The 72,089-nt window shown below is 45.1% G+C and overlaps 2 protein-coding genes and 1 long non-coding RNA gene across 7 annotated transcripts; 1 reads left to right on the top strand and 2 right to left on the bottom strand.

Moving 5' to 3' along the window:
* Window positions 1-12,022: 12,022 nt before the first annotated feature.
* On the bottom strand, window positions 12,023-13,151 carry LOC125537323. The gene is made up of 4 exons (XR_007295782.1): window positions 13,106-13,151; window positions 12,694-12,779; window positions 12,467-12,539; window positions 12,023-12,285 (listed from the first exon to the last, which is right to left on the bottom strand). It is a non-coding gene; the product is annotated as an uncharacterized LOC125537323 (long non-coding RNA).
* A 2,246-nt stretch (window positions 13,152-15,397) lies between these two features.
* Window positions 15,398-28,643, top strand: LOC125537321. Of its 5 annotated transcripts, XM_048700619.1 has the most exons (6): window positions 15,398-20,091; window positions 20,184-20,536; window positions 20,628-20,775; window positions 25,670-25,906; window positions 26,043-26,873; window positions 26,976-28,643. In XM_048700619.1, the coding sequence occupies exon 1, from the start codon at window positions 15,398-15,400 to the stop codon at window positions 16,862-16,864; it is 1,467 nt and encodes a 488-aa protein (XP_048556576.1). In that variant the 3' UTR covers window positions 16,865-20,091; window positions 20,184-20,536; window positions 20,628-20,775; window positions 25,670-25,906; window positions 26,043-26,873; window positions 26,976-28,643. The 5 variants fall into 5 exon arrangements, with proteins under 5 accessions (XP_048556576.1, XP_048556575.1, XP_048556572.1 ...); XM_048700618.1 differs by having other exon boundaries at window positions 20,682-20,775; window positions 26,043-28,643; XM_048700615.1 differs by having other exon boundaries at window positions 26,043-28,643.
* A 9,557-nt stretch (window positions 28,644-38,200) lies between these two features.
* LOC125537320 (60S ribosomal protein L15-2) lies at window positions 38,201-40,090 on the bottom strand. Its single transcript, XM_048700614.1, has 4 exons — window positions 39,929-40,090; window positions 39,659-39,825; window positions 38,697-38,894; window positions 38,201-38,599 (listed from the first exon to the last, which is right to left on the bottom strand). Exons 1-4 carry the CDS (start codon window positions 39,930-39,932, stop codon window positions 38,354-38,356), a joined length of 615 nt encoding a protein of 204 aa, XP_048556571.1. The 5' UTR covers window positions 39,933-40,090; the 3' UTR covers window positions 38,201-38,353.
* Between the last annotated feature and the right edge of the window lie 31,999 nt (window positions 40,091-72,089).

The raw sequence follows: 72,089 nt of genomic DNA, 5'->3' as shown, positions 1-72,089 counted from the left end.
CCGAGGGACCGAAAAGGCCTCGTGTGTGTTGCAGCCCAAAACCCTTCCAAAGTGGCCCAAAACCCACATAAACCTCTTCCATCATCTCAGTCGTTCGATCATGATCACGTGGCCAAAAACCACACCTCATTTGGACTCTCCTAGCTCCCTCTACCTATAAATATGTGGCCTCCCCCGAAAATTCTGCGGTACAAACCCTAGATCTCTCCTCTCCGCGCTGCCGGACAGATTTCCCACCGACGACATGTCCGCGCCTTCGCGCCGGACCAATCCCTCGCTGCCACCTCACTGTCACGGCCTCCTCTCTCTCCTCCCTCCGCCGCCGGCCCGCGCGGCCCGGATCGGGCCCGCGGGGCCCAACCGCCGCCACCGGCTCCCGCGGGAGATCCCGCGCCCCGCGGCGCCGACCTTCACCTGGCCGGTCGCCGCCCGCCACCGCGTCGGACGCCACGACGCCCGCCGCCAGCTCCGGCGCCGTCCGGCTCCCGCGCCCTGAGGCCGTCGTCCGCCCCGCCGGCGCCCTGCTCCTCCGCCGCCATCGCCACTCCCCGCACCGGTGGCCGGAGCTCGCCGCGCCGCTCCCCTCGCCCAGCAAGCCGCCGCCGCCTCGCCTCTCCAGCCTCCTTCTTCCTCTCCGGCGGACTTTGTCATCGATTCTGGCCAGCTACAGTGCAATGGCGATGAACCTCGGGATCCGCGCCCACCAGATCCAGATCCAATTTTCGGTTGCCTTTTATTCCCCGAAACCCTAATTTTTGGCAATTTTCATCATGTCGTAACTCTGCATCCGTAGCTCCGATTTGAGCGTGTAGCATATCAAAATGGTCGCCTCAACGAGTACATCATTTCGTCTCATTGCATCATTTCCATTTGAGCTCATCTTGTTGCCCGAAATGCTGTTGGAAGAGGGCTATGTGAGGAATTTGTCCAGTCTGTTTCAGCAAATGGCATTTTGTCATTTTTGTCATGATTAATGGGTGCATGGTATGATCCTGAGCTCTACATGTGTTTTGTTATATGACATGCCATCTTTACAGAGGTGCTTGCCATGTATTTTTGTGCTATTTGTGGTGACTAGTACAAGCTTGCAAAGTAGCGTAATCGTTGATGCTGATTTCAGGGACTTAGAATTTCACTAAGTCCTTGTCCCGTATTTGTTGTTATGCCATATGTTCATGTTGTTTCCTAGTGATCCGTGTCTCTTTTGAGGATGATCAGTAAGGATGTTTTGTTAGCATTGTGGTGCTCTATCCATCCATGTCTTTGTTTGCATTTATGGAGCACCCTAGCTTGAGTCAATCGAGCTCTACTTTTGCTATAAAATATTCCTGGCAGATTGTTGACATGTTTAGCAATTTTGCCGAGGATGTTGCTATTGATCTGTGCATGCTATGATGTTGTTCTTGTCATGCCTAGCTTCTATGCCATGTCTTCTTGATGGGTGTATGCTTAGTTTCTCATGCCATGCTCCGTAGTGAGTGCATCGAGCTCGTAAACATGCCTACTCGTTAACTGTTTAGCCATGCTCCAGTTTTTCACAGTCTGAATCTGTTTATGTTTTTGTCATGTTCACATGCTTACAATTGTATTTTCTGATCCCTTTTGGCTCAAGGTCACTAAGGGACTTTTGTTAAGTGCTTTGAGTAGCTTCATGCCATGACTTCCCTTGCCATGTTAAGTTCCTGTAGCTTGTAGTTTTCATGCTCTAAAGTGTGCTTCCTTATGATAAATTCCAGACTTGTGTTAATTTCACCAAGTCTGAAACCTGTTATCATTTGCACTTTTGCCATGCTTGTTTGAACCTGTTATTGAGTGAATTAGCCATAGCTCAGTGTTCATCTTTTGTCAAGCATCATGAGTGGATCCCTGCCATGTATTTTGTTGCCATGTTTGAGTGTTGTAGCATATTTCTCTTGTTGCATTTAGATGGCCACTTGCTGATTATCGCAGACCGGTGCCAAATTTGTTTTGCTTGCCATTTCCAAACCGTGCATCCGATTCCGGTGATCTTTATATCGATTTCAACCGATTTCACCTCACCTTTCCAGTGGCATTCTTGGATTTCCAATTTGAGGCCAGGTTTAATCTTTCCTTTCCAAATCATGCATATGCATCGCATACCGCATCCCGCATATCATACCATGTTCGTGTGTGGTTTGTTTACTATGTTGTGTGCTTCTTTCTGGTGTTGCTTCTTCGGGTTGGTTCCGATAATGTCGCGTTTGGAGGACCCGTTCGACTATGTCCGTTTGTCTTCTTCATGGACTCTTCTTCTTCCTTGCGGGATTTCAGGCAAGATGACCATACCCTCGAAATCACTTCTATCTTTGCTTGCTAGTTGCTCGCTCTTTTGCTATGCCTATGCTGCGATACCTACCACTTGCTTATCATGCCTCCCATATTGTTGAACCAAGCCTCTAACCCACCTTGTGCTAGCAAACCGTTGTTTGGCTATGTTACCGCTTTGCTCAGCCCCTCTTATAGCATTGTTAGTTGCAGGTGAAGATTGAAGTTTGTTCCTTGTTGGAACATGGTGATATTGTTCCTTGTTGGAACATGTTTACTTGTTGGGATATCACAATATCTCTTATTTAATTAATGCATCTATATACTTGGTAAAGGGTGGAAGGCTCGGCCTTATGCCTGGTGTTTCGTTCCACTCTTGCCGCCCTAGTTTCCGTCATATCGGTGTTATGTTCCCGGATTTTGCGTTCCTTACGCGGTTGGGTTATAATGGGAACCCCTTGACAGTTCGCCTTGAATAAAACTCCTCCAGCAAGGCCCAACCTTGGTTTTACCATTCGCCGCCTAGCCTTTTTTCCCTTGGCTTAGGCCAGCCCAAGGGTCATCTTTATTTTAAACCCCCTCCAGGCCAGTGCTTGTCTAAGTGTTGGTCCGAAACAGAGCCACTTACGGCGCCACCTCGGGGAAACTTGAGGGCTGGTTTTAGCTGTACGTAGTGTTCATCTGGTGTTGCCCTGAGAACGAGATATGTGCAGCTCCCATCAGGATGTCAGCGCATTGGGCGTTCTTGCTGGACTTGTTTTACCATTGTCGAGGATGTCTTGTAATCGGGATTCCGAGTCTGATCGGGTCTTCCCGCTAGAAGGAATATCCTTCATTGAACGTGAGAGCTTGTGATGGGCTAAGTTGGGACACCCCTGCAGGGATTTGAACTTTTGAAAGTCGTGCCCGCGGTTATGGGCAGATGGGAATTTGTTAATGTCCCGTTGTAGAAAACCTGAAGTTGATCTTAATTAAAATACATCAACCGCGTGTGTAACCGTGATGGTCTCTTCTCGGCGGAGTCCGGGAAGTGAACACGGTGTTGGAGTTATGTTTGACGTAGGTTGTTCTAGGATCACTTCTTGATCATAGTTGTTTGACCGTGCTTTTGCCTTCTCTTCTCGCTCTCATTTGCGTATGTTTAGCCACCATATATGCTAGTCACTTGCTGCAGCTCCACCTCAAACCTTTACCTTACCTATAAGCTTAAATAGTCTTGATCGCGAGGGTGCGAGATTGCTGAGTTCCCGTGACTCACAGATACTTCCAAAACCAGCTTGCAGGTGTCGTTGAACCGTGCAGATGACGCAACCAAGCTCAAGGAGGAGCTCTATGAAGATCGTGTTCTTTATGTTGTTCCGCTTTCTAGTTGATCAGTAGTGGAGCCCAGTTGGGGTCGACCGGGGATCTGTGTAGCATTTGGGGTAGTCTTCTTTTATTTTGGTTCCGTAGTCGGACCTTGATTGTATCTGGATGATGTAATGCTTTATTCATGTAATTGTGTGAAGTGGCGATTGTAAGCCAACTATGTATCTCTTTCCCTTATGTATTATATGGGTTGTGTGAAGATTACCTCACTTACGACATTGCTTTCAATGTTGTTATGCCTCTAAGTCGTGCTTCGACACGTGGGAGTTATAGCCGCATCGAGGGCGTTACATCTTTATTCTACAACATGCATATATTATACAAAACAAATGGATAAGCAAAAATAAATGAAAAGGTACAAATTTTCATTAGCAAGATAAATCGAGAATAGCTGAATGTTTACTTGTTAAATACACGTGATAGGGAACATAGAGGTCCTTTGATACATATCTCTTGAATAACCAGATGATCGACTTGAAAGTGCAGCGGTCATATTTGCTGGAATGGGCTTCGGACGGGGCGGACGGCTCGGGCGACCGCCGGAGGCGCCGCCAGAATCCTCGTCGCGGACTGCTGATCTGCCGCCGTCATCACTGATCACCTCGTCCTCGTCATCTCTCGCGGCACAGCCTGATCCAGATCCGTGTGAGGCGGATGGGCATGCGGAGGAGGGATTGCGTTGGGTTGTGCATTTCTGAGAGGGTCATGGGGAATGGATCAGCGGGCGTCTGCATCATTCTTTGGCATCTCGCTGGACGGCGTTGCTGGATATGGACAACGACGTCCGCGTCGGTGATTATGCTATGATTGGCGACCAGGTGAAGGTAGGATCTAAATTGTGTATTGATATTTATGACGTGGTTGTGGATCATCATATGCAGATGGTTGCGGAAGTGGTGAATCCGATCGAGATTCTTGACTCGTCCTCGGAGTCTGGCGGAGGGAAGCAGGATCGGCGGATTGGAGGTCGCTTCTGGGTTCTCGCTGATGGCGACGACGATGAGGACGGCGATGAAGGAAACTGCGTCAGGGAGCCGCCAGAGTTGTATCCGCCGATGGTTGATGCAGCTGATCCTAGCGGTGAGCCGGAGAGACAAGGATCAAGAGCTGATGACAAGATCAATTTGGATCGCCGGATAGTTCACCGGAAAACGACGGCACCCGCGATCCGGCCATGGAAAGGGCCGGTGCCCAAGGTATGTCTTGCACCAATCACATTATCGGACTTCTGGAGTACGGATTCTTGGACAAAAGTGACTCGAAAAAAGAAACGGAATGGCCGGGCGGCTGCACAGCCGTCGGCGCCAGCGCATGTCCGGGCAGTCAAGATCCAGGCGGCCAGGAGAGCACGTTTGAATCAGCTATTGGGCCAGGTTAGGCCTGCGGTTGATGATGCCAGTACAGAGGCGGACATGCCTGGGTATGTGGCCCAATAGGAGACCCCCGTACCGAAGCCTACCTACGTGATCCTTGACCCATCGTGTGATGTTCCTGTGGATGTATCGATCGGTCCGCCTCAAGAACTGATCGCTAGGGTTCGTCGTTCGACTACTCCTGGGTTTCCTAAGCTGGGTGCCGGTCGCGCCGCTAGGATAACCAGGCCGCTGGGTGACGCCATGGCGGGGCGTGGAGTACCGCCACCAAAGCATGGGGCCGCGCCCCCGGCACATGTTCCAGCGCGAGCCAACTTGGCCGCGGCCCAAGGCCGGGCCGTCGTGAAACAGCCGGCGCAGACCGGCCCGGCCGCCGGCCGAGGCGGCGACTTTGCTGCCGGGCGGAGCGACGCCTAGGCCGCCGGAAGGGACGGTGCCCAAGGTGCAAGACGGGGCGTTGCTCCGGTTGTTCAAGTTGTCGGGGAGGGCGGTGCTCCGGTTGTTCTACTTGCCGGGCGGGGCGGTGCCCTGGGTACCGGGCGCGGCAATGGTCCTGCTGGCGACGCCGGGCATGGCAATGGCCTTGGTCGTGATGGCTATGGCGGTGGCGGGCGGAACTACGGTGGTGACGGCTTTCATTAGAATCGCTATGGATAGTGGGGCGATGATGGCTATGATGCGTATGGCGAGGGGCTGCATCGTGGCTCTTCGTCGGGCGGTGGATGAGGTTTTGGATGGTATAATGAGGGCGGAGCGGGACGCGACTTTCAAGGTCCTCCCGGCAATTTTGTCGAGGGGGTGGCTGGCCCAACAGACCGGTATAAGTGGGGAGCGCACCGTACATTCCGAGGTGGGCGAGGAAGGGGTCGACGCCCGCCTCCCCCGCGGCCTCCTATTCATCCTGTTGATACAACAGCAACGGCACAGGCCGATATTGATACGGTGCAGACGGTCAAGACTTCTCTTCGGGACAGTATTATCGATGTCAGTATTCCGGTGACCAGTACCGTGGCTGCTAAGGTCGGTGACGAGGGTTCTGATAAGGGTCCGGACAAACAGAACGGGGAAAAGCTTTCAAAGTGGGCTATTAAGAAAAAGAAGCTTCCGTGTTATCGATGTGGCCAGCCGGGACATTTTGCGGCAGAGTGTACCACCGAGTTATGTGATTATTGCTCCAGATCGCAGCATACAACCGGTGAGTGTCCGTTGCTTTTTGGCCCCAAGCCGGTGGTCAATATCTATGGGGTTTGCAGTGAGGAGCTCATGTTTTTTGAGTCACCAGATGTGGCACCGGTGACGCATGTGCAAGAGAGTTCTTACCCCGCGGTTGTCAAGGTGACCAATGGGACTTTAACTGAGGCACAGATTGTGCGACAGTTGCAGGATTTAGTGCCAGGCAACCATCGGTGGGACCTTGTCGGGTTGGAGGCCCAGACTTACAAGGTTGAGTTTCCCACTAAGGAGGATCAGATGCATACCCTTAAGTATGGCATGTGCAGAGTTCAGAGCACCAACGTTATCCTCGCATTTGATGAGTGGAAGGAGAAGGAGCCCGAGGGTACACCTTTAGAGAAGGTCTGGGTTCGCTTCTATGGTGCACCTCGCAAGTATATTAATCATTTCACGATAGCTTGGAGTTTGGGTTCTATCATTGGTAAGATGGAACGGATTGACATGCCTTTTACTCGGGCACATGGAGCAGCGAGGTTGCTAGTCAGTGTAGTCAGTTTGGAGTTCGTACCGGATGTTGTCAAGTGGACGCGTGCTGGGGTTACCTATGTACTTGAGCTTGATATTGAGGAAACACCGATACCGCAGGAGGGAGATGAGGTTCAGGATATGGATACAACTGAGGGTGATGGTGCACCCGGGAATCAGGACAAGGGGCCGGAGAACACACCACGTGAGCCGGCTAAGGAGCCGCAATCATAGGGCACGGCAGATACGTCCTCTAAGGAGGCGCCTCCCTCCACGACACCGATGACCTCACTTCGGTATGGTTCTTTTGGAGCACGATCTGCCCCCAGTCGGTTATGGAGCAACACAGTTGAGGCGGATGATCCAGAGGAACTAGAGTTACCGGCAGTGATGCCCCTGCTGTTGGTTCTTGTCCATCTCCGAGGTTTGATTCCGGACCACATCACTCGTCGAGCTACGTGCTACTGTTGGTGTGGGGGCGGTGGGTAGGAGGCCCACAGTCCTAGCCCACCCGTAGCGGTTCCTACTCCTAGGGGGAGGGGTGCGGGCTGGAGGCCCATGACATCCTTTCCCCTCGGGCCAGTCCGAGGCGTCACGACCAGGAGCGCGAGCAGGAGGCCTGCACATCTCCTTCTCCGACGTCAACTCCACGTCACGCTGACAGCTTGGGGGAATGAGACTGTTGAGCAGGTGGCTCCACGGTCTCCTTCTCTAACTCCTACGGCTGATGGTACCCGCTTGACCACGCCTTGCCCCTCTTCACCGGCAATTAGGGAAGGCAGCCGGAGCGGGGACCACACGCCTCGGGAGAGGACCACGGAGGAGCTTGTCGCTTTCGGCGGCATTTCTGATCCGGTCACGGCTGGCAGACGGATCAGCGGTCAGATCCAGGGCCAGACAGATGCGGATGACCTGCAGCTAGTGCGCGCCAAGAGGGCGGCCATGCTTCGTGATGTGGAAGAAACTACAGGTATGCCTTTTGATAAGAGTCGTTCAATTATGCATTTTACCGAGCATGAGATTGTTGATAAAGCAAACGACTTAGGGGTTACTTTGGGTTCAACTGATATAGAGATAGAGAAGTCTGTTAATGACATGTTAGATTTAGAAGCCGAGGGGGCTTCTAAAATAATTCAGAACCTTGCATCAGTTAAACCAATGAATAACGATGACATGAATAATCTAGGAATTGTAGCCCTGGGAAGCTTTTGTAATAATCTCTTACCTAATGAGGAGGCCAACGATGAGGAGGGGTCTGAGAATATGGACATTGTAGAGCCCATGAGGGAGGGCGTTGTCCGGTATTATGTCGACCCTACATTTCCGGAGGGTGCTGAGGAGAAGCCTAAGCGGCCCTGGAAACGGAAGATTTATCCTACTTCGGCGGTGCGTAGAAGTGCTAGGGTCAAGCTTAAAAAGAAATTCCACGATGATTTATGAAAGGAATCTTTTGGAATAGCAGAGGTCCAGTTGACTTGGCTAAACGAGGCTCTTGGTTGAGACAACGGTAGAGCAAAATTTAGACTTTATTGCGCTTTTCGAAACTAGACGAGATAACTTCACCTCACAGTTCCTTGGAACTCTTTCAGGTGGAATTGATTTTGATTGGCATGTCTTACCTCCTAGAGGAAGATCTAGTGGGATCTTGCTAGGGGTTCGGTGTGCAACACTCGAGGTGCTTAATGTGGTCAGGGGAGACTTTACAGTCAAATTTCGGGTGAGATCCAAATTGGATGGATTCCGATGGTCTCTTGTGGTTGTATATGGAGCAGCACAACCCGAGTTCAAACCAGATTTTTTAGCTGAGTTGGTATGGATTTGTGGCGATGAATCCTTGCCAATCCTAGTCGGTGGGGACTTTAACATTATTCGGAGGAGAGAGGAAAAAACAATGATAATTTTGATGGACGATGGTCTATGATGTTCAACATGATTATCGAGAGTCTTGATTTGAGAGAAATTGAGCTCACCGGTAGACAATTTACTTGGGCCAATTCGTTGCCCATTCCAACTTATGAGAAGTTGGATAGGGTACTCGCCAGTGTCGAATGGGAACAAAAGTACCCTCTAGTATCGGTTCATGCGATGCATAGAGGGATCTCCAATCATACACCTCTTCTTGTAGACTCGGGAGAGGCTACCCATGTCGCCAAAAAGAACGCTTTCTCTTTTGAACTAGGTTGGTTCGAGAAAGAAAACTTTCTAGAGATCATTGCACACGAATGGGCAAAACCTGTTAGCGGTAGAACTAGCATAGAGAGGTGGCAAAATAAGATCAGACATCTGAGATAGTTTTTGCAAGGTTAGGCCAGAAATGAGAGTGGGATATACAAGGAAGAGAAAGAACGCCTTACTCATTTAATTGATACTTTAGATTTAAAAGCTGAAAGTAATCCCCTTACGATTACTGAGCAACACTCCAAGTCCGAAGCTGAGCAAGGCTTACGCTCTCTTCTTAGAGAAGAAGAGCTCAAGTGGGCACTGCGCGCTAAAGTGCTTAAGGTTGTCCAAGGGGACGATAATACACAATTCTTCCATATGGTTGTGAATGGTAAACATAGGAAGAAGAAAATCATACAGCTCAAACAGGACGAGGGGACAATTATAGGGCATGTGAATCTGAAAGCATATATCTCTAATTACTATAAGCAACTTTTTGGGCATCCGGAAGCAAGCACGGTGGCCCTAGATGAATCTGTTTTTGGAGATATACCTCAACTTCAGGTAGAGGAGAATGATACTCTATCTGCACCATTTACTGAGAAGGAGGTTTTGAATGCCATCTCACAAATGAAACTGAATAAAGCACCGGGACCAGATGGGTTTCCAGCTGAATTCTATAAGAAATGTTGGCATATTATTAAGAATGATCTTATGCCTATGTTTCAGGACTTCTTTAGTGGCCATCTCGAGCTGTTTCATCTTAATTTTGGCCTAATTACGTAGTTACCCAAAAAAGAAGAAGCAGTTCGGATTGAACAATTTAGGCCAATATGCCTTCTTAATGTGAGTTTCAAAATCTTCACAAAGGTTGGTACCAATAGATTGACTCAAATTGCCCATTCAGTGGTACAACGGAGTCAGACGACGTTCATGCCAAGGATGACACATACTTGAAGGGGTTGTCGTGCTACATGAAACGCTTCATGAAATCCATTCGAAGAAGCTAGATGGGGTTATCTTCAAAGTGGATTTTGAGAAGGAATATGATAAAGTTAAATGGCTTTTCCTTCAGCAGGCAATGCGCATGAAAGGATTTAGTGAGGCTTGGCGGAACCAAGTGGGTTCTCAAGTCCAGAATGGTAGTGTCGGAATCAAGATTAATGATGATATCGGCCATTACTTCCAGACACATAAGGGTTTGAGACAAGGAGATTCTATGTCTCCTCTCTTATTTAATATAGTGGTCGATATGTTGGCCATTCTTATTGGCAGAGCCAAACAGCATGGTCAGGTGGAGGATTTAGTTCCTCATTTGGTCGATGGAGGAGTCTCTATCTTGCAGTACGCTGACGACACCGTCTTATTCATGGAACATGACATTGCTAAAACATGCAATATGAAACTTATATTGTGCCTTTTCGAACAATTGTCTGAATTAAAGATAAACTTTCACAAAAGTGAGTTGTTCTGCTTTGGGAAGGCCAAAGACGAGCAAGACACATATAGACAATTGTTCGGGTGTGAATTAGGGTCGTTACCATTTAGTTATTTGGTCATACCAATTCACCACCGTAAGTTGTCTAATAAAGAATGGAAGTGTATTGAAGATCGAATTGAGAAAAAAGCTGAGCTGCTGGAAGGGTAAGCTTATGTCTTATGGAGGTCGGCTAGTGCTGATTAATTAGGTATTGACCAGTATGCCAATGTTCCTACTCTCTTTCTTCGAAATCCCTAAAGGGGTACGAAAGCGACTTGATTTCTTCATATCTCGTTTCTTCTGGCAGTCAGATGAGGCCAAAAGGAAATACCGACTGGCGCGATGGGATATCCTTTGCCGGCCAAAAGACCAGGGAGGGCTTGGTATTGAGAACTTAGAAATCAAGAATAAATGCCTCATGAGCAAGTGGCTCTACAGGTTGGGGACAGAGCCGGAGGGCATATGGGCACAACTTTTGCGTAATAAATACTTGCAGTCGAAAACGCTCGCCCAGGTTACCATGAGACCAACTGACTCGCCATTCTGGAAAGGGCTTATGAGAGTGAAGGATTTATTCTTTCGTAGGGTCAAATTCTTGGTTGGCAATGGGATATCAACAAGATTTTGGGAGGATACATGGTTAGGAGCAACACCCCTGGCCGTTCAGTATCCCACCCTTTATAATATTGTACAACGCAAGGAGGATTACGTAGGTACCGTGTTCCAAACAATCCCCTTGAATATCCAGTTCAGGCGTGCGTTAGTTGGTCAGAGATGGACTGCTTGGTTGCACTTGGTTCGAAGATTGATAGATGTTCGACTCTCAGACCAGTCGGATTCGATGCAATGGACATTAGCTAAAAATGGAGGTTTCACGGTGAAATCGTTTTATATAGATTTGATTAATTCTGCCCAATCTCGCGATCGTTGCATATTTGGAAGATTAAGGTTCCCTTGCGAATTAAAATTTTTATGTGGTTTGTCCACAAGCAAGTTATACTCACTAAGGACAACTTAATCAAGAGGCGATGGGTAGTTCACGTTGTTCTTTTTGTGATCATGATGAAACAATACAACACTTATTCCTTGAATGCCCCCTCGCTAAATTGCTTTGAAGAACTATTCATATTGCCTTCAATATCACTCCTCCAGCTAACATAGAATCGTTGTTTGGAACGTGGTTAGCTGGGGTTGAACAGGATACTGCTGCTCGTATTCGGATTGGAACATGTGCGCTTTTGTGGGCTATCTGGAACTGTAGGAATGATTTGATTTTTAACAGACAACACACTTTAACTTTCTTGCAGGTTATCTTCAGAGCTACCGCTTGGATCCGTACGTGGTCCTTACTCACTCCTGCGGACTCCAGGGAGCCTTTGGGTACTGGGTGCAACCAATGGGAGATGGTAGCACGGGGTATATTCAACCGGTTCGGATGGCGGTCGCATAACAGGATAGGAGTCTAGGGAGCTTATCCTCTTTTTTGCCTTACCGGTTGTACTCATTTATTTATTTTTGCTTTTGCTCCACTTGCGAGCTGTAATACCTTCATGACTTTGGGATACTTCGAGACTTTTTAATAAGATGGATGCATGCATCATTATTATGAAGAGGCCGAGGGCACGCCTCCATTTCCAAAAAAAATATTAGTGTGCCCGTCAGTTTTATGGTTGGAATACAGTCTCCCTGCATAAAAGCAGATCCAAACAGCCAAGCCAAATGTTCAAAAGGTCTATGTATGTAACTAAATCAAACACATGCTACTCTCCCAAGCACGATCTGGTTCACAAGAATTAGATACAAATTATTTAAATAAACAAATGGGAAACACATGCTACTCTCCCAAGCAAAACCAGAAACCTGACTCAATGACCGGAGGCCAAGTTCACATATGCTCCAGATATGATTCCCCCCAATTTTCTGTAACCAAAATGGAAGTGCGTGATTAATTTAGCATTAGGTACAAGCACACATTTAACAAGGGACAATCCTAACTTGGGTTTTAGAGGCAAGAAAAAGTCAAAAATTGAACATGTGCGCATGACTAATTTAGTAGCAGGTACAACGTACAACCACATACTTAACAGGGGACAGTCCTAACCTAGGTTTCAGAGGGAAATGGTTGAAGAACAAACACGTCGCCCTTCCTCCTTGTTCGATTCATCACTCCCCCACTTAAAAAACAGATTGACATAGTTCAATAATAAGAATAGTAGCACATTGTTTCATAAGATTTTATATGACAGAAATTTAGACGGGCTAAACTAAAAAAAAGCTAGAGCTGTGTAGGCATGGAAGAAGAAGAAACCGAGCGGAGTAGGATATCACCAGGAGCTTAGGCGTTTGGGGCGAGAGACTACCCGCTCACCAGATATGAGCAGGTACTCTAGATCTTTGTCTGATGCAGTTGTTTGCTACGTATTCAAGAAGAAACTTATTAATATGTTTGTATTGCATGACTTCTCCTAGAGAATAGCTGCACAAATGCAATTCTGAAGTCCAAAGTAACTAAGGTCTGAGTCATCGACACCTACCAAGGTTCTGAATTTCTGTAAGCAATACTTCCACTTTGGATTAGAACCATCAGTTTTAGTACTTTAGTAGTTAGTTTTATTTATCTAAATATGCAGGAATGTAGTCATCAGTTTTAGTACTTTAGAGAGTATGAGCTTCTGTAATTCATGGTGAAAATTCATCTCTACGGTGACACAGTGTGCATCAGTTCAACTGATTTAGTTACCTTGTCCATATTGGGCACGAGGTCTTGCAGCCTCCTTAGCTTCTTGCTATTACTAGCTCTTCTTTCCTAAACATCATAAGCAAGAAAAATATTCAGTACAAACATGTGGCACCAAGACAAACACCAAAAATATTGCAGGAAACTAACTAACCCTCTAAGCGATGCTTCGTGGGTAAGTGGCGCAGCCATGCTTGGTGCAGACTGTGCAGGCGATGAAGTCCTGATGCAGGTGCAGATAGTCGTCCATGCCGGGCATGTCCAAATACGTGGTCGACATGCCAAACTAAATTTGGTCCAAAGTGTTAGTAGAAGTGTAGCATTAAACAATTGATGGGAAGCAGAGTGTGGATGGATGTGAAGTGTATACATGTGAAGCTTATCCTACTTGGGATTCGATTTTGCTGAGGTTGGTGATCATGCCGCCATCGCTGTCGATGAGCACCTTGTCCATCTTGCTTCCGGGTGTGGAGAACATGATATTGGAGTTGGTGTCGTCCGAGGAGCTCATGGAGAAGCTCCTGGAGAGGTCGTTGGAGCCGTTGTCGACCGTGATGCTCTCACCGACGTCGGCCGACAGCATTGGCGCGGGCATGGCCATCCCCATCTCCATGTGGCATAATGTCATGCTGCCTCGAGTAGCTCCACACCTACATATTAATTGAGAGATCTCCACGTCAGTGAATTCTGAACTTGTCTAGAAAGCTAACAGTATTGGGGGATCAAAGAAATAACAGAAAGTAATATACTTTGTAGTCACATAAGCCATACCATGAAAGGACATGAGTAGCACCTGGTTTGTTGAATTGGAAGAAATCATGTTAAAGTATGTATTCCCTTTAAACCAGCAGTCTCTCTTCACCTTATTAGAAGAGAGTAAATTCCTTTCCCCTCCTATGTGACATCTCAAACTTGACATCCTTACTGCCATAAAATTTATCCTCTAAATCCCCATCCCACCAGACAAGCTGCACACACACACACAAAATTAAAATCTCTTTATACTCATTGGGGTCGTAATCAAACATTGTAAATACATATAAACAAAAAGAATATGCAAACCTAAGAAAATTGTGCAAGAAAATTCAGAGAACTATAGGGGGAAACACGAACCTGGGACGGTGCTCGACCAGGATGGGCTCTTGCGCCGTCACATGAGTAGTACCTGACTTTCTCGTTCCCCAATGTCGTCCTCCTGCTGTGGCCGCGGGGGCGGTGCCGATGTGTGTGCTAAAGAAGGTCACGACCCTATGGTGGCCATCTCTCAGGGTCATTCTCCTTCTAATATGGGCACGACGGAGGAGGTGAATCCCAATTTCAAGACTCCACCAAGCTAGGCGTGTCGTTGTTATTTTTAATAATTATATTTTTAATAATTGTGAGTTTTGGCCTGGTTTTGGGCCTGTCCAACCAAGTCAGGTCGAGGCCCATTAGGCTGGGCACCTCACCCCTCCATATAAGGAGCTGGGGCGCATTAGGTTGGGGGTGGAGAATTTTAGTCGAAAACTATCGAGTTGTGTTTCCTCGGTGAAGCATCCCTCTGGGGACGGCGATGCCGTTTATCTAATAAAGATTGTTGCGGAGGTTCTTGTGTTTAGCAAGGATTATCGTGCTTTGGTTTGAGGCGTGGTGATCTTCATCACGTTGCTTGCTGGATTTGTTTCCTCGTCTTCAGGTTACGTGGATTACTCCCGTGATTAGAAGTTTTTCTATTTTATTGTCTTGCGGTGAAATATCAGGCAAAAACTATAGGATCATCACGTTGATCCTTATTATGTGGTATCAGATTACTGGGTTTCTCACCGCGAGTTCATCCTGTTGAGATTGCATCATTGCCGCCAGTCTATTCTGCGGAGAGTTCTCGTGGATCACGGTGCAATTTGCTGTTCGGCGAGGAGCTTAGTGGCGGCAAATTCGCAAGGGCCGAGCACGCTTGGATCTGTGTCTCGGCGGAGAGTTCGTCTTCCAGTCGGATCAAACTGAGGGCGTCGGTGCTATCAATTTTCCTTGTGATCTCAGCGAGGTTTGGTCGCTCGGATAGGAAGGACACGTTGTTTTTGGCTGACTCCGGATTTTCAGGAAGCAGAGCGATTTGGTTGGTACATGATGGAGTACTAGTTTGTTTTGGTGTTCTGTGATCAGCTTGCTGGATTTTTAAATTAGTTAAATCCTAATTAGTTAAGGCAGGAGAGAGAAGATTCTCTTGTTTCCGTCCGTTTGGAAACCAACTTACGGTAGAGTCTAGCTCGTGGTAAAAAAATTGCGATTTTATTATCTGTTCGCCGGATCGGGAAGATGACTTCCACATGGTTTTCTCGGTTGGATGAGAATTCTAAGGAACGTGCTCGGGCTGAGATAGCTGATATACAAAAGATCATTAAAGAGATGCGGGCGGAATTTAAAAAGCCCATTACAGTTTTTCCCGCGCATACTGTGCAACATTCTGCGAAGGTAATTTCCAAGGACACATCCATGGTGAAGATAGATGATGTTAACGACGACAACGAGGCAAAGACAACACGTACTGGTTCTAAGGAGGACAAGGCTGATGTTGACACGATTTTGGTGGACGATGTTGTACCATTGAGTGGGTTGAATATGCAACTCAAGAGGGTACATGATGAAGCTTGCAAAACAGTTGACAAGGGTCAGCGGTGGAGTTTATTTCAGACTCAGTGTATGATTAAAGGCAAAGCATGCAAGTTGATGATTGATGGTGGTAGCTGTACTAATGGCATAAGCAAGGCAATGGTGGCATCATTGGGGTTGTCCACATGGCGTATTCCTGAACCTAAGCATCTTGAGTGGTTGAATAGTTGTGGTATGTTGAAGGTTACTCATAAAGTGCGTGTGCCATTTACAGTTGGTGACTATGTTGATGTGGTAGAATGTGATGTGTTGTCATTGGAGGTGTGTGGGCTGTTACTTGGACGTCCATGGCAGTATGATCGCAATGTTACACATGCTGGGAGAGCAAATGCATATTCTTTTGTGCATGATGGAAAACAACAGACTTTGAAGCCTATGAAGGATGATCAAATAAAGTCTAATGTGGAGCTGGTGGTACACAAGGAGAGGTTGTGCAAGGCTAAGCCGCCAGGGTTAGCTAAGCTGCAGCATGAGGAGCATGATGCACAGAGCGACATTGTTGATATTGCTTCAGCTATACCTGTAGATGACAAGCATGTTGTTCTTGTTAGTGACAAGCCAGTTGAAGTGCAGCCTCTTTCTGATGAGAGGAAGGATGTTGCAGCATGTGTTACAATTCCAGTTTGTGTTGACACAGGTGTTCAGACTGATGATATTTGTGCTGATCATATCCCAGTGCATGAGGTGCTTCGGAGCGACAAGCGCAGTTTTGTTAGCACACTTGCGAGGCGTTTTGTTGGAGCAGCAGTGCGGATGCACAAAGGCAAGGATGGACATGTTCGTCAGTTGTGTGGCCCAGGCATTACTCATCTTTTGCAGGGTAGTGCAAAGCAGGTTCATGTTCAGAAACAAAGGGCTCCAACAAAGGTGGACAAGAAGAAGGTGGTGGCGCCTATGCCCAGGCGTGTGTGGAGAAGAAAGGCACCCACAGCTGAACCAAGTCGAGCAGACCAAGAGGGGGGATTTGGAGTGGTAGGCAGGCGAGACTTGAAGATGGCGAAGACGCGTGATGCTTTTGTTGATATCACTCCACCCTTTCCAGTAGACCCTCACATGTTGAGGACAACACTTTTTGAAGGGGGGAAGATGATATGGGCACGACGGAGGAGGTGAAGCCCAATTTCAGGACTCCGCCAAGCTAGGCGTGTCATTGTTATTTTTAATAATTAGATTTTTAATAATTGTGAGTTTTGGCCTGGTTTTGGGTCTGTCCAACCAAGTCAGGTCGAGGCTAGACTGGGCGCCTCACCCCTCCATATAAGGAGTTGGGGCGCATTAGGTTTAGGGGGTGGAGAATTTTAGTCGAAAACTATCGAGTTGTGTTTCCTTGGTGAAGCATCCCTTTGGGGACGGCGATGCCGTTTATCTAATAAAGATTGCTGCGAAGGTTCTTGTGTTCAGCAAGGATTATCGTGCTTTGGTTTGAGGCATGGTGATCTTCATCACGTTGCTTGCTGGATTTGTTTCCTCATCTTCAGGTTACGCGGATTACTCCCGTGATTAGAAGTTTTCCTATTTTATTGTCTTGCGGTGAAAGATCGGGCAAAAACTATAGGATCATCACGTTGATCCTTATTACCTTCTCCCATATTTGCTTGCTTGCTCCCTGCCTGCTCCACCAAGCGGACAAACTCAAGCCTATGGGGAACAAGAAAAACGATGAATAGATCGATTTAACTGGTAGCAAACGAACTAATTTTCTTGGTGGTGAGGGCTCACGAATTGGGGAGGATAAAAGCACCTGCTCCACGGTGGCTCCCAGACGACGCAGCGCTCACGGCAGCCCGTGCTCTAGCTCACCTCCTTGTCGAGCCTGTCACTGCCGCTGGTTTCCCCCGCGCCACCTCCTCTTCCTCTTTTCTGGTCTCCCCCGTGCCACCTCCTCTTCCTTTTTTCCTCCAGCGGCGGCGCAGTCCCCCCGTGACTTCTTGGTGGTGAGCGCTCATGATTGGGGAGGAGAAGAGGAGCCCGTGGCTTCTTGGTGGTGAGCGCTCACGGATTGGGGAGGAGAAGAGGAGCGGCGGACTGGGAGGGGGAGGAGAGGAGGCGGCGGACTGGGGAGGAGGAGGAGAGGAGGCGGTGGATTGGGGAGGAGGAGAGGAGGCGGGGATTGGGAGGATTGGGGTGAGAGGAGGCTGTCGATAGGCTAGGGTTTTCACCGTGTTTGCCTGTACGTGAAATTACTAAAATGCCCTTGGCAGGCCACCAAATTTATAGTGATGATAGCAGCACTATTCATAGCGATTTAGGGACAACGTGGCTGGCTTCGTCTGGCCTAGCACTTCTTGAACGTTTATATGTTCAATGGCATCAGAGGAAACGGACAGAACACGCCTGAGTCCCGCTCGACCTCATGACATGCGCGCCACGGCAGTCTAGGGTTTGGCCGCTGCCGCCCCTGCCTCTACTGCTTACTCCGGCGACACTCCACATCCGGCAGGTATAGTTTTCCCTCCTCCCTCACCCCCCCCCCTCTCATCCCATGGTGGTGGCCGGCCGGCGGTCCGACGGCTCCGGCGCCGATCACCGGCCCTTCTCCTCCATACTCCTACCTCCCTCCTCCCTCCCTTTGCCCCCTATGGTGGAGGTCAGGTCGTCCCGTGCCTCCTCAATCTGGTGTCCGTGAGGGACGGGGCAGGTCCGATCGTCCGCCGGCGCCGGTGAACTGGGACTCCTTCCTCCTCTCTCCTCCCTCCACCCTCCATCACTCATCCCCATCCATCCTCTTCTAAAAAAATTCTCTGATCATGCATATTCCTGTTTTCTGTTTTTTGTGATTTGATGGTTAATAGTCATAGATTGTAGTATGTTATTACAGTATCATTAGTACTTGTTGCATATTGCTACTCTCTACGCATTTTCAAGATTATGTATGAATGGATTGGCCAGGAATGGCCCAATTTTTGTCATGGTTTATATCTTTTGCTACGTAATTGCTTGATGCGCATATTGATCGGTCATTGGCCAGTAGTACCAAGGTTAAAGTTTTTTATAGATGTGATGCCGATGATGAGTATGTACTTCCAGTGCTATGACTGGAGGTGGCACGAACACAAGCAGACCCGGTTGAAGATGAGGGGAACGAAGACAGCATGACAATATTCATAGTAGAATAGCTCATGCTTGTCTAGCAATGGCAACATAAGTTTAGCTATGTTGATGGAGGTCATCCTCATGTGAACCATACTGTGTTTTGTATGATGCATGTCTTTGTAATAATATTATGGGAACACTATCTATTTAAATGTATGCAACATCAAAGTATAGTTGTTCAATTGTGTATGTGTTAGCTATAAATCGCTTACATTGTCATATTTTTTCTGTGTAAAATGATTGTCCGATTTCCTACAAATGTACATGTCACTACTTTAAATTAGTATATAAACATATTCACTCAAGTGCCAAGGCATTACAGACGATTCACAACCAAATCTGCAGTTTTATGGTTGTTTTAACCAAACAGCCTCTAGCTTGTCTACAGTGGCATTTTCACAGCAGCTCAACCCATTAAGCTACGCGTGAAGGGCGGCCAACCAGTTATGCCACGTGGCGTAAGTGGTTGGCCGCGGCATGTAATCTTTTGAATTTTTTTAGATGAAGGCGTGAATTGTTTTTTAAAAGAGGTGAGAACCTCTGGTATTTTCTAAATGAAGGGTTGATAGACTGCAGTGGTAATTTTTTTCCTTTTTTACTTTGTGAAGGTGAGGATTTTTCTAATATGGTTTTTTAGATGCAAGGACTCTATGTATCTTTTTAAAATAGAAACATGCACATACTGTCCTCTCAAGCAGCGGCGCCACAAATGACGCTCACTTTAAACATAGGAGATATTTTTTGGAAGAGACGCACATACATCTTATAAGTGCACCTAAAAACAGATTAGGAGGGATTTGATTTTAGAGTTTTGTGTCGTGCTCATGGCAGCAACTAGATGCTTTGCGTTTTGGCTCTCGGGTCCAGGTGGTCCTGATATCTGGGCCGTCCAGATGAGCTCTGGGATTTGTGCGAGGCATTATTAAATTCGATATACCGTACAGAATAAGAGGGGAATACACAGTGGCGGGCCTTGTACGTACGATGTCAGATGACGGGCGGCACCGTCTGTGGAGTCGCCGTTAACGACGGGCAAAATGAATGCATCCCCGTCCACCAGCTTCGGCCCCTGTTTTCAGCGAAAGATGATCGAGCCGAGTAAAAATTAGAGCCGGAGGGCGGCGTCGGTGGCGGCTACATCGGCGGCATTCTCGCACACTGATTCCCTGCTCGCATCACCGGACGTGGTCTCCGATTACTGCTGGCGCAGCCGTGGCGATGGATTTTCCCGTCGCTCCGATGGACAGGTAAGAAATCAATCCTTGTACATAAATGTTCTTCGTTCCCATTTACGATCCAGCATCAAAACAAGCTTAGAGCTTCGATCCAACGTGCTCAGGTTGCCCATATTCCCGGATGAGGCGGCTAGCGCGGCGGCCCTAATTGAATTGATTGGTGGGGCTGGTCGTGCGGAAAAGGAATTAACCAACGGATCTGGCGGGGCGGTGGTCGGAGGATTTGGGCGCAGCTCAGCTGGGCAGTTCGGGGGTGGTGCTATGTGCGGCGAGGAAACAAGTGTGGCTGCCGGCGGCCCTGCCGTGTCAATGCAAACGCCGTTGACCAGGGTGGCGTTGAAGCACATTTTGATGGAGATCAGGGCGCTGTGATTCAAGATCGAACAGGAAGTGGCGATGGAGGCTCTGCACAATCGACTGGCAAGGTGGATCCCCAAGCCCCTGGATGGACTAAGAGGTAATTGGGATTTTCTGTAGAACTGCATTCTGTACCTTGCAACCGTAGTTGGAATGATGCCCTGTTTATTTTAGTTTGTTATGCTGGCTAGTGAATTGTCAGTTTGATAAAACCATTGTTTGGGGACTTTTTGCTGACGGCGGAGAGAGCTGCGGCACTGAGGCCTTCTGTTGGTGGCCGGGTATCAAGCATGACCAAGCTAGCAATGGCGACGGACTTTCCCGTACACCAATAGACAGGTAAGTGTGGCATTATTCCAGGGGCGGTGAAAGATCGTCGACGTCACCTAGAGGGGGATGAATAGGTGTTTTAAAATAATTACGGTTTAGGCTTTAACAAATACGGAATAAACCTAGCGGTTAATTTGTCAAGCACAAATCCTAAAACAACTAGGCTCACCTATGTGCATCAACAACTTATGCTAAGCAAGATAAGCAACTATGTGATAGCAAGATATATGACAAGAAACAATATGGCTATCACAAAGTAAAGTGCATAAGTAAAGGGGCTCGGGTAAGAGATAATCGAGGCAGCGGAGACGACGATGTATCCCGAAGTTCACACCCTTGCGGATGCTAATCTTCGTTTGGAGCGGTGTGGAGGCACAATGCTTCCCAAGAAGCCACTAGGGCCACTGTAATCTCCTCACGCCCTCGCATAATGCAAGATGCCGTGATTCCACTAAGGGACCCTTGAGGGCGGTCACCGAACCCGTACAAATAGCAACCCTTGGGGGCGGTCACCGAACCCGTACACTTTGGTAACCCATGGGGGCGGTCACCGGTACCCGTCAAATTGCTCGGGGCAACTTCAAGCTCCTCATTTTTAGTTTCAAAATCATTGGCCACCTCAAGAGCTCTATCACGAGATTCCCTCACTCTAGATAATTCTAGAGCAAAAGTCTCCTCAAGAGATTCCTTGGTGGTTTGTTCAAGTTCAAGAGCTTGAGAGAGGTCCGCAATTTCATTAGCGTAATCATGCTCATAACCTTCCATTTTATCAATGGTGACCTCATGCTCCTCAAGACGAGATTTCAACTCATCAATATACTTCTTGCCCTCAATGGCAATGGACATGATTTCCATGAAGTTGGAACAAGCAATTTTATTTTTATGAAGAGCTTTAAAAACCATTTCCCCCTTAATTTTTAAGGAGGCAACATTATCATTCTCTTCATCATTATCTTCATCATCGTTAGTATCAACATCATCATAAAGAGACATATTGGGTTTCAAAGTAGGAGATACCTTTGAAGCCTTAGCCATAAGGCAAAAAGCAATAGATGATGATGTAAGATCCCTTGAAGCACCATTAAACACCACATCTTGTTCCATGTAGTGTTGGGTTTCCTCTACATTGTTAGCACAACAATTCGAGAAAATATATGTATTTTTATCATGGCAACAAGACATAGTACACATATCATCATAAGATTTAGTCAAGCAATTTCTGCATGATATGCAAGGACTATCAACACAAGCATGTGAAACATTTGGAGTGCTCGAAGTGTTAAAGCCCAAAGAAGGATCATTGCAATAAGATAGTGATGAAGGATCATCCACAATAAGCATACTATCATCATTGCAATGACCAACACTACTCACCATATCATTACCTTGTGGCAAACCACATGTAGGTGAAGTAGAAGAAGTTGAGAAGACTATACGACCGGAGGTGGAGGGAAAACAATCATCCCCACAAATCTTGGACACACCATATTTATCTTGAAGCTTCGTCCACAACTCATGAGCATCCCGGAACGGCATGAGGTGAAATATAACTACATTGCTCAAAGCATCGAAGAGCACATTAGAAGCTTGAGCATTGAGATAAGAGTTTTTATCATCCTCTAAAGATAATCTTTGGGGATCCTTTGGAGGAGAAAAACCCATATCTACAATTCGCTCTAAATTTGGGTCCATGACCCTAAAAAGATTAAGCATGCGAATTACCCAAACATCAAAATTTGTGCCATCGAAACTAAGAGTGTCAGAGAATCCTAATCTCCTAGTCGACATCTTTACTCTCTAGACGGTTAAGCCTAACAAAGAGAGACGAGGCTCTGATACCAATTGAAAGATCGTCGATGTCGCCTAAAGGGGGGTGAATAGGCGTTTTGAAATAATTACGGTTTAGGCTTTAACAAATACGGAATAAACCTAGCGGTTAATTTGTCAAGCACAAAACCTAAACAACTAGGCTCACCTATATGCACCAACAACTTATGCTAAGCAAGATAAGCAACTATGTGATAGCAAGATATATGACAAGAAACAATATGGCTATCACGAAGTAAAGTCCATAAGTAAAGGGGCTCGGGTAAGAGATAACCGAGGCACGCGGAGACGACGATGTATCCCGGAGTTCACACCCTTGCGGATGCTAATCTCCGTTTGGAGCGGTGTGGAGGCACAATGCTCCCCAAGAAGCCACTAGGGCCACCGTAATCTCCTCACGCCCTCGCACAATGCAAGATGCCGTGATTCCACTAAGGGACCCTTGAGGGCGGTCACCGAACCCGTACAAATAGCAACCCTTGGGGGCGGTCACCGAACCCGTACACTTTGGTAACCCTTGGGGGCGGTCACCGGTACCCGTCAAATTGCTTGGGGCGATCTCCACAACCTAATTGGAGACCCCGACGCTTGCCCGAAGCTTTACACCACAATGATTGAGCTCCGAACAACACCAACCGTCTAGGGCGCCAAGGCACCCAAGAGGAACAAGCTCTAGGGTGCCCAAACACTCAAGAGTAATAAGCTTCTCAAACTTCACTTCCACGTATCACCGTGGAGAATTCAAATCGATGCACCAAATGCAATGGCAAGGGCACACGGAGTGCCCAAGTCCTTCTCTCTCAAATCCCACCGAAGCAACTAATGCTAGGGAGGAAAATGAGAGGAAGAACAAGAAGGAGAACACCAAGAACTCCAAGATCTAGATCCAAGGGGTTCCCCTCACATAGAGGAGAAAGTGATTGGTGCAAATGTGGACCTAGATCTCCTCTTTCTTTTCCCTCAAAAACTAGCAAGAATCCATGAAGGGATTGAGAGTTAGCAAGCTCGAAGAAGGTCAACAATGGGGGAAGAACCCGAGCTGAAAGAACAAGGTTGAATGGGGAAGAAGACCCCCTTTTATAGGAGCTCCCGAATCCAACTGTTATGTGCTCAGTCCACGCACGAGCGGTACTACCGCTCAGGGGAGCGGTACTACCGCCCGGGAGGTAGAACACGGAGAGCGGAGCAAAACAGAGTGTGTGGCGGAGCCGTATGAGCGGCACTACCGTTGGCCGCAGCGATACTGCCGCTTGGGACAGCGGTACTACCGCTTGTGGCGATAAGCGGTACTGCCGCTCCGGCCCGGCGGTACTACCGCTGGGACCGCGCACAAGCCTACCACGAGCACAGGGAGAAGGAACATAGATGAGGGCCATTGAGCGGCACTAGGGGTGGTGGTAGCCGCGGTACTACTGCACATGAACGGTACTACCGCTCCTACTGCCGATGAACCCGACACGAGAAAACCATGTCTCGAGTCGAGGCGGTACTAGCGCGGAACCGGAGCCGTACTACCGCTTATGGCCATGGGCGGTACTACCGCTGTGGGACAGCGGTACTACCGCTTGTGGCGATAAGCGGTATTGCTGCTCCGGCCCAGCGGTACTACCGTTGGCGCCATCCTTAAGCCACTTCCACAAAAGCAAGTAAACTCCACGGAAAATCAGAACTGCCATAACTTCTGCATATGAACTCCGAATTGAGCAAACTCAAGCTTGTTGGATACAAGACGACGAGTAGCATCAAAATAGCGATTGGTTATAGTAAGAAGAGGCAGGGAAGGTATGCCAAACAAATAGAGGAGTGAAACCTCCAAAAAGGAAGAACCGACATAACCTCCAACATCGAAAACATCATAGAAGATGCATGTGAACTCCGTTTTCGATGAACTCGAGCTTGTCATGAAGATGACCATAAGCTCTAAGACTCATAAAAAGAACCAAACAAGAACCAAGAAAGATGATGCAAGGATGCAATGCTTTGAGCTCTCAACTAACGATATGATCAAGCTACTCATCGAGAGCCCCCCCTTGATAGTACGGCAATCGATCCTATAACCCGTTCTCCCAACTACCATCATGAGACCGGTAAAATAAAAAACCTATCAAGGGCAAACCTTTGCCTTGCACATGGTCCACTTGAGCTAGATGATGACGATCTTGACTTCCTCAAGTTGGACCACCTTTCTTGATTGTGTTGGCTCGATGAAGACTAGTTGATTGCTCCCCCATACTCCACTATGGGTGAGCCACTCTTCCGCACATCTTCACATGTCCATTGTCACCACAATGGACGGCAAGCTTCAAGCATTTGATCTCTTCATGATGCTCCACTTGAACTTGCACACCGCAACCTAACCCCACAAAGAACTCTCACGAAGACCATGGGTTAGTACACAAAGCGTAATTGACAATGCTTACCATACCATGGAATCATTTGATCCCTCTCGGTACATCTTCTACGCTTTGTGGGTTGATCAACTTGATTCACTTTTTGACTTAGTCTTGATCAACCTCGCATAAGACCAATCTTTAGGTAATTCCTTAAATAGCACCTTGGTCGACACAAACTATTCTTGAAACCAACACATGTACTCCAAGAAAAGCCTATGGACAAAACCTTCAAATATAACTCAAGGCAACCATTAGTCCATAGAGATTGTCATCAATTACCAAAACCAAACATGGGGGCACCGCATGTTCTTTCAGGCGGCGCAAGATTGTTTTTTGTTTCGATCCGGGGCGCCGCCGCAGCCTGATTGTTGATGAAATCTCTAAGTGCAGGCTACCTATCTTTGCCGACGAGGCATGCAGCGCAGCTAAATCATTTTTATCTTGTGTGCAATTGAATTATGCTTTCTATTTGTACAAGTGGTGCTTGATAAAAGTTGCAGAATGTTCCTGATTAAAACAAATGTGTGCACAGCCTGCTGCTGGTTGCTATTTCTAATACCGCAGTTGCATGTACAAGTGGTGCTTGATAAAAATTGCGGATGATATACAAGGGTTCTAGTTCCTAAATAGAAATCCAGAAACTTTCTGGTTGATTTTAATCTATTTTGTTTTGTTTGGTTCAGTGTTAGAGTTGGAAAACACCTGCCGAACGCCTTGTCCGGAAAAGAGTTGGCGCCCTACCGCAGACGATCCGCGGATACACGAACAACCTCGGTGGTCATTTAGTGGAAACTGAGAGTGTGTTGACATTCGACTCTCTCGAAGAAGATTGGGAGCACGGATTTGGGATAAGATATGGGAAAAGCAGGCTCAATGCTGGGAAGACCAAGTGTATGCAGGAAGTTGTCTGCAGGTGCTCTGTAAGTGATTAGATAGCTTTCTAATGGCAAAACAATTTTGTTATTTATTTTCTTGCGATTCATATTACATATGCATGAAACATCTTTTTCTCGGTCCTTTAAATTGAAGCAAAATAATATATGTCGTGGAATGCAGGGGAAGCCAATAAAAGAAAACGGCAGGGCTTGCCGTTGTGAGTGCCTGGCTATGATCAGATTGCTTCGGACACACGACAACGGGTGGTACATAACCGAACACAGGGTGAATCACAACCACTCGCTGACACCTACATGTGGCGAGAAGGTGAATTGGCCGGCCCACATCAAATTGATGTCTACATGAAGGATCTGGTAAAACAGTTATAAATAATAGCAAGTTTTTGCGGGTAGACACATTGGCTGGCATTTGTGCCCCTGAGAAGAAGTGAAATGCAGGACAGCCGACAAACAGCTGTGATAAAGCACCATATGAGGAGTTGAGTATGAGAACTACATTTTGCAGCATCTGCAGAGGTAAGAGGCATAAGAAGACCACCCGTCGACAGAGAGATGATTTGCCGAAACAACCAAGGAAGGAAGCAAAATGCAGTAACTGTGGTGCAGCGGGACACAGGAAAAATAATTGCACGAACCCTGAAGGTGTTAAGCTGCAAATTGGGCCTGCATGGCTAGGGATAGCAGATTTAAGACTCAATTTGCAAACAAACAAATGTTTTATGATTGAGGCAAGCTTGTGTGGGCAGGCTGTGCATATATCCCAGCTAGTGGTCGAGTTGCTCTATAAAAGTGCAGATCCATTAGCTGGGTCTCTCTCTGAGGCCATTTTCAATCGTGTGTGGAACCAATTTGAAGAAAAGGATATCGTTGGGAGAGGGGGTGGCGCAGCAGTGTTGCCAGGAGGAAGATGGCTCCATCCATCAGCTGGTCGAGCTCCGGTGTCCTCACGTCAGGATTGGCTTGGAGTGCTGACAACGAAGCATTCTACATGGTATGCACCCAGATCCGCTTCATCTGCTGGGATATATCTAGGTTTGGACCTATTGCAAATTGTTGATCTTCAATCTGTTGCATTAATACTGGGAGGGGTCAGTTGATGGTGTCTTCAGCCATGGCCTTGACCCTTGAGGGGGAGAACGTTGTCGGTGGACCAGACCTGCAAGCAAACCATCTATCCGACCAGAACGGGGAAGCTGCAGCCGACTCCAGAGAGGATGGTGACCACGGCATAGAGCCATAGAGGTTGTGGCAGAGCTTGATCCCGACGCCGACCATCTGCTTGGCGAGGCAGGGCAGCCTGTTCTGTAAGAATATGACGAGTTTGTGATGGTTTGGTAAGCTGACGAAGATTCAGAGGGTGAAGAAGAAGTGGCAAGCCACAAGCGTCCCCGCCTGTGCTAGACGCTAAATCAAGTCAATGGACCAGTTGGCTAGAACTAGAAATTAAGTGCGTATATTTTGTGTTTACGCCTCTGTGTATTTTGCTGAAAGCTTAGTGTGTCCATTGCTGGGAGGAACTGTCTCTAAATTAGTTGTTATTTTTTAGGGGAGATTATAGTTGTTATTATTGTAGAGTAGTAGCCGACGTGAGTGTGGACTAATGTTTAGGCCCTGTTTGGTTCTAAATAAGTCACCAACTTATAAGTCGAAAAGTGTAAAAAGTGATTTATTTTGTCAAACGGACCCAACTTATAAGTCACCCCAACTTATAAGTCATAAGTTGCTCCACCCCAACTTAAAACTTATAAGTCACCCTTTTGCATGGGTCCCACAATCTTTATATAAAAAAACAAGGTAGAAAGGTGTGCTCAGATGACTTATAAGTCAGATGGTAACCAAACAGGCGTGATTTATAAGTCACTGATTTTAAGTCACTTGACTTATAAATCAAATGACTTATTAAAACAGGCTCTTAACGGAATCAATAACTCCCGAACGAGCCAGGTTTTAGCAAATCCTCCCGCGGAGCGTTCAGGATGATTCTGGGCCGCCCGAACGAGTTTCATTGTTTTCCCCCTCCCCCTGGACACCACTCCCCCACTCTTCTTTTTCGTTGCCGGATTTGAAGACGGCCGGCCAAATCAGGCCGCCGGGACGGCGCGCTGTGCTGGAGATGTGTTGGGCCGGCTGCGTGTGGCCCAGGCGAGCGGCGGATTGGTGCAGCGTCGAGCGGGACGAGCAGGCGAGCTCCTGCTGGATGCAGAGGAAGCAGAGGTCGGCGTCAGTGGACTTGGCGAAGGGCGCCGCGACGAAGGCGAGTTCGGGAGGGCGTGGAGGAGCGGATCCGGCGCAGGGAGACTGTTCCCGGCGGCGGCGATGGATCTGGAGGACAGTGGAGCTCCATGGCGGAGGCGTTCGGGCCGGCGCGGCGGAGATGGCCGACCAAATCATGGTAAAGCGCGGCCACCTGGAGGCGACGGCCACGGTCGCGTGTTCTTCGAGCTCAGCGTCCATGGGCGACGAGACCCTCCTCCTCGTCTTCTCCGTCCTATTGGACGCCGCCGACCTCGTCTGATGCGCGGCCGCCGGGAGGCGACGACGCCATCCTGCACTGTGGCGCCCTTCACGACCATAAGCTGCTCATGGGCAACGGGCACATCCTCCTCGTCTTCTTCGGCCGCTCAAGTGCCGCATTTGAATATAGTCTTAGTGAACAGGTTCAACTTTTTGTGTCACTAGCTCAGCACTGATGGTGATTCGATTTTTTTAAGCCCAGTCCATATGTTGCAATTTTTGTGTGATTCATTTTCTCAGTCGTTCATGAATTTGCAGAAACTGTTTACTTATTGTTGTCATGCTAATTGACAAATATTGCATGACAAACTTTTATACTAGAAATTATAGTTGATGGTATCTTAAAATCTGTTTTATGCCATGCAAACACAAAATATGTTGCCATGTCGCCTCAACTTCTGCAGTCATCCCAAATTAAATTATTTTTGACCATGGCAAAACATCATAATAAGTTGCCGTGGAAACACAAAGTATGTTGCCGTGTCGAAATCATGTTTTCTTTGCCATGGCAAGAAAAATATAATATGGTTTGCCATGTTCTGAAGCTGTTAGTACTATTTCCATGGGAATTTAGGCCCCATTTGATAACAAAATATTTTCTAAGTATTCCCATAATACTACCGTTTTTTATAATACTGTAGTTTTTATTACAAAGGGTTGTTTGGCTGTCTCTAAAAACTGTGATTTAAATACTTCAGTTTTTGACAAACCACAGTATTTTCTCTGCATTAAAAAAAGAACTCCATACCTCTTTTTTTTAAACTGGGCTCACTGAGAAAAGAGTCCCTCGCTCATACTTTCTTCTCAACACGCCTCATGTCCACGACCGTTTTATTAGGATCTTCTGCTTGGTGATCTAGTTAGCTCGCTTCCCTTTGGTGCTCCAAATTACAGCCAACCAAAAAATCGTTTTGAAGACGTTGTTGCCGTCCGGATAGCCCAGCTAGAATACGTGTCTTCTACGCTGTGTGCATGGCTGTTCTTGGTGCATGGCCGAGTAATTGCATAAAATGGCTAGCTAACTAGAAAAACACGTGTGTTTGCAGCTGCTAATGGTTTTAGCTAGCTAATTTTGTGTCGCTGAAAACGGGATAGCCAAACAGGTTGTCTGTATTAGCAATACCACAAAATATTATGTTGTGTTAAAACCGTGGTATTTCATACCTGCAGGCTAAATTACTGTAGTTTTTGATACTTAGGTTTTTGGGATACTTTGCTATCAAACACAATGTTCTTCTCAACAAACTGTTGCAATTTGTTTGTAAAAATTCCATGGCAATTTTTGTAAATTTCACATGGCAATTTTCTGAAATTTGTGTTAGCTAGAACATGGCAAATTAAACTAAAATTAGTTTAATTTGCCATGTGAATAAAAGTATTTTTGCCATGAAAAAAGTAGATTAAATTTTCCATGTGAATAAAAGTATTTTTGCATGGCAAAATAGAGTAAATTTTGCCATGGAAAATTAAACGAAAATTTGCCATGTGAATAAAAGTATTTTTGCCATGGAAAAATAGAGTAAATTTGCCAAGTGGGTAAAGGTATTTTTGCATGGCAAAATAAAGTAAATTTTGCCATAGCAAATTAAACTAAAATTTGCCATGTGAATAAAAGTATTTTTGCCATGGCAAATTAAACTCTTTGACATGGAAGAATAATGTAAACTTTTGCCATGGCAATAATAGAGTAAAATTTGCCATGCCAAATTAAACTAAAATTTGCCATGGGAATAAAAGTATCCCATGTAATTTTTGCCATCGAAAAAATAGAGTAAATTTTGCCTTGGCAAATTAGACTAAATTTTTTGATGTGAATAAAAGTATATTTTTGCCATGGAAAAATAGTGTAATTTTTGCCATGGCAATTTTTCTGTTCTTGACTTTCTAGTTTGTGTGCAATTACCAGCTTTTTAATACTTGGGCCTTTTGTGTGCATACGCTGGGACATTTTTCTGGCCCACTTTCTTGAACCTGGACGTATGGACAAGGTTGCTCGTGAAGGAGGGGTTCGGGCTAGAGCGTTCCCAAATTGAACAATTCTGTTCGGTGGAGGGCGCTCCGAGATCGAATGTTTCTGTTCGGTCCAGCGCCTGCGCATGCCGAACGTTCGGTCCTTATCAAGATCCATGTCTAATTATACGAGATTACACCAAAATACCTGATGCTGTTACACCGCAAAATGCACCTTGTACTTGTCTAGCTGTATTGATGGAGGTGGTGGTGGGGGCAGCTAGAGTACCCACGGGCGACTTGGTTTGGCCCAACGTTTGTACCAGCGACGGCGTTAGCGAGCCATCGCATTGAACGGTACTGTTGCGTGGGCCACAGGTACTGTTTTTATATTAGAAATACAAAACCAAATACTCCCCCCTTCCCTATTTATAGGGCTTATTTCAAAAATTTCGGTTTCCCGTTTTATGTCTCAATTTGATTGTTTTCATCACATGCTTAGATTTCAAGATGCATTAATTCATTGCATACAAGGATTATGAGAAACTTGACCAATGTATGTATTTCATGCATGCATTGCAATTAATGCATTGGTAAACATTATTCTTTGAAGAAAACAAGCGCATTAATTGAGTGATTTTACAAACCACAAAAATTATTCCATCACTCATTATCTACCTTGATTGGTGAGATTTTTAAATTAAGGCCTATAAAACTAGCACAATGACATGCCCATATTACTAGTCTATGTTACTACGAGAGAGGACGTCCTACGCGCAGCGGCATCTGAAGCCATATATCTAGCCGCACACTTCATCGAGTTGATCCATGCATTGACTAGCTGTGGAAATGACCCTGGAGTCATACATCGCTATATACAAACGAATACGATGGCCACGTCAAGCTAGGTGGGCTCATCCCCTGCGGGTACGCATCTGACATAAGGACTTTTGTACCATGTAGGCCCGGTTTGGTTTTACTAAAGTGTCTGGGTGACATAGACTAGGTTGCGTGTACCTACGTTAGTCGGTCCTTTGTTCTCACCAGTTGCACCTAGCACGCGGACCTGCTGGAACTGAAAAAGGGCCGCCTGAGGTCCGGCTGGATCTACTCATCCCAGCCCAGAGCGATGGCACCGGCGACGGCCAAGAGATGAGTAAGGGCTTCTTTGATTCAAAGAAATTTTATAGAATTTCTGAAAGATTGAAATTCTTATGATTTTTTCCTATGTTGGTCCTTTGATTCATAGGATTGAATTTCATAGAAATTTTTTCTATAGAATCTTTTGTACTACATTTCATAGAAAATTTAACATCCACTCGAATCTCTTTTTACAATTTTTTTGTTTTTCCCGTGGCATCAAATAATCGTTACTAATTTTATAGAATTCAAATGGGCATGCCACTCTAACCCTACACTTCTCCTATTCTATGTTTTCAAAATCCTATGAATCAAAGAAGCCCTGAAACTTTTCTTTTCTATATTTCGTTGTTGGTCGGCGCCGGTCTTGCAGATGGACATGAGCCGGTTAATTTGTTGGGCGAAGTAAGGAAGGGAGCTAGAGCGCTGGACGAATTGGGGACGAGATCTTACCTTGCTGCGTGGCGGAGTGCGCTTGCGACGTAGCCCGGAGAAATCAAGAAAACCTTCGATGCGGCGAGCAATGCACCTTGTTTCATCTACAGCTGTGTGAGAGAGGTTCTACATTCAATGCGGGTGCGGCTAGAGGGTGGGGTTGGATTTTTCAACGTAGCGTGTGCAGGCTGCCTCTCCGACAAGATGTCGTGGGTCATTCTGACCGCGCGGCCATTGGCATGGACGCTAGTGCACGGCTCGCACTGCATGCCTCGATGATTGATGCATGTAGGCCGCGTCGCTGCTATTAGCTTAACAAATGTGGAATGTGTTTTTCTTTAATTCAACGTTAATTTCCAAATGAGGTTACATGATGGCGTTGCACGCATTGGTCATCTTGCCCAACGAAAAAACAAGCGACACGCTGCCCACTTGGTAAATAATGTGTTTTTCTAAATTAATGAAGTGTGCACTCTGTCTTATTGGTGCATGGTGTTTAAATAGGAAGAAAAGGTTACGTTACACAGTGCTTCAGGCAACAGCCTTGTACTGCCATTTGCAGAGTGTCCTTCCTTGATGTCAGACTGTCAGGTCGTACTGCCAGCGTGCTCCAATCTAATATGCATATACGTTGTCATCCCGAAGTCCACCGTTTCCTATACTTTAACTAGCATGCCATGCTGATGCGAATCGCGAAGGGCCCTGCATCGTTGATGCCGTGCGTTCATATGCCGCTGCATGCAGCCAGTGGCGGCTCCAGAACTGCAGTCTTGTGTAGTTATTTTTAAATTGTGTAGTCAAGTATATAAATTTGAACCAAAAAATTCAACATTTTTACATGCATATGCTAGTTTCATCAAAAAGCTGGGTAGTCAATTGACTACCCAAGTGATGAGTGGCTTCGCCACTGCATGCAGCCCTGCACTTCTCATGTTACCACCTCTATGATGAGAAATACTTCCTCCATTTCAAAATATAGTGCACCCGCGTTTCTCGAGGTCTAACTTTGACCATAAATTTAACCAACGAGATCAACTACGACGGAAGAAAAAATAATATAATTGAAAACTTATTTCAAATACGAATTCACTGATACAATTTTTGCCCCCGCCGCAATCGGTCTTGATAGTTAAATTTACGGTCAAAGTCGAAGCACGTGGATAGAGGAAGCACTGCATTGTGGAATGGAGGGAGTAACATAGTATGTACAACACTTCATTTATTAGGCTATATACACATCTTGCCTTGATATGTGTGATGTTACTCATACTAGTAGTAATTAGCTATGTGACTATTTTCATCTCTTTCTTCATTTATTGCATGCCACATCATTTATTTAACCTAGATATGTGTAATGTTACTACTATCTATGTTACTTTCATTATGGGTAGTCTAAACCGGAAGGGAGGTAGCATTGAATTTTTGTCGAAAAGGATCACCTGCTCAACGAAATTGCCAGTAAAGACCTCCTCTAGATAAAACTGACAAAAAAGACCCCCTCAACCGTGATGATAGGCGCGCCAGCCGACACGTGGCACCTGCCGCCGGATTGGTTTAGCAATGCATATTGACACATGCATTGGTTTAGCAATGAGCTACTCTATGCATTGGATTAGTTATGCCGAGCGGGAGCTGGATCGGAACGGGAGACAGGAGGTGGGCCCTGCCGCCACTACGCGAGGCGGCAACTCGGGACACGTGCTGCTGCCACCACGCCCGCTGGCGGCAGGTGCTGCTGCTGTTGCGCGTCCGACGGGTCCCACGTGTTGGCTGGCGCGCCTGTCGTCACGGTCACCCGCGTGTGTTTCGGCGGTCACCCGCGTTGACACATGCATTGGTTTAGCAATGAGCTACTCTATGACGTATGGGTCCCACGTGTTGCTAGAAATTTATGAAAGAAAGAACATAATCAACATTAGACTCTATTTGTAGAGTTTATCGCGGAGAATACAATGATGCAAATAGATTGAAGTTTTATACATTGATTTAAGAGAAATAATCATCAAAGGAGGGCGATATGCACGTACAAAAGCTAGCCAGATTTATAGTTCATGTACACCCAGTCGTCTCATAGATGCATTGCTCTCTCTTTTAAATACTAGCAAAAAAGACCCGTACGTTGCAACGAAAGAAACAAATCTTGCACGTCCTAGTTTGTGTTTCCACTTGAATGGCACATATTATGACTGAAATTTGTTGGCTGATCAAAAAGAGCAATTCGCTTTAGTACTAACTTCCACTTTGCACACTTTTTCAACTTGTAATGTAGTGTAATCATTTGTCCTAGAGGAATAGCTTCAAAATCAGAAATAGCTAGCAGGGCCACCCGCAAAAAAAAAAAAGAAATAGCTAGCAGGGACCCGAAATCATCTGATCACCAGCTGCTCTACTCAGCTCACCGTGACTTCATTTGTACACTTTGTTCGTTCACTCAATATAAGAGATGAGAGAGATACAGTAGTATTCATAAGAGAATCTATTCACCAACTGATGGTTACTCATCACATTACATTATAACTTTCCATCTTTAACTGGAGCACCAGAGTGTACGCAAGCAAGCATTGGTTTGTAACCCATAGAAGACCATTTTTTTAACCTACAAAAGAGAGAAATTTAGTCCATATGGGCATCATCCTTTTGCACATAGCTAGCACGGACCTGAAAGAGATACAAACAAACATTTTTCTGAATATTAGTACAGTACAAAGTCCTGGGTAGGAAAATCCATTGGCGCGCTCTTCCTCGCCTGGTCATGGTATCATTCACCGTTCGTCAGCATGCAGATCAGACACAGCAAAAGATTGTGGGACATACCTGATTTTAATAATGTAACAGGTTGGCCAACGATACCGTGATGTCGTTGTGATGGCCACACCCGTCGAGTTATCCTGTGGGATGCCGCCGCCGATCTGCTGACCCTGATCCGATCAAACCTGAACAGCCACCGGAAAAAGGAGTCAGCTAGTCATGTACGCCTCCTTCATAAAGTCTACGATCTTCATAACACCTCTCTGCATGGTATCACCGCGGCAATCGCCGGAGTTGTCCATGCGACCACCGACGATGTGCACCCGTCGCTGCAAATGGATCGTCGTTATCCATTGTACGCTTCAGTAGGTGCAGCAAGTGTACCAAGAACCTACATAACTACTCATTGATCGGTCCAACGCTGCGAGTGTGGGGGTTCAATCGCTTGCTGCGTCTTCCGGTACAGGTAGCCCACTCAATACTTCAGCAGGTTCTTCAATCGCAAGTCCAATATCTGAGCAGCAAAAAAAGTCAAAGACCTGAGCAGCAAAAATTTACGAGTGAAGTTACCACCAGTGGAATTCAGAACAAGATAGATCAGCCGAGGTTAATGCACTGCATCAACCTGACTCAAACTCCATGTTGATTTTTCAGCAGCATATCTTGTTGCGGTTCTCCTCCCAACCAATCAATCATGCGACGGTGTTCTTAGACTGTAGGAATACAATTACAAACTATAAGAAATGGGAACAACGAACCCTGTACAATTCACAACAGCTATTAATTTCAGGAAACAAACCAAAAAATGGTTTCTAATTCTAACTGCAATCTACTTTCAGGGATTCACATTAGTGCAGATCATTCAGTACAATATTTTTTGCCTAGTACACTGAAAAATCAAGGGGGCAAGCAAGTGCAGTCCCATAGCAAAATTCCTCTATACAGAAAACAACCTCTCAATACAGAAAACAGTAACTGTCAGAAGTTCAGAACAGAACTCGCAATGGATAACAGCATTCAGAAGGTTGTATCTTTCACTATACTCAGCGAAAATTTCAGAATAAATTATCCTTGGAAATTTCAAACCAAATACTGAAAATACATCCATAGACCCATGGACAGATTCAGCCTTGAAGTTACTTTAAAACGCCGCGCAAAATAGGAAGTCATGCCTGAAACTGCAGTCTGACGAAGACTAATAGTAACTTCAGATAGGCATATCTCCTAGGAAATCTGACGAAAAATTGCAAATAAATATTCGTTCGAAAGGTCTTGAAAAGATATATACAACTTTTATTTTAATGGTCCGGTCATATTCAACACCTAAAACCCTCAAAACGCAATCGATCAGTTACTGCACGCACTGCAAACAGAGTTGTGCAAAACAGAGTTGCGAAAACAAACAACAGGAATGGAAGGATTACTTCACTTCATACCTACAACAGATCACGCCCCTGCCTTCTCTATTTCGCTCTTTCTATCTCTTCCCTGCAGCAAACCTTCTTTCAAGCTGCCTCAAACAACATGGGTTTGGATGGATTGGTGTCCTCCTGAATACTCTGGCCCATGAGGCTTTGTTGTCCTAGTCAGAATTTGAACTTATCAATAGTTTAACCTATCCAGAAAGTGCAATGACAACCTTAAGAATATGCTCTCCTGAATCAGATTGGGATTGGACCGGAGAAGCTCACCTTGGCCTCCTCACATCAGTCGATGCTTGATGCTCCCCAAGCCGAGCCATGGTCTTGGTTGCCGCATCCAAACCTGCTGCAGCACACAACACACTCCTATATTTCGGCAAGCCCAAATTCACCTGCATTATTACATCTGCAAAAAATCATTACCAGGATTGCAGAACAAATACACAAGGTTTCACACTTTTGCTGGGACTAAGCTACATAGTACATACTGAGACATAAGCCATGTACCGAAATAATTACTCTATACCCAAAACCAAATAATAATCTAACTCAAAATAGCTCTTTCATGTATCACATGTTTAGATTCAAATACTGCAGTTGTCGACACCTCTACAACAATACTATGTTATCCTCCATTAATCATTCATATGATCCTTAGATCATCAATCCACCAGTACTGGTACTACATGAGTCAGGAAAGAAATCTTCCCTTTTCACAACAAAGGTAGCACACTACCCACTTCCTTATTTGTACAATGTACTGTGTGTCATAGTACAAAGCCTATACCCATTCATTAATCACTCACGCTCTCCCACTCACTTTGTATTGTCCTCATTCTCTCTTCTCCATACCATTCCCTTGACTGATACATAGCAGCACTAACTGAATTTTGTCGCTGGATCACACAACGTATCACACATTCAAACTATCCATGTAAGATTGGCACACAAGATCATCAATAAGAGTCTCCCTCAATTGCATATACATGCACAAAAAAGAAGTGGAATTCAGAAATTAATCAAGTAGATGTTGTATCTGAACCTCGATTTGGGGGAGGTGTCAGCGAGCCAGGCGTCCAAGTCCTCATGCGACGACGGCACGTCGACGGAGAGGATGCGCAGGATCTCGGCGGGCGCCATGGTGGAGGTCACGGCGGATTGGGCGGCGCCGGATCGGGTAGAGGAGGTGAAGGGCGCGCGGGTCCGGGAGGGAGGCGCCGGATCTGGCAGGTGGAGGTCCCGTGGCGGCGTTCGAACCTACAGGGTGAGCTCGAGGACTGGGCATTGGCGCTGGCGCTGAGCTCCTGGAGAGAAGGAGAGAAAAGGAGATTAGAGAGAGAGAGAGAGGAAAGAGAGAAGGAAGGGGAGCGGCGGCGTGACCTGGGAGTCGCCGGCGGCGGCGCCGATTGCCGGACGATGCGCGAGGGAGGCCGGGGAGGAGGAGGGTCGGGCGCTGGTGGTGGTGGCGTACGGGAGCGGCGGCACTCGGGCCTCGGCGGGCTGGATCTGGGTCGAAACGTTTTTTCCACTTTAAAAAGGACCGCGGGTTGAATTCAAAGAAATACAGGGGCGTTTTTGCAAAAACAGCGACGACAGACGACCAGAAGCAATCGACGGACGATGCGAGACTCATGAATGACACGTGCCACCCTTCATTTAAAATCAGGGGAGAGATTAGATGCTCTCCGTCCTTAAAAGAGTGTATCTCCAACTTTGTTAAAGAGTAAAACTATTTAAAAGTTTAATATGTTTGTGCAAAAATATATCAATATTTATGAAATCAAATAGGTATATAATAAAAATATTATATCATTACCAAACGCTACTAATTTGGCGGCATAAATATTGATATATTATTATATAAATACAGTCAAACATAAAAAAAATTGACTTTTCAAGAAAGTTGAAAATACACTCTTTGAAGGACGAAAGAAGTATTTCCCGATTTGATGGGTACAAAAGGCTCATGAAAAAACCAAAAGGTATACATAAGCAGAGCTTCAAATTTTGACATTTTATGGAGCCATAATATATGCACACCGATAACTTAAGAAAAGGACATCAAAAAACATCAAAGCATTTAAAACAATAATCAGCACACATCAAGGACTACTTAAATCATTCAAATTTCACATAACACAGGCACATAGCAAATAGTTCAACAGGCATGCCTGGACGTTCAGCCACAGAAAGGTAGCAAAATTTGACGGTGGAAAAGACTCCAGCATAGGACAGGTTCCACAGGACATAACACCACGTAAGCTTAACGGTAGCGGCGGAGGGAGACGGTCTGGTTCCTCTTCCAGGTGGCTCTCCTTGAGGGCCTGTTCTTGTGGTGGCGGTGACCCTTGCCACGCAGACCACGGAATTTCTTTCCTGCAGAGGTGAGACCACGCAGCTCACGGTGCTTGTGCACAGGCTTGCAGAGCCAGTTGATCCTTGGATCGTTGCGGACAGCGCTGTGAGCAACATCAACAAGGATGACCTCAAAGTACTTGTAGGTGGAGTCCTACATCACAAGAAATGGAAAAGCAGAGAAATTGATAAGGTCAGAATAATAATTCTCAGTCATTTCAACAAATTTCAGCAATGAACAAATGCTATACCTCATTCACCCAGTAGGAGTTGAGGACACGAAGACCACCAAGCCTGCGCCCAGCTCTTTCCTCAGCAACAGACCTCTTGTTCCTCTGGAACTTGAGTTGGGTAATACCCTGGTGCTTGGGCTTGCCATAAACAATACCCTTGGGCACTGGGCGCTTCCTGCCACCACGTCTCACACGGATACGGTAGACCACATAACCCTGGAAACAAGAAACATAGGTAGTCAGATAAGGGAAAACACCAAGCAATTATAACATGGAGAAAAGACTGCAAAGCAATAATAAGAATTAAAGAGACAAACATCTGTTATTGGACTAAAATTCAGAGGAAACAAACTATGAGCAATTTAACCAAATGGTACTCGTAATATCTAATGCCTTCACGAGTTAGTATAAACTCAAGCAACTTACGGCGTATATGCGAACATACTTGAGTGTGTACGAATCACATAGAAACAGGATCTAAATGATTAGAGTAAACCATGTCAGCGCCACAAAAGTTTCAGGAACAATAGATGACATGGTCCAAATTACTTCTCAGAAACACGTGTGCAGTTAAGGAAAGCTGTTAAAACATACAAACATGTGATCAGGGCATCACAGTTGTAAAGTCAGATCCGTTCCAAGACAAACTGCCGTTTATGTGCAATTAAGGAAAGCTGTTAAAACATACAAACATGTGATCAGGGCATCACGGTTGTAAAGTCAGATCCGTTCCAAGACAAACTGCCGTTTATTATTGCAGAAGAATGGCATATAACTTGCATCAACTAAAACTAAACCATGCTTCGACGAGACAGAAAAAGGTACATTTTCCACGCACAACGAACAAAAAAATACATACGCAGAAAACTATATACATAAGACAGCAATCACAAACATAGTCAGCATGATTTTTTTCACGCCCAGCCATGGCATCGTAGAAGGAACATAAGAGAGGATTGGATCTAAGAGATAAACCAAACCTGTTTGGCCTTGAAGCCGAGACGGCGTGCCCTGTCGGGGCGGGTGGGCCTGGTGATGCGGACGATGGCGGGCTGCTGCCTGTACTCCCAGCAACGCACGCGCTGCACGAACCTCATCACGTCGGACTGCTTCCTCCTCCATAGCTCCGACACGAACTTGTACGCGCCTGCCACGACGAATCCATCACAACGAGTGCGCGATAATACGTGGGAGAAGGCAAACAGGCGAGATTGCTGGAGAGAGAGGAGCTGGTAGACGGAAGGGCTCACCCATGGCTGCGGCTGCGGCGGCAGAGGGCGGAGGCGGCGGGAAACGGGAGTGTGTGGTGACTTAGGGTTTCGAAGATGCGGGGAGAGCGGTCTTATATCGAGGAGATGGGCGCGTGGTGGCCGTCGGATGGGCTAGGGTTCTGGAATGGTCGGCCGTCAGGGGTCCAGTGTGCTTTCATCGGCCAGGAAATAGGCTTATCTCCGTGGCACCTGGGCCTAGCAAAACGTCGCGGCACATTATTTGTGCACGGAAACTATTTCCTTTCAAATATAACTTCGACCTAAGAGCTCAATAAGACATACTCGTTACAGTGACCTAACCTGCAGGTCCTATGAATCAGCAATGAAATGCGACGGCAGAAGCGCCGGCTCCTCCCCGCTGCCAAACTCCATCCGAAGATCCTCCTCGTCGTCGCACTCGCAGGCGGCAGTGGTGGCCTCGATGGCGCCTCGAGCACTCATAGATGCAGGAGTGTGAATCTCGCCCCTCAGGAAGCAGTGTGGTGATTCGATTGGGGGGGGGGGGGGGGGGGGGATGAAACGACCATGGGGGAACTTTGGCGAGCAAGAGAGGATTAGAGGGAGAATTGTGGAGCTCATCTTGCCCCGCCCATGACCGCCGACGCAACAAAATCAAGGATCTCTCCCCGAGCGCCTCCTCTCCATACTGTGTTGGCAAGGAGGCGAAAGAGCGATCGCGGCGGTTGCACCGGCGGCGAAGGGGTCGGGGTAGCACATGATTTCCTTCGTCTGATGTAGAGTCACCGGATTTTCCTTCGTCCATGGGAGCTCGCAAACGCAGTTGTCTCGCTTCCCCAAACCGCATTTTCATTATCTTTTCATGTGTGCTGGGGCCACGAAATCGGCACGAAGACACAAAGTCATACGCGAACGACACGAGGGGTCTAGCCGTCTAGTCCCAGCCGAGAGACATCGCGCCTTCCGTCTGACATGTGGTAGTCCAGAGCGCTCAAGGAAGCCCTCTCACCTGGAGTGCTCACATCGGTGTATTCCTTGGGAGCTTGGAGTTTTAAAGGACTAGTAACGAGGCACTGCACGTGGGGGCCTCCTATATGACGCAGCACGTGCCACGGAGTGGACGCGCGCACCCCTGGCTGCCCCCGCGCGCCCATTTTGGGTCGGCCCATAAGCGGCAGCAGGAAAGCCCCCTATTGTCTTGTTTCATTTTTTTTCTTAAATAATTAGGGAATTCGAAAACTTTTCAAAATTCAAAAAATAATGTGAATTTAAAAAAAGCTTGTCAAGCCAGAAAATGTCCCAGAATTCGAATAATGTTTACGAATTTGGAAAATTGTTCATGATTTCAAAAAATGTTCGTTATTTCAAAAAAAGGCTATTGAATTTGGATATTTATGAAAAAAATTGAATTTACCGAACATTTTTAAACATTATGGTGAAATTGTTTTGAATATGATGAACATTTTATTAGTTAGATGAGAAAAAGTTGAAAACACATGGATGAATTGTTTTGAAATATGATGGGTTTTTTTACATCGATGAACAAATTTCGAATTTGATGAACATTTTTTAAATGATGAATAAAATTTAAATTTGATGAGTTTTTTAAAAATCAATTAACAAACTTCGATTTTGATGAACATTTTTTAAAATGATGCACATTTTGAATTTTATGAACAAAATTTGAATTTTTATGAACATTTTTAAAATCCTGATTTACACATTTTGAACTTGATGAACAAAATTTAAATTCAAATGAACATTTTTTTGAGTTCAATGAACAAAAAAATGTTCATGGATTTGAAAAGAAAATTCACAAAAAAATGGTGAACAAGTAAAGAAAAAAAGAAAAGGGAAAGGAAGAACAAAAAATAAAAGAAAAAATGAATGGAAAATAGAAAAAGGAACAAAAAAAGAAGAAAGAAAAAACAGGAGAAAAAGGAAACGAGAAAAACTGGTTCAGGGAAGGTCCTAGAACCTTCCCAAAACCGGTTGGGGTGAATCCCGAGTTCGATGGGCCGGCCCATGGAAAATCTAGTGCTCGAGGGGGGTGCGCACTTTGTCGATAGCCGGCGACCTACGCCGTATAGAAACCACTCTGCACTTGTTGACCAAATTAAACATAACAATCTTTATCTTCACCTTTTTTACGGGATAATCTTTAGCTTTACCTAATAATAAAGCACGGTTGCTTCTGTCCGCTCACTGTCACGGCATTTTTGGAGAAAAGTCTCTGAGTTTTTTGGTATTCAACCTGCGGTCCTATTTTAAGTGGTTATATGAGAAAACGTTTAGTTCTTACAAAGGACCCTGCATTTTCGGGTATTCAACTCGCGGTCCCTTTTTAAGTGGCTAAAAATCTAAGAAACGTTTCATTCTTGCAACAAGGTCTATGAATTTTTTAGTATTCAACCCACAATCCAGTACAGATGGCGCTCGAGCGAGCATGGCGCTTGAGCGGTAGAGATTGGCCATGGTGGTCGCATGACGCAGCAAGAGGAGGGTGTCGAGGTGCAGCTGAGTTGATGTTTAATGAAAAGAGACGAATAGGGCGCTAGTGTGGTGTCGGACGGGGTTGAGCCATGCGATGGCGCCATGGGCGGAGGCAGTCGGAGCTGCGCGTCATGGCATAGAACAAGAGGAGGAGGAGCATGGAAAGAAGAAGAAGGCGAATGGATGAGAGTAGAGGCCGGAGAGGCGGCAGCCTCACCGAAGTGGCGAATGCGCGAGGGTGGCGGCGAGCTGGATTGAGGGGTGCCGGGCATTGTGCCTCTCCTTGTGACGGCACTGAGAGGAGATGGGGATCGGGAGGCTGATGGGATCGAGCTAGGTTAGCGGTAGTGGGGTTGGCTGGGCTTTAGGGGTTAAGTTGGCCGGCGTGTGAAAAATATGAAGAAAGGGAAGGAAGGCTCCCGCGTAGGGCGTCCATAAATTTAGCGAATCATCCATAGGCTGGCGCACAGTGCGAGCAAATTAAATGGATTCACCCATAATTTAAGGGAATTAAAGAAGAATTAGGAAGAAGAGAGCATGGTATGGCAAGTGGATTGATCATAATTAGTGGAATGCATGTTGCATGATGCCTTAAATAGCATGCTTGTATGGATAGGTACAATAAAATACCTAGAGAGACTAGGCCTAAGATAACGTTATAAGCATGGCCCTAAAATTGATTCTATCTTCAACGACAACCCTAAAAGCATTGTTGGGCCAAAAAGTTGCATTCTTTTCTCACTTGAGGCTAAGATACACCTCCTACTGATCATAAGTGATGAAGAAAGTTTGTCTTGATGCAAAAATTGCTACAAATGATGCCAAAAACATTGCGTATGAACGCTCAGATAGTGCAGAACTGCCAGAGTTGGCCACACCCCGCGCAGGGGGCCTACTGTGCTGCGCATTGAGATTCCAGAATTCTATTATTTTATCACATTAGGTTGTTTTTGAATTATTGATAAACCGTTATGGTGTCATTGTATTGCGGTGGTGTACATTTTCACAAACCATCGTTTTCTTCATATGAACATAGGGTGTTATGTTTGCACATACAATTCTCACTAAACATGAGTATAGCTCAGTTTTCTCTTCTTTTGCAATGCACGAGCACAAGCAACGCATCAATTTTCTCTCCCGTTGCAACGCACGGGCATTCGTGCTAGTATGAAATTAGACGACCGAGGCACTATCAGATACTTATCTAGTCTTACCATTCCCTATGGGTTTAGATAGGACATGTTGTTTCCAGGTTTTGGCGGATCGAGTTATGAAAAGAATTATGGAGTGGAAGGAAATGCAACTTTCAACCGAAGAAAGGAGGTGCTACTCAAATCAATTGTACACGCTATACCATCTTATGCAATGTTGGTTTTCAAAATTCCAAAACAGGTCTGTAAAGGAATTACAAACACGTTGTCACTTTGTTGGTGGGGTTGATAACCCACAAGTATAGGGGATCATTTGTAGCCTCATTTGATAAATAAAATTGTCGAACCCAACGAGGAGCTAAAGGTAGAACAAATATTCTCTCAAGTTCTATCGACCACCGATACAACTCTACGCACACTTTATGTTTGCTTTATCTAGAACAAGTGTAAAACTATTTGGTAGGTGATAGGACAAGTTTGCAAGAATAAAACTAGAAGTACTTTGCGAGAATAAAACTACGAGTAAATTGCAAGGAAATAATAGTAGGTAGCTTTTGTCAACAAGAAAGTCATTTATCCCTAGGCAATCGATAACTAGACCGGTAATCATTCTTGCAATTTTATATAAGAGAGAGGCATGAGCTAACGTACTTACTCTACTTGGATCATATGCACTTATGTTTGGAACTCTAGCAAGCATCCGCAACTACTAAAGATAATCAAGGTCGTAAAACCCAACCCTAGCATTAAGTATCAAGTCTGCTTTACTCCCACACGCAACAGTCCACTTATCCGTGCTCAGGCTTCTGTCACTCCAGCAACCGACAATAAGCAAATTATGAACGCATTGCAACACCCTACAGCGGGCACCCCTCGCGTTTGCGCGAGACGGAGGGCACCATAGGACAACACCATAATAAAATATACACCCAAACCAACCACGATCATCAATTTGCCCATAGGACAAAACGGATCTACTCAAACATCATAGAATAACCACATATGATTGGGAAATAATATATACTGTTGAGCACCATGTTTAAGTACATCGGGGAGACGGGGTGTTACACCGCTGCATAGAGGGGGAGAGAGTTGGTGTTGATGGCAGTGAGGTTGTTGATGTAGATCGTCGTCACGATGATGAAGGAAATATGCCCTAGAGGCAATAATAAAGTTGTTATCTATATTTCCTTATATCATGATAAATGTTTATTATTCATGCTAGAATTGTATTAACCAGAAACTCAGTACATATGTGAATACATAGACAAACAAAGTGTCCCTAGTATGCCTCTACTTGACTAGCTCGTTGTCAAAGATGGTTAATTTTCCTAGCCATAGACATGCGTTGTCATTTGATGAACGGGATCACATCATTAGAAAAGGATGTGATGGACAAGACCCATCTGTTAGCTTAGCACTATGATCGTTTAGTTTATTGCTATTACTTTCTTCATGACTTATACATGTTCCTCAGACTATGAGATTATGCAACTCCCGAATATCGGAGGAAGACCTTGTGTGCTATCAAACTCCACAACGTAACTGGGTGATTATAAAGATGCTCTACAGGTGTCTCCGATGGTGTTTGTTGATTTAGCATAGATCGAGATTAGGATTTGTCACTCCGTGTATCGGAGAGGTATCTTTGGGCCCTCTCGGTATGCACATCACTATGAGCCTTGCAAGCAATGTGACTAATGAGTTAGTCACGGGATGATGCATTACAGAATGAGTAAAGAGATTTGCCGGTAACGAGATTGAACTAGGTATGATGATACCAACGATCGAATCTCGGGCAAGTAAAATACCGATGACAAAGGGAACAACGTATGTTGTTATGCGGTTTGGCCGATAAAGATCTTCATAGAATATGTAGGAACCAATATGAGCATCTAGGTTCCGCTATTGGTTGACCGGAGATGTGTCTCGGTCATGTCTACATAGTTCTCGAACCCATAGGGTCCGCACGCTTAACGTTCGATGATGATTTGTATTATGAATTATGTGATTTGATGTACCGAAGTTTGTTCAGAGTCCCGGATGAGATCACAGACATGACAAGGAGTCTTAAAATGGTCGAGAGGTAAAGATTCATATATTGGAAGGTTGCATTTGGACATCGGAATGGTTCCGAGTGGTTCGGGCATTTTTCCGGAGTACCGGGAGGTTACCGGAACCCCCCGGGAGAAGTTATGGGCCATAAGAGGGAAGCACACCAGCCCACAAGGGGCTGGTGCACCCCCCTTGGGCAGGAGGCCAATTAGGACTAGGAGAAGGGCCCCCCTTTCCTTCTCCTTTTCCCTTCCCCCTTTCCTACTCCGTGTGGGAGCTGGAATCCTACTAGGACTAGGGAGTCCTAGTAGGACTCCACACCATGGCGCGCCCCCTTAGGGCCGGCTGCCTCTCCCTCTCCCTCCTTTATATACGGAGGCAGGGGTACCCCAAAGACACACAAGTTGATCTTTAGCCGTGTGCGGTGCCCCCCTCCATAGTTTTACACCTCGGTCATATTTGTCGTAGTGCTTAGGTGAAGCCTTGCATCACTAACTTCATCATCACTGTCGACACGCCGTCGTGCTGACGGAACTCACCCTCGGCCTCAGCTGGATCAAGAGTATGAGGGACGTCACCGAGATGAACGTGTGCAAATCGCGGAGGTGCCGTGCGTTCGGTACTTGATCGATTGGATCGTGAAGACATTCGACTCCATCAACCGCGTTACTAAACGCTTCCGCTTTCGGTCTACGAGGGTACATAGACATACTCTCCTCTCTTGTTGCTATGCATCTCTGTGATGGCCTGGCTTATTAGGGATGATAGACTACTCATATCAATCAGGAATTCCTTCTTTTCCGGGAGCCCATTCGGACAGAACTCCAAAGTTAAGCGTGCTCAGCTTGGAGTAGTGTCAGGATGGGTGACCGGCCAGGAAGTTGCTCCCGGGTGCGCACGAGTGAGGACAAAGTGAGCAGAAAAGACTAGCATTGATCTGTGGGGCCAGTCTAGATCCCGCCAGGAGTAACGACCATCGGCGGGTGTGTCCGGGGCGTTACAAGTTGGTATCAGAGCCGACCCTCACGGTTACACGGATGTTTGCGGACAGGTGCGCGGTCATGTTGTTCATGACGTTTGTGACCCATCGTGGCACACGACATGGTACATGTACCGGATTGGATGCACAGACGTATGTGCCAAGAGGGAACGTTCCTATGGCCCGACGAGGACGTCGGTTCCTCTGAGTGGGGTTGTATGTGATGGACTGGCTTATTAGGGATGATAGACTACTCATATCAATAAGGAATTCCTTCTTTTCCGGGAGCCCATTCGGACAGAACTCCAAAGTTAAGCGTGCTCAGCTTGGAGTAGTGTCAGGATGGGTGACCGACCGGGAAGTTGCTCCCGGGTGCGCACGAGTGAGGACAAAGTGAGCAGAAAAGACTAGTATTGATCTGTGGGGTCAGTCTAGATCCCGCCAGGAGTAACGACCACCGGCGGGTGTGTCCGGGGCATTACAATCTCTTAGATAGATCTTGCGTGACCGTAGGATTTTTTTGAAATACTGTGTTCCCCAATAGTGGCATCCGAGCCAAGTCTATGCGTAGATGTTATATGCACGAGTATCACACAAAGAGTTGTGGGCGATAATAGTCATTCTGCTTACCACCAACATCTTACTTTGATTCAGCGGTATTGTTGGATGAAGCGGCCCGGACCGACATTACGTGCCCGCGTTCATGAGACTGGTTCTACCGACGTGCTTTGCACACAGGTGGCTGGCGGGTGTCTGTTTCTCCAACTTTAGTTGAATCAAGTTTGACTACGCCCAGTCCTTGTTGAAGGTTAAAACATCACACTTGACGAAAAATCGTTGTGGTTTTGATGCGTAGGTAAGAACGGTTCTTGTGTAACACCCACGATGCGGCTATATCTCCCATGTGTCGGAGCACGACTTAGAGGCATAACCGCATTGTAGGCATGTCACAAGAGGGGTAATCTTTACACATCCCATGTACTGAATAAGAAAGAGGTGCAGAGTTGGCTTACAATCGCCACTTCACACAATACATAACTATAGCATTACATCATCCAGATACAATCAAGGTCCGACTACGGAACCAAATAAGGAAAGACAACCCCTAATGCAAAAGATCCCCGATCGCCCCGACTGGGCTCCACTACTGACCGAAAGGAAACGAAACAAAACACAACGGACACGTTCTTCATCGAGCTCCCACTTGAGCTCGGTTGCGTCACCTGCACTGGTATCATCGGCACCTGCAAGCTGGTTTTGGAAGTAAACTGTGAGTCACGGGGACTCAGCAATCTCACACCCTCGCGATCAAGACTATTTAAGCTTATGGGTAGGAAAAGGTGGTGAGGTGGAGCTGCAGCAAGCACTAGCATATATGGTGGCTAACATATGCAAATGAGAGCGAGAAGAGGAGCAAAGCACGGTCGATAAACTATGATCAAGAAGTGATCCTAGAACTACTTACGTTCAAGCATAACACGAGACCGTGTTCACTTCCCGGACTCCGCCGGAAAGAGACCATCACGGCTACACACGTGGTTGATGCATTTTAATTAAGTTAATTTTCAAGTTCTCTACAACCGGATATTAACAAATTCCCATCTGCCCATAATCGCGGGCACGACTTTCGAAAGTTCAAAACCCTATAGGGGTGTCCCAACTTAGCCCATCACAAGCTCTCACGGTCAACGAAGGATATTCCTTCTCCCAGGAAGACCCGATCAGACTCGGAATCCCGGTTACAAGACATTTCGACAATGGTAAAACAAGACCAGCAAAGCCGCCCGAATGTGCCGACAAAACCCGATAGGAGATGCACATATCTCGTTCTCAGGGCACATCGAATAAGCAGTTCATACAACTAAAACCAACCCTCAAGTTTCCCCGAGGTGGCGCTGTAAGGGGCTCTAGGTTGGACCAACACTCAGAGGAGCACTGGCCCGGGGGGGTTTAAAATAAAGATGACCCTTGAGTCTACAGAACCCAAGGGAAAAAGGCTTAGGTGGCAAATGGTAAAACCAAGGTTGGGCCTTGCTGGAGGAGTTTTATTCAAAGCGAACTGTCAAGGGGTTCCCATTATAACCCAACCGCGTAAGGAACGCAAAATCAAGGAACATAACACCGGTATGACGGAAACTAGGGCGGCAAGAGTGGAACAAAACACCAGGCATAAGGCCGAGCCTTCCACCCTTTACCAAGTATATAGGTGCATTAAAGTAAACAATATATAATAATGATATCCCAACAATAATCCATGTTCCAACATGGAACAAACTTCATCTTCACCTGCAACTAGCAACGCTATAAGAGGGGCTGAGCAAAGCAATAACATAGCCAAACAACAGTTTGCTAGGACAAGGTGGGTTAGAGGCTTGACATGGCAATATGGGAGGCATGATATAGCAAGTGGTAGGTATCGCAGCATAGCAAAAAAGCGAGTAACTAGCAAGCAAAGATAGAAGTGATTTCGAGGGTATGGTCATCTTGCCTGAAATCCCGCAAGGAAGAAGAACGAGTCCATGAAGGAGATAAACGGATGTAGTCGAACGGATCCTCACAAACGCGACATTATCGGAACTAACCTGAAGGAGTAACACCGGAAAGAAGCAAACAACATAGTAAACAACCATCACATAATCATGGCATGATGCACAACCAAGTATGATGCATGTCCGGTTTAATGATACATGGCATGGCAAAGAGCACAAACAAAAACTACAAGTTAAGTGGATCCCAATATGCAACGAGTTACATATTGATGGAACACCACATCAATTATTTAGTTCACTCCCGATTAGGTACTCAGCAATATTTAATGTTGGTTAGCAAGGCAAGAGGTGAAGCATAACAAAACTATACCGACTAAACAATTTAAATGGGGCCGGATATGACAAACAACAAATCCGGTAAATCCCCATATGCATTTAGCAAATTAATGCAAACAACAATTTACACATTCTTGAAGTTGTTATAATGATGCAGATGACATGTGCAAGCTTATGCAAATTTTATGAAAAAGTTGACATGAGCATGATATGAAGCATTTTGTCATCATGGCGGAAACGAAAAGGGGTGCCACGGCAACGACAACAGAAATGGTGCCATGACACATTCAGATGATCCGGCAATTCATGGAAAGGCCGGTGCAAAAGAATAAGAGTGCGGAATATGCAAGAGTGATGGGGAGTGATCCCGGATTCTGGGTGTCCCATGAGTTGGCGACAAGGGAACGAGTGACATTTTGGACGCGGTGCAAACATGAGCATCTCAAACATCGCAAGCATTCGTTCACGGACATCGTCTCGGGGTTATACCTTCGAAGTGTGCAAACGAGACGGTTCGGGTTCGGTGCAAAGTAGAGGAAGTAGGCGTTCTCGCGACGGTAGTGGAAGTAGTGGTACATGTTCATTTTCAGAGGGGTACTTGACGAATCCAACGTCCTAGGGGCGACGGTAGTTGAACACTTGGTTTTGTCGGACCCACGTCGACGGTAGAGGTACAAACGTTCTCAGGGTACTTGTCGAACCGGTCTTGGTGTAGATGTACATGGCAAACGTAGTGGTACTCGGCGCCTTATCGAACCCAAAGCGACGGTAGTTGTACATGTTTCGTAGACGTTCGGGTCTTCCGTACAGGTACTCGTTACATCTCCAGGTGTAGTGGTACTTGTCATAATCCGAGACGGTCTTGGCGATGCAGCGATCGTAGAGGTACTTGGCGATGTTTCCATGAAGCAACAAACGAAGCACCCGCAAACAAAAGCAACCAATGCCCCGGTGCTCTGTATGAAGGTCGATGCACTTGTGGCCGAACAGAAGAGGAAACAAGGCGTCCCGATGAAGCATGGAGGCGGCGCCAGGGGCTTGCGACGGGGTCGGTAGGCGCGGGAAACAGCGGGTCGGCGAGGTGGTGAGCGGATTCTGGCGGATCGAGGGGTCGCCGGACCTAGTGTTTCCCGATGACGGCAATCTCCGGGGTGCTCTAGTGGTTCCCCATGGGGTAGAACAGAGAGAGCGAGAGAGTTAAAAGAGAGAGATATAGGAGAAGGAAAAAAAGCGGCGCATCGACGGGACCTATTGGCGAGGCATTCATCTCCTCGAACACGCCTGTAGCTAAAGACGATAGGGGGCAGGCGACCATCGTTTCCTCGCAACAGCGGGGCGACGGAGCACAAGGGGAGCTCGAAGGCGAGCAATGGAAGGTGCGCAGGGGGTTGTGGTCGTCGGCCTCCTGGCAAGGTGAAGGCGGCGACGCGGGCAAGAGAGAGACTACAGGGGCGCCTGGTCATCGGGGTTGGGGCTCGGGCGAAGCGGCAGTGAGGATGTCGGGGAAGCGGCGGACGACAACGGCGGGCCTGCGAGACGAGGCGACAGCTGCGAGGAATCGAGGAGGCAAAGGGGAACGAGATGAAGCAGAGCAGCGTGGGGATCGGGCTTGAGGAACGCGCTCGCTATCTCCTGGCGGCGCAAGGGGAAAAACGAGAGAGAGGAGGGGATTGAAGGAAATATGCCCTAGAGGCAATAATTAAGTTATTATTTATTTCCTTATATCATGATAAATGTTTATTATTCATGCTAGAATTGTATTAACCGGAAACATAATACATGTGTGAATACATAGACAAACAGAGTGTCACTAGTATGCCTCTACTTGACTAGCTCGTTAATCAAAGATGGTTATGTTTCCTAACCATGAACAATGAGTTGTTATTTGATTAACGAGATCACATCATTAAGTGAATGATCTGATTGACACGACCCATTCCATTAGCTTAGCACCCGATCGTTTAGTATGTTGCTATTGCTTTCTTCATGACTTATACATGTTCCTATGACTATGAGATTATGCAACTCCCGTTTGCCGGAGGAACACTTTGGGTGCTACCAAACGTCACAACGTAACTGGGTGATTATAAAGGAGCTCTACAGGTGTCTCCAAAGGTAAATGTTGGGTTGGCGTATTTCGAGATTAGGATTTGTCACTCCGATTGTCGGAGAGGTATCTCTGGGCCCTCTCGGTAATGCACATCACATAAGCCTTGCAAGCATTGCAACTAATGAGTTAGTTGCGAGATGATGTATTACGGAACGAGTAAAGAGACTTGCCGGTAATGAGATTGAACTAGGTATTGGATACCGACGATCGAATCTCGGGCAAGTAACATACCGATGACAAAGGGAACAACGTATGTTGTTATGCGGTCTGACCGATAAAGATCTTCGTAGAATATGTAGGAGCCAATATGGGCATCCAGGTCCCGCTATTGGTTATTGACCGGAGACGTGTCTCGGTCATGTCTACATTGTTCTCGAACCCGTAGGGTCCGCACGCTTAAGGTTACCGATGACAGTTATTATGAGTTTATGCATTTTGATGTACCGAAGTTAGTTCGGAGTCCCGGATATGATCACGGACATGACGAGGAGTCTCGGAATGGTCGATACATAAAGATTGATATATTGGATGACTATATTCGGACACCGGAAGGGTTCCGGAGAAGTTTCGGATAAAACCGGAGTGCCGGAGGGGTTACCGGAACCCCCCCGGGGGTTAATGGGCCTTATGGGCCTAATGTGGAGAAGAGGAAGGGGCTGCCATGGCAGGCCGCGCGCCCCCTCTCCCCCTAGTCCAAATTAGACAAGGAGGGAGGGGCGGCGCCCCCCCTTTCCTATTCTCCCTCCACCTCTCCTAGTTGGACAAGGAACGGGGAGGGGAGTCCTACTCCCGGTAGGAGTAGGACTCCTCCTGCACCCACCTCCTGGCCGGCCGCACCCCTCCCCTTGCTCCTTTATATACGGGGGCAGGGGGCACCCTAGGACACACAAGTTGATCTTCGTGATCGTTCCTTAGCCGTGTGCGGTGCCCCCTGCCACCATATTCCACCTCGGTCATACCGTTGTAGTGCTTAGGCGAAGCCCTGCGGTAGAACATCATCATCGTCACCACGCCGTCGTGCTGACGGAACTCTTCCCCGAAGCTTTGCTAGATCGGAGCCCGAGGAGCGTCATCGAGCTGTACGTGTGCTAAGAACTCGGAGGTGCCGGAGTAACGGTGCTTGGATCGGTCGGATCGAGAAGACGTACGACTACTTCCTCTATGTTGTGTCAACGCTTCCGCAGTCGGTCTGCGTGTGTACGTAGACAACACTCTCCCCTCTCGTTGCTATGCATCACCATGATCTTGCGTGTGCATAGGAAAAATTTTGAAATTACTGCGTTCCCCAACATTGGTATCAGAGCCTAGGTTTTATGGTTTGATGTTATATGCACGAGTAGAACACAAGTGAGTTGTGGGCGATATAAGTCATACTGCCTACCAGCATGTCATACTTTGGTTCGGCGGTATTGTTGGACGAGACGACCCGGACCAACATTACGCGTACGCTTACGCGAGACCGGTTCTCCCGACATGGTTTGCACATAGGTGGCTTGCGGGCGACTGTCTCTCCAACTTTAGTTGAACCAAGTGTGGCTACGCCCGGTCCTTGCGAAGGTTAAAACGGAGTCAAATTGACAAACTATCGTTGTGGTTTTGATGCGTAGGTGAGATTGGTTCTTGCTTAAGCCCGTAGCAGCCACGTAAAACTTGCAACAACAAAGTTGAGGACGTCTAACTTGTTTTTGCAGGGCATGTTGTGATGTGATATGGCCAAGACATGATGCTAAATTTTGTTGTATGAGATGATCATGTTTTGTAACCGAGTTATCGGCAACTGGCAGGAGCCATATGGTTGTCGCTTTATTGTATGCAATGAAATCGTGATGTAATGCTTTACTTTATTACTAAGCGGTAGTGATAGTCGTGGAAGCATAAGATTGGCGAGACGACGACGATGCTACGATGGAGATCAAGGTGTCGCGCCGATGACGATGGTGATCATGACAGTGCTTCGGAGATGAAGATCACAGGCACAAGATGATGATGGCCATATCATATCACTTATATTGATTGCATGTGATGTTTATCCTTTATGCATCTTATCTTGCTTTGATTGACGGTAGCATTATAAGATGATCTCTCACTAAATTATCAAGAAGTGTTCTCCCTGAGTATGCACCGTTGCCAAAGTTCGTCGTGCCCAGACACCACGTGATGATCGGGTGTGATAAGCTCTACGTCCATCTACAACGGGTGCAAGCCAGTTTTGCACACGCAGAATACTCGGGTTAAACTTGACAAGCCTAGCATATGCAGATATGGCCTCGGAACACGGAGACCGAAAGGTCGAGCGTGAATCATATAGTAGATATGATCAACATAGTGATGTTCACCAATGAAATTGCTCCATCTCACGTGATGATCGGACATAGTTTAGTTGATTTGGATCACGTGATCAGTTAGAGGATTAGAGGGATGTCTATCTAAGTGGGAGTTCTTAAGTAATATGATTAATTGAACTTAAATTTATCATGAACTTAGTCCTGGTAGTATTTTGCAAATTATGTTGTAGATCAATAGCTCGCGTTGTTGCTTCCCTGTGTTTATTTTGATATGTTCCTAGATAAAATTGTGTTGAAAGATGTTAGTAACAATGATGCGGATTGGATCCGTGATCTGAGGTTTATCCTCATTACTGCACAGAGGAATTATGTCCTTGATGCACCGCTAGGTGACAGACCTATTGCAGGAGCAGATGCTGACGTTATGAACGTTTGGCTAGCTAAATATGATGACTACTTGATAGTTTAGTGCACCATGCTTAACGGCTTAGAATCGGGACTTCAAAGACGTTTTGAACGTCATGGACCATATGAGATGTTCCAGGAGTTGAAGTTAACATTTCAAGCAAATACCCGAGTTGAGAGATATGAAGTCTCCAACAAGTTCTATAGCTAAAAGATGGAGGAGAATCGCTCAACTAGTTAGCATGTGCTCAGATTGTCTGGGTACTACAATCGCTTGAATCAAGTGGGAGTTAATCTTCCAGATAAGATAGTGATTGACAGAATTCTCTAGTCGCCATCACCAAATTAGTAGAACTTCGTGATGAACTATAGTATGCAAGGGATGACGAAAACGACTCCCGAGCTTTTCATGAAGATGAAATCGATGAAGGTAGAAATCAAGAAAGAGCATCAAGTGTTGATGGTTGACAAGATCACTAGTTTCAAGAAAAGGGCAAAAGGAAAAAGGGGAACTTCAAGAAGAACAGCAAGCAAGTTGCTGCTCAAGTGAAGAAGCCCAAGTCTGGTCCTAAGCCTGAGACTAAGTGCTTCTACTGCAAAGGGACTGGTCACTGGAAGCGGAACTACCCCAAGTGATTGGCGGATAAGAAGGATGGCAAAGTGAACATAAGTATATTTGATATACATGTTATTTATGTGTACTTTACTAGTGTTTATAGCAACCCCTCATTATTTGATACTAGTTCAGTTGCTGATTAGTAACTCGAAACGGGAATTGCAGAATAAACAGAGACTAGTTAAGGGTGAAGTGACGATGTGTGTTGGAAGTAGTTCCAAGATTGATATGATCATCATCGCACACTCCCTATAATTTCGGGATTAGTGTTGAACCTAAATAAGTGTTATTTGGTGTTTGCGTTGAGCATGAATATGATTTGATCATGTTTATTGTAATATGGTTATTCATTTAAGTAAGAGAATAAATTGTTGTTCTCCTTACATGAATAAAACCTTATATGGTTACACACCCAATGAAAATAGTTCGTTGGATCTCGATCGTAGTGATACACATAATCATAATATTGAAACCAAAAGATGCAAAGTTAATAATGATAGTGCAACTTATTTGTGGCACTGCCGTTTAGGTCATATTGGTGTAAAGCGCATGAAGAAACTCCATGCTGATGGGTTTTGGAATCACTTGATTATGAATCAGTTGATGCTTGCGAACCATGCCTCATGGGCAAGATGACTAAGACTTTGTTTTTCAGAACAATGGAGCAAGCAACAGATTTGTTGGAAATCATACATACTGATGTATGTGGTCCGATGAATATTGAGGCTCGCGACAGGTATCATTATTTTCTTATCTTCACAGATGATTTGAGCAGATATGAGTATATCTACTTGATGAAACATAAGTCTGAAACATTTGAAAAGTTCAAAGAATTTCAGAGTGAAGTGAAAAATCATCGTAACAAAAAAAAAGTTTCTACGATTTGATCGTAGAGAAGAGTATTTGAGTTACGAGTTTGGCCTTCAGTTAAAAACAATGTGAAATAGTTTCACAAATTCATGCCACCTGGAACACTACAGCATAATGGTGTGTCCGAACGTCATAACCGTACTTTATTGGATATAGTGCAATCTATGATGTCTCTTACCGATTTACCACTATCGTTTTGGGGTTATGCATTAAAGACAGCTGCATTCACGTTTAAAAGGGCACCATCTAAGTCCGTTGAGACGACACAATCTGAACTGTGGTTTGGCAAGAAACCAAAGTTGTCGTTTCTTAAAGTTTGGGATTGTGATGCTTATATGAAAAGGTTTCATCCTGATAAGCTCAAAACCAAATCGGAGAAATATGTCTTCATAGGATACCCAAAGGAAACAGTTGGGTACACCTTCTATCACAGATCCGAAGGCAAGACATTCGTTGCTAAGAATGGATCCTTTCTAGAGAAGGAGTTTCTCTCGAAAGAAGTGAGTGGGAGGAAAGTAGAACTTGATAAGGTAATTGTACCTTCTCCCTTATTGTAAAGTAGTTCATCACAGAAATCGGTTCCTGTGACTACTACACCAATTAGTGAGGAAGCTAATGATAATGATCATGTAACTTCAGATCAAGTTACTACCGAATCTCGTAGGTTAACCAGAGTGAGATCCGCACCAGAGTGGTACGGTAATCCTGTTCTGAAAGTCATGTTACTAGATCATGACGAACTTGCGAACTATGAGGAAGCGATGATGAGCCCAAATTCCGCGAAATGGTTTGAGGCCATGAAATCTGAGATATGATCCATGTATGAGAACAAAGTGTAGACTTTGGTTGACTTGCCCGATGATCGGCAAGCCATAGATAATAAATGGATCTTCAAGAGGAAGACGGACACGGATAGTAGTGTTACTATCTACAAAGCTAGAATTGTCGCAAAAGGTTTTCGACAAGTTCAAGGGATTGACTACGATGAGAGTTTCTCACTCGTATCTATGCTTAAGTCTGTCCGAATCATGTTAGCAATTGCCGCATTTTATGAAATCTGGCAAATGGATAAACAAAACTGCATTCCTTAATAGATTTATTAAAGAAGAGTTGTATATGATACAACCAGAAGGTTTTGTCAATCCAAAGGGAGCTAACAAAGTATGCAAGCTCCAGCGATCCATTTATGGACTGGTGCAAGCATCTCGGAGTTGGAATATACGCTTTGATAAGTTGATCAAAGCATATAAGTTTTATACAGACTTGCGGTGAAGCCTGTATTTACAAGAAAGTGAGTGGGAGCACTACAGCATTTCTGATAAGTATATGTGTATGACATATTGTTGATCGGAAATAATGTAGAATTATTCTGCAAAGCATAAAGGAGTGTTTGAAAGGAGTTTTTCAAAGAAAGACCTCGGTAAAGCTGCTTACATATTGAGTATCAAGATCTATAGAGATAGATCAAGACGCTTGATAAGTTTTTCAATGAGTACATACCTTGACAAGATTTTGAAGTAGTTCAAAATGGAACAGTCAAAGAAAAAGTTTCTTGCCTGTGTTACAAGGTGTGAAGTTGAGTAAGACTCAAAGCCCGACCACGGCAGAAGATAGAAAGAGAATGAAAGTCATTCCCTATGCCTCAGCCATAGGTTCTATAAAGTATGCCATGCTGTGTACCAAATCTATTGTATACCCTACACTGTGTTAAGCAAGGGAGTACAATAGTGATCTAAGAGTAGATCACTGGACAGCGGTCAAAATTATCCTTAGTGGAATAAGGAAATATTTCTCAATTATGGAGGTGACAAAAAGGTTCGTCGTAAAAAGTTACGTCGATGCAAGTTTTGACACAGATCTGGATGACTCTAAGTCTCGACCTAGATACATATTGAAAGTGGGAGCAATAAGCTAGAGTAGCTCCGTGCAGAGCATTGTTGACATAGAAATTCGCAAAATACTTACGGATCTGAATGTGACAGACCCGTTGACTAAAATTATCTCACAAGCAAAACATGATCACACCTTAGTACTCTTTGGGTGTTAATCACATAGCGATGTGAACTAGATTATTGACTCTAGTAAACCCTTTGGGTGTTTATCACATATCGATGTGAACTATGGGTGTTAATCACATGGTGATGTGAACTATTGCTGTTAAATCACATGGCGATGTGAACTAGATTATTGACTCTAGTGCAAGTGGGAGACTGAAGGAAATATGCCCTAGAGGCAATAATAAAGTTATTATTTATTTCCTTATATCATGATAAATGTTTATTATTCATGCTAGAATTGTATTAACCGGAAACATAATACATGTGTGAATACATAGACAAACAGAGTGTCACTAGTATGCCTCTACTTGACTAGCTCGTTAATCAAAGATGGTTATGTTTCCTAACCATGAACAATGAGTTGTTATTTGATTAACGGGATCACATCATTAAGTGAATGATCTGATTGACATGACCCATTCCATTAGCTTAGCACCCGATCGTTTAGTATGTTGCTATTGCTTTCTTCATGACTTATACATGTTCCTATGACTATGAGATTATGCAACTCCCGTTTGCCGGAGGAACACTTTGGGTGCTACCAAACGTCACAACGTAACTGGGTGATTATAAAGGAGCATTACAGGTGTCTCCAAAGGTACATGTTGGGTTGGCGTATTTCGAGATTAGGATTTGTCACTCCGATTGTCGGAGAGGTATCTCTGGGCCCTCTCGGTAATGCACATCACATAAGCCTTGCAAGCATTGCAACTAATGAGTTAGTTGCGGGATGATGTATTACGGAACGAGTAAAGATACTTGCCGGTAACGAGATTGAACTAGGTATTGGATACCGACGATCGAATCTCGGGCAAGTAACATACCGATGACAAAGGGAACAACGTATGTTGTTATGCGGTCTGACCGATAAAGATCTTCGTAGAATATGTAGGAGCCAATATGGGCATCCAGGTCCCGCTATTGGTTATTGACCGGAGATGTGTCTCAGTCATGTCTACATTGTTCTCGAACCGTAGGGTCCGCACGCTTAAAGTTACGATGACAGTTGTTATGAGTTTTATGCATGTTGATGTACCGAAGTTAGTTCGGAGTCCCGGATGTGATCACGGACATGACGAGGAGTCTCGAAATGGTCGAGACATAAAGATTGATATATTGGAAGCCTATGTTTGGATATCGGAAGTGTTCCGGGTGAAATCGGGATTTTACCGGAGTACCGGGAGGTTACCGGAACCCCCCGGGAGCTATATGGGCCTTAGTGGGCTTTAGTGGAAAAGAGAAGGGGCAGCCCAGGATGGGCCGTGCGTCTCCCCCCTCCCCTAGTCCTATTAGGACAAGGAGAGGTGGCCGGCCCCCCTCTCTCTTTTCCCCCTCAGCGAATCCTATTCCAACTAGGATTGGGGGGAGGAATCCTACTCCCAGAGGGAGTAGGACTCCCTTGGCGCGCCCTCCTTGGCCGGCCGCACCCCTCCCCTTGGCTCCTTTATATACGGAGGCAGGGGGCACCCTAGGACACACAAGTTGATCCTCGTGATCGTTCCTTAGCCGTGTGCGGTGCCCCCTGCCACCATATTCCACCTCGGTCATATCGTTGTAGTGCTTAGGCGAAGCCCTGCGTTGGTGGAACATCATCATCGTCACCACGCCGTTGTGCTGACGGAACTCATCCCCGAAGCTTTGCTAGATCGGAGCCCGGGGAGCGTCATCGAGCTGTACGTGTGCTAAGAACTCGGAGGTGCCGGAGTAACGGTGCTTGGATCGGTCGGATCGGGAAGACGTACGACTACTTCCTCTATGTTGCGTCAACGCTTCCGCAGTTGGTCTGCGTGGATACGTAGACAACACTCTCCCCTCTCGTTGCTATTCATCACCATGATCTTGCGTGTGTGTAGGAAAATTTTGAAATTACTGCGTTCCCCAACAGGGATCGGGTAGGGTTAGGAGGGAGTGGGCCTGTGAGGATGGGCCTAGGTGGGCCGGCCTGTCTGCTGGGCTAGCTACCACGAATAGAGGGGAGGGAGAGAGAAAAGAGTTGGGGCGTGACAGAAAAGAAAGGTTCTCCTTTCTTTTTTTAATTCCAACACAAGAAGGGAAAAAAAGGAAGGTTACAAATTTATTTGAAGGGTCAAATAAATTCGAATCAAGCTGGAATTTGCCATGCGGCTACTAGGACATATATCAAAGCACCACAACTAGAATTGGAGTGAGCAAGATTGCAAAGTTTCAAATTAAAAGCATTTGAATTTAATTCAAATGGTTTGAACAAGGGGGGATTTTTGAAGCGCCAAAAAAAGTTAAGATTTTCGGAGGAGCCTCAATAAATGGAGAAGGAATTATCGGCAAGGTTTCGGGATCAACTCGAAGTAGCAAAGGCATGGGATTATTTTTGCAAGTGTGTTGTGATAAATTCCAAAATAAAGGAATATTTGATATAGCTCCCTAATATTGGGAGGATATGTTATCAAGAGAATCATCATGTGAATTCCCTTGGTTTAAATGGACCGAAGATCCATGCAATATATTTAGTTGAGAGAAAAAATGACATGATGACATGATGCAATGCAAATGATGCAATTATGAATGCAACAAGAAAAAACAAATCACACAACGAATCTCGGAAACCCTAGAAGGCATCTGAAGCTCCGGTCTTGGGGCGTCACATCTTGCTAGAAGGCCGTAGCAGGCACGTAAAACTTGTAACAGCAAAGTAGAGGACGTCTAACTTGTTTTTGCAGGGCATATTGTGATGTGATGTGGTCAAGACGTGATGAGATATAAATTGTTGTATAAGATGATCATGTTTTGTTAAAGTTATTGGCAACTGGCAGGAGCCTTATGGTTGTCTCTTTATTGCATAAGATGCAAGCGCCATACAATTGCTTTACTTTATCGCTATGCGATAGCAATAGTTGCAAACGCGATAGTTGGCGAGACGACCATGTGACGACATGTTGATAGAGATCAAGATGATGGAGATCATGGTTTCATTCCGGTGATGATGGAGATCATGGCGGTACTTTGGAGATGGAGATCAAAGGCACAAGATGATAATGGCGATATCATGTCACATATTTTGATTGCATGTGATGTTTATCTTTTATGCATCTTATTTTGCTTAGTGCGACTATAGCATTATGAGATGATCCCTCACTAAAATTTCAAGGTATAAATGTTCTCCCTGAGTATGCACCATTGTGACAGTTCGTCGTGCCGAGACACCACGTGATGATTGGGTATGATAAGCTCTACGTTCACATACAACGGGTGCAAGCCAGTTTTGCACACGCGGAATACTCGAGTTAAACTTGACGAGCCTAGCATATGCAGATATGGCCTCGGAACACTGAGACCGAAAGGTCGAACGTGAATCATATAGTAGATATGATCAACATAGTGATGTTCACCAGTGAAAACTACTCCATCTCACGTGATGATCGGACATGGTTTAGCTGATATGGTTCATGTGATCATTTAGATGACTAGAGGGATGTCTATTTAAGTGGGTGTTCTTAAGTAATATGATTAATTGAATATTAATTTATCATGAACTTAGTCCTGATGGTATTAGAATATCTATGTTGATCAATAGCTCGCGTATAGCTTCACTGTTTTATATTTTGATATGTTCCTAGAGAAAACAAAGTTGAAAGATGATAGTAGCAATGATGCGGACTGGGTCCGTGATCTGAGGATTATCCTCATTGTTGCACAGAAAAATTATGTCCTTAATGCATCGCTAGGTGACAGAACTATTGCAGGAGCAGATGTAGACATTATGAACGTTTGACAATCTCGGTATGATGACTACTTGATATTTTAGTGCACCGTGCTTTACGGCTTAGAACTGGGACTTAAAAAATGTTTTGAAATGCCATGGAGCATATGAGATGTTCCAAGATTTGAAATTGGTATTTCAGACTCATGCCCGAGTCGAGAGGTATGAGACCTCTTGTAACGCCCTCGATGCGGCTATATCTCCTACGTGTCGAGGCACGACTTAGAGGCATAACCGCATTGAAAGCAATGTCGCAAGTTAGGCAATCATCACAACATCCAATGTAATACATAATAAGGGGATGAGTAACATAGTTGGCTTACACTCGCCACGTCACACAAAGTACATAAATAGCATTACATCATTCAAACACTCATGGCCTGACTACGGCGCCAAAATAAAAGACCAACCCAACATGCGACACGGTCCCGATCACCCCGACTGGGCACCACTACAGATCATCAGGGAAAGAAACATAGTAACGGCGTGAGTCCTCGTCGAACTCCCACTTGAGCTCTAACGCGTCATCTGAAACGGAGTCGTCTGGCCCTGCATCTGGTTTAATAGTAATCTGTGAGCCACAGGGACTCAGCAATCTCGCACCCTCGCGATCAAGACTATTTAAGCTTATAGGAAAGGCAAGGTAAAAAATATGTGGAGCTGCAGCAAGCGACTAGCATATATGGTGGCTAACCTATTCGCAGAAGAGAGCGAGAAGAGAAGGCAAAGCGCGAACGAGTAACTAGAGAACAACCTGCGGCAAGCATTATTCCAACACCGTGTTCACTTCCCGGACTCCGCCGAGAAGAGACCATCACGGTAACTCACACAGTTGATTCATTTTAATTAAGTTAAGGTTCAAGTTATCTACAACCGGACATTAACAAATTCCCATCTGCCCATAACCGCGGGCACGGCTTTCGAAAGTTCAATCCCTGCAGGGGAGTCCCAACTTAGCCCATGACAAGCTCTCACGGTCAACGAAGGAATAGACCTTCTCCCGAGACATTCCGATCAGACTCGGTATCCCGGTTCTACAAGACACTTCGACAAGTTAAAAAAAAATCTAGCAACACCGCCCGAATGTGCTGACAAATCCCGATAGGATCTGCACATATCTCGTTCTCAGGGCACACTCAGATTGTCCAAACTTCCGGTAGGCCAGCCCAGAGTTGCCCCTGGTAGCCACCGGCGGCTGACGAGGTGGACCAACACTCAGAGGAGCACTGGCCCGGGGGGGGGGGGGTTAAAATAAGATGACCCTCAGGCTCCGGAAACCCAAGGGAAAAAGAGGCTAGGCGGCAAATGGTAAAACCAAGGTTGGGCATTGCTGGAAAAGCTTTATTCAAGGCGAACTATCAAGGGGTTCCCATTATCACCCAACCGCGTAAGGAACGCAAAATCCGGGAACATAACACCGATATGACGGAAACTAGGGCGGCAAGAGTGGAACAAAACACTAGGCGAGAGGCCGAGCCTTCCACCCTTTACCAAGTATATAGATGCATTAAGATAACATGGCAATATAATGATATCCCAACAAGTAAATAGTGTTCCAACAAGGAACGATCTCCAATCTTCACCTGCAACTAACAACGCTATAAGAGGGGCTGCGCAAAGCGGTAACATAGCCAATCAACGGTTTGCTAGGACATGGTGGGTTAGAGGTTTGACATGGCAATTTGGGAGGCATGATAAGCAAGTGGTAGGCATCGTAGCATAGGCATAGCAAAAGAGCGAGCATCTAGCAAAGCAAAGATAGTAGTGATTTCGAGGGTATGATCATCTTGCCTACAACGTTGTCAGAGTTGACTGGATTCTCGAAAGCAAACTCAACGGGCTCCTCGTTAGCGAACTCGTCTCCCGGCTCTACCCAAACAAGACAAACAAGCAAAAGAAACGCAATCAACCACGTGCACAACTCAAACAACAAGATGCAAACATGGTATACTATGCGCGATGCGATATGTGATGCATATGCAAGATTTGACAAGAGATGAAAGAACCTGGCCTCAACTTGGAAATCCAAGTGTGCCACTGGAAAGATGAGATGAAATCTCTTGAAAACGATATAAAGAACGCTGGAATCGGAGTTACGGTTTGGAAAAGGCAAGCAATTCAAATATGACCACGTTCTGCGATTTACAGCAAGTAGCCATCTAAATGCAACAAGATGAACATGCTACAGCACACAAACATGGCAACAAAATACATGGCAGGAATCCATTCATGATGCTTAACAAAAGAGGAACACTGATCTACGGCCAATTCATCCATTAACAGGTTCAAACAAGCATGGCAAAAATGCATTTGGTAAACAGATTTCAGACTTAGTGAAATTAACACTTGTCTGGAATCTCAGATCAGATAGCACTCTTTGGAGCATGAAAACTATATGCTACAGGACATGAACATGGCAAAGTAAAGCATGACATGGAGCTACTCAAAGAGCTTAACAAAAGTCCCTTAGTGACCTTGAGCCAAAAGGGATCAGAAAATACATTTGCAAGCATGTGAACATGGCAAAAACATAATCAGTTCTCAGACTTGGTGAAAACTGGAGCATGCTGAAACAGATATCAAGTAGACATGTTTACGAGCTCGATGCACTCACTACAGAGCATGTCATGACAATCTAAGCATGCACCCATCAAGAATACACACTATGCAAGCTAGACATGGCACGAACAATAACATAGCATGCCTGGATCAACTACAACATCATCGGCAAAATCGCTAACAAGTAGACAATCTGCCCAGATTCACGAAATGACAAAAGTAGAGCTCGATTGACTCAAGCTAGGGTGCTCCCTAATTGCAAACAAAGACATGGATGGATAGATCACTACAAGATTAACAAAACATGCTTACTGATCATCCTCAAAAGAGGCACGGATCACTAGGAAACAACATGAACAAATGGCATATTGAAATAAACAGGTCAAGTACTTAGTGGAATTGCTAAGTCCCTGAAATCAGCATTAACAAATGCACCACTTTGCAAGCTTGTGCTAGTCACCACACACATCAGAAAAATACATGGGTTGCACCTATGGATAGATGGCAAAACATATAACAAAACTCATGAAGAGCTCATGGGCATAACATGCACACAATAATCATGGCAAAAATGACAAATATCTAATTGGAACAGCAGATCTGACCATTAACTCAAATAGCATTCTTCTAACAGCATTTCGGGCATCAAGATGAACTCAAATGAAAATGATGCAATGAGATGAAATGATGTGCTCTCTGAGACGAACAATTTGATATGCTATATGCCCAAAACGAAGCTACGGATGCAAAGTTACGACATGATGAACCAGGGCATATAATTAGGGTTTCGGGCAAAAAGTCAACCGATCTAGATCCATATCGGGATCCTGGCACTATTCATCACGAGACCCGAGGTTGGCCGGAAATGGACGTTGCGGTGGTCGGACTTGCCGTGGTCGCCGGAGATGAGAGACCCGGATCCGCGGTGATCGCCGCTCATCGGCGCGGGGCGCGCTGATGCGAGAGAGCCGGGCGGCGATCACCGGGTGCCCGCAGTCGGTTTGTATGAGGACCGTGATGCCGGCAATGTGCACGTGCCGCCGAGGGCGCCGGGAGACGACGCGCGGTCGACGGAGAGCCGTTGGGGCCGATTCTGGCCTCCCCCGCTGCGAGTCGCCTGATGTGCGCACGGATGGCTGCGCGGAGTGTCCGGCGTCCGACAATGTCCGCACGGAGAAACGGATCTAGGGTTTCGGGGGAAGAAGAAGGCGAGATTTCGGGGGGGGGGGGGTCTTTAAATAGGCATAGGAGGAGCTAGGAGAGTCCAAATGTGGTGCGGTTTTCAGCCGCGTGATCATGATCGAACGCTCTAGATGATGGAGAGGGTTTTGGTGGGTTTTGGGCCAAATTGGAGGGGTGTTGGGCTGCAACACACACGAGGCCTTTTCGGTCCCTCGGTTAACCGTTGGAGTATCAAACGATGTCCAAATGGTACGAAACTTGACAGGCGGTCTACCGGTAGTAAACCAAGGCCGCTTGACAAGTCTCGGTCCAATCCGGAAATTTTTAAACCCCACACACGAAAGAAAGGTAGAAATGACCACCGGAGGAGAATGGAGCGCCGGAATGCAAAACGGACAACGGGGAAAATGCTCGAATGCATGAGGCGAACACGTATGCAAATGCAATGCACATGATGACATGATATGAGATGCATGACAATGATAACAACACACGGAGACAAAAACCCAAACCCGGGGAAATAAAATAACTTAACGCCGGAAACGGCAAGAGTTGGATTACATATTGGGAAAATCATATCCGGGGTGTTACACCTCTGACAAGTACTTTGCCTACAAGATGGAGGAGAATGGCTCTGCCAGTGAGCATGTACTCAGAATGTATGGGTAGTGCAATCGCTTGAATCAAGTGGGAGTTAATCTTCTAGACAAGATAGTGATTGACAGAGTTCTCTAGTCACTATTACCAAGCTACTAGAACTTCGTGATGAACTATAATATGCAAGGGATGACGAAAACGATTCCCGAGCTCTTCGCGATGCTGAAATCGGCGGAGGTAGAAATCAAGAAAAGCATCAAGTGTTGATGGTTGACAAGACCACTAGGTTCAAGTAAAAGGGCAAGGGAAAGAAAGGGAACTTCAGAAAGAATGACAAGCAAGTTGCCACTCCCATGAAGAAGCCCAAAGCTAGACCCAAGCCTGAAACTGAGTGCTTCTACTACAAAGAAAATGGTCACTGGAAGCGGAACTGTCCCAAATACTTGGCGGATAAGAAGGATGGCAAAGTGAACAAAAGTATATATGATATACATGTTATTGATGTGTACTTTATTAGTATTCATAGTAGCCCTTGGGTATTTGATACTGGTTCAGTTGCTATGATTAGTAACTTGAAACATGAGTTATAAAATGAACAGAGACTAGTTGAGAGCAAGGTGACGATGTGTGTTGAAAGTGATTCCAAGGTAGATAAGATCACCATCGCACACTCCCTTTACCTTTGGGATTAGTGTTGAACCTAAAATAAATGTTATTTGGTGTTTGCATTGAGCATAATATGATTGGATCATATTTATTGCAATACGGTTATTCATTTAAGTCAAAGAATAATTGCTATTCTGTTTACATGAATAAAACCTTCTGTGGTCATACACCCAAGGTGAATGGTTTATTGAATCTCGATCGTAGTGGTACATATATTCATGATATTGACGCCAAAAGATGCAAATTTGATAATGATAGTGCAAAATACTAGTGGCACTGATGTTTAGGTCATATTGGTGTAAAGCACATGAAGAAACTCCATGCTGATGGGTTTTTGGAATCACTTGATGCTTGCGAACCATGCCCCATGGGCAAGATGACTAAGACTCCGTTCTCCGGGACAATGGAGCGAGCAATGGACTTATTAGAAATAATACATATTGATGTATGCGATCCAATGAGTGTTGAGGCTCGCGGCGGGTATCGTTATTTTCCGACCTTCACAGATGATTTGAGCAGATATGAGTATATCTACTTAATGAAACACAAGTCTGGAACATTTGAAAAGTTCAAAGAATTTCAGAGTGAAGTGGAGAATCATCGTAACAAGAAAATAAAGTTTCTACGATCTAATCGTGGAGATGAAATATTTGAGTTACGAGTTTGGCCTTCAGGTGAAACAATGTCGAATAGTTTCACAACTCATGCCACCTGGAACATGATACGTCTCCAACGTATCTATAATTTATGAAGTATTCATGATGTTATTTTATCATTATTGGGTGTTTTACAATCATTTTATAGCAACTTTATATCATTTTCTGGGACTAACCTATTGACCCAGTGCCCAGTGCCAGTTGTTGTTTTTTGCTTGTTTTTTACATCGCAGAAAATCAATATCAAACGGAGTCCAAACACCGCAGAACTTTTTTGTGGATTTTTTATGGGCCAGAAGACTCCCGATGGGCCAAAGCAGCACCTGGGGGGGGGGGGGGGGGGGGGGGGCGAGGGGGGCACAACCCACGAGGGCGCGCCAGGGCCCCCTGGCGTGCCCAGGTGGGTTGTGCCCACCTCGGTGGCCTCCCGTACCCCTTCTTTGGACTATAAATTCCCAAATATTCTGAAACCCATCGGGGTTAACCTAGATCAGAAGTTCCGCCGCCGCAGGGCTCCGTAGCCATCGAAAACCAATCTAGACCCATTTTGGCACCCTGCCAGAGGGGGGAATCATCTCCGGTGGCAATCTTCATCATCCCGTGGGCCACCACGATGAGGAGGGAGTAGTCCACCCTCGGGGATGAGGGTTTGTACGAGTAGCTATGTGTTTAATCTCTCTCTCTCTCTCTCTCTCTCTCGTGTTCTTGAGATGTCATGATCTTGATGTATCGCAGGATTTGTTAATATAGTCGGATCATATGGTGGTTTCCCCTCTCTATCTTGTTGTGATGAATTGAGTTTTTCCCTTTGAGATTTCGTGGTTATCGGATTGAATACTTTTATGGATTTCAGAACACTTGATATATGTCTTGCAATTGAATACTCGTGATGACAATGGGGTATCGTATTGATTCACTTGATATATGTTTTTGTCACTCAACTTGCGGATTCCTGCGGTGACATTGGGGTAATCTATGCATAGGGGTTGATGCATGTTCTTGCCCTTGTTTCTCCGATAGAAATCTTAGGGCACTATTTATAGTTCTTTGTGTGGATTGAGTATTATGAATATGAATATGCTTTGGTGCTATTCTAGTACGAACTCTAGGATAGATCGAACGGAAAAAATAGCTTTGCATTATTTTAGTACAAACTCTTGAATAGATCGAACGGAAAGAATAGCTTTGAGGTGGTTTAGTACCCTACAAACAATTCCTATCTTTTGTTCTCCGCTAATAGGAACTCGGGAGTGATTCTTCGTTACACTTTGAGGGATAATCATATGATCCAACTATGTTAGCATTGTTGAGAGATTGCACTAGCGAAAGTACAGACCCTAGGCCTTGTTTTTAAGCATTGCAATACCGTTTTTGTGCTCGTTTACTATTTGCTACCTTGCTATTTTTAATTATTCAGATTATAAAAATATATTTCTACCATCCGTACTTCTATCACCATCTCTTCGCCGAACTAGTGCACCTATACAATTTGCCATTGTATTAGGTGTGTTGGGGACACAAGAGATTTCTTGTATTTGGTTGTAGGGTCGTTTGAGAGAGACCATCTTCATCCTACACCTCTCACGGATTGATAAACCTTAGGTCATCCACTTGAGGGAAAATTGCTATTGTCCTACAAAACTCTGCGCTTGGAGGTCCAACACGTGTCTACAAGAATAAAGTTGCGTAGTAGACATCAAGCTCTTTTCTGGCGCCGTTGCCGGGGAGGTGAGTGCTTGAAGGTATATCTTTAGATCTTGCAATTGAAACTTTTAGTTTCTTGTTTTATCACTAGTTTGGTTTATAAAAGAAAACTACATAAAAATGGAATTGAGGTTGCATCATATTATTTGTCATCTCTATAATATCTTTCTTGAAAATGATGGTTCAGAAAATTGTGCTCAATTGTTAGAAGAAGAAGTCAATAAAATGGCTGGCACAATATTTGAATGATGAGCATGCTTGCAATGTTGTTAGTATAAATTCTTTGAATATCCAAAATGCTAATGATGATTGCACAAGTCATGACAAAAATGTTTCTTATAAGCATTTCACTTTTTGCGGAGTGAATTGGGAGTGCCTTTGCACACCAAAAAGGGAAGATAGATTTTGTAAGAAGCATAAGTATTTAGAAACAAAAAGGTTGCAAGAGAGGCTAGATGATTGTGCTGAAAGATGTAAGTTTTTTTTGCCATCCTTGTGAACTTTGCAATGAACATGGTCATTTAAATCTCCAATGCAAATTCTTTCATGATCAAATCATGTCCAAAAATTGTGATAACTTAATTACCCTTTAGCATCATAAAGAGCTTAGTCTTATTTTGGGGTATGAAGAAATGAAACATATAACTAATGTTTTTCCAAATCCCAAGAGATTTCTAGAATTTGATCTAGAGGAAATTTATATGTTTTGTGCGGTAAATTGCATTGAGAATCCTTATATTGCCAACTACCTAAAGACAAGAAAACAAATGGAATATTAAGAGAGTACTAATGAAAGGGAAAATATTTCCCAATACCCTCCTAGTGTTTATTATGATGAATCAGGTAATGAGGAGGAACTTCCTATCCAATCAATCTCGTCAACAAGGAGCTCGAAAAAATTAATTGAACCCACACATGATGTGGTGAAGAATAAGAAAAGAAGAAAGTATAGAGGTAAAAGGTATCTCTCCCAAATAATGTTGCTCCTATTATTGTTGTGCCCCATGAAAATGAATCAAAAATTATTGTGGAAGACGACGAACTTGATGATGATTTTGTTATGCCTATTGCTTGTTGTGATGATTATGATTGGGAAGATAATGATACTTCTTATAATCTTGGAAATCTTTTTGGCACTTGCTTGGAATAATATGATAATAATGTTTGCTATACTATTGGTGACATTCATGCTATTGATAAGAATGATTGTGATGATATGCAAAACCACAAGCTTGGGGATGCTATGTTTGATGAGTATGATATGTTTGAAGATTTATTTGCTGGAAATAATGCTTGTCCTAAGCTTGGGGATGCTTTGCTTAATGAATATAATCCTTTGATTCCTTGTACTTTCGATAAGAAAATTTATTATGATGATGGCATGCCTCCTGTTTATGATGGGTACATTGATGAAAGTGGGTTTGGAAGAGTGTCAACTCTAGGTAGTAGTGATCCCACTATTTTGGAGGGTGTTGAATCTTATTACAATATTTATTAAAGTGGATTTGGAGAGGTCATGACTTTATTTAGTGATACATCCACTATTTTGGAAGAGGTTTCAGTTGACTATGACAATGAAGTTGCTATCTATGATGACATCTATGCCATAAAGAGTGATAAATCTTCTATGCTTGTGCATCATGAAAAGAGTGTTATATGTGATAGTTATACTGTTGAATCCATTCATGATGTTTCTGAAAATTATTATGAGGAAGGAACTTATGCTCTTACAAATCTCAATAATATCAAATTTCTTCTCTATGTGTTGATTGTTTTGCACTTGTTTTGCCTTCCTATGCTAGTTGATTCTTGCTCCCAAAAGTTATTTGCTCACAAAATCCCTATGCATAGGAAGTGGGTTAGGCTTAAATGTGCTTGCCATGTGTTTCATGATGCTCTTATTATGTTTCAATTCTTATCTTTTATGCGAGCATCATCGAAATCATCATGCCTAGCTAAAAGGCATTAAAGAAAAACGCTTGTTGGGAGACAACCCAACACTTTTACCTACTTTTTTGTGTGTTCACATGATTAGGCAACTGTAGTAATCATGTTTTATTGCTTTTGTTTCAATAAAGTGCCAAGTAAGACCTTTGGGATGGCCTACGGTGATAGTTGGTTTGATCTTGCTGAAAAACAGAAACTTTTGCGCTCGGGAAAACAATTCTCATTTTTAACAAAAGCGTGATAAAATGACGATTCTTTTTGCTGAAAATCTATAGAAAACTTTCTCATGTTGTCCTAATTTTTCAGAAAATTTGGAGTAGCAGAAGTATGGTTTTGAGTACAGATTACTACAGACTGTTGTGTTTTTGACAGATTCTGTTTTCAACGCATAGTTTGCTTGTTTTCTAGTTTCCATGGCTTATATTGCTCAATATAAATTGTGAAAATGATATGCTATAGTAGGAATTGTGTGAGAACAATTATGAATCTTGTATTTGGCAGTACTAAAAGTGGAATAGTTTGCTCTTTATCGTACTAACCTATCTCACGAAGTTCCGTTAAGTTTTGTGTGATTGAAGTTTTCAAGTTTTGGGTGAGATATCGATATGAGGAGAATAAGGAGTGACAAGAACCTAATCTTGGGGATTCCCAAGGCACCCCCAAGGAAATATTCAAGGAATATCCAAGCAACTAAGCTTGGGGATGCCGCGGAAGGCATCCCCTCTTTCGTCCCCAACATTATCGGTAACCTCACTTGGAGCTATGTTTTCATTCGTCACATGATATGTGTTTTTCTTAGAGCATCAATTTATTTTGTTAGTTGCTTGATGTCATTTATAATAATGTTTTGCATCTTTTATTTTAGTAAAAGTGGCAATGATAGCCTTTGTCATGCTATTTTGCAAGTATACATGCTGCTGTTTGAAAACAAAAAGTTTACCGTTGTTGCAAAAATTCCCTAGAAAAGTCAGAATGTGATAAAATGTTGAAAGTTTTTGAAAAATTAGATCTGATAAATTTTATACAGTGTGGTAAATTTTCATAATGTTTGGATTTGAATAAGTATTGATACTCTTGCATTCTTTACAAACTATACTGTTTTGGCAGATTGCTATTATGTTTGCATTGTTTGCATATGTTTGCTTGTTTAATGATTCTATTTGTAGATAGGAGTATTAAATATGCAGAGGCATTTAGTGTGCAATGTTGAATAGTAATTTTAATGATTTTCTACAGTAGAGAATGATAAGGTTTTTGCACTGGTTTATACTAACTTATCTCACGAGTTC

Source organism: Triticum urartu, chromosome 2 (genome assembly GCF_003073215.2).
Source record: "Triticum urartu cultivar G1812 chromosome 2, Tu2.1, whole genome shotgun sequence".
NCBI classification, from domain to species: domain Eukaryota; kingdom Viridiplantae; phylum Streptophyta; class Magnoliopsida; order Poales; family Poaceae; genus Triticum; species Triticum urartu.
This window is presented reverse-complemented; position numbering and strand designations above follow the sequence as displayed.

What these genes read in the sequence shown, in the direction of transcription:
- LOC125537321 (XM_048700616.1), top strand. Translation starts at nt 15,398, where the DNA reads ATGACTTCCACATGGTTTTCTCGGTTGGATGAGAATTCTAAGGAACGT.
- LOC125537320 (XM_048700614.1), bottom strand. An exon ending in TCGGCTTCAAGGCCAAACAG is followed by an intron (nt 38,895 to 39,658) that starts GTTTGGTTTATC and finishes TCTTGTTTCCAG; the next exon opens with GGTTATGTGGTCTACCGTAT. An exon ending in ACTCCTACTGGGTGAATGAG is followed by an intron (nt 38,600 to 38,696) that starts GTATAGCATTTG and finishes CTTGTGATGTAG; the next exon opens with GACTCCACCTACAAGTACTT.